Source organism: Chenopodium album, chromosome 12 (genome assembly GCF_948465745.1).
Source record: "Chenopodium album chromosome 12, dcCheAlbu1.1, whole genome shotgun sequence".
Classification (NCBI taxonomy): Eukaryota; Viridiplantae; Streptophyta; class Magnoliopsida; order Caryophyllales; family Amaranthaceae; genus Chenopodium; species Chenopodium album.
In genome coordinates, this window is record NC_137845.1 from 18,076,349 (window position 1) to 18,148,437 (window position 72,089).

At 36.7% G+C, this 72,089-nt stretch overlaps 5 protein-coding genes and 2 pseudogenes across 8 annotated transcripts; 3 read left to right on the plus strand and 4 right to left on the minus strand.

The window, feature by feature from the left end:
• The first annotated feature begins 11,103 nt into the window (after nt 1-11,103).
• Nucleotides 11,104-13,055, plus strand: LOC145571013 (eIF-2-alpha kinase GCN2-like). The gene is made up of 4 exons (XM_081630118.1): nt 11,104-11,339; nt 11,453-11,689; nt 12,297-12,467; nt 12,572-13,055. Exons 1-4 carry the CDS (start codon nt 11,104-11,106, stop codon nt 13,053-13,055), a joined length of 1,128 nt encoding a protein of 375 aa, XP_081486244.1.
• Nucleotides 13,056-15,999: 2,944 nt separating this feature from the next.
• Nucleotides 16,000-17,621, minus strand: LOC145570435 (protein NETWORKED 3A-like; annotated as a pseudogene).
• On the minus strand, nt 16,000-23,543 carry LOC145570433 (uncharacterized; annotated as a pseudogene). Its single transcript, XR_014096461.1, has 3 exons — nt 20,956-23,543; nt 19,117-19,741; nt 16,000-17,614 (listed from the first exon to the last, which is right to left on the minus strand). The product of XR_014096461.1 is annotated as an uncharacterized LOC145570433 (transcript).
• Nucleotides 23,544-26,157: 2,614 nt separating this feature from the next.
• LOC145570436 (zinc finger protein CONSTANS-LIKE 13-like) lies at nt 26,158-31,753 on the plus strand. The gene is made up of 4 exons (XM_081629508.1): nt 26,158-26,963; nt 27,799-28,008; nt 29,574-29,854; nt 31,350-31,753. Exons 1-4 carry the CDS (start codon nt 26,364-26,366, stop codon nt 31,453-31,455), a joined length of 1,197 nt encoding a protein of 398 aa, XP_081485634.1. The 5' UTR covers nt 26,158-26,363; the 3' UTR covers nt 31,456-31,753.
• Nucleotides 31,754-41,429: 9,676 nt separating this feature from the next.
• Nucleotides 41,430-42,374, plus strand: LOC145571014 (uncharacterized). The gene has a single exon (XM_081630119.1). It carries the CDS (start codon nt 41,430-41,432, stop codon nt 42,372-42,374), a length of 945 nt encoding a protein of 314 aa, XP_081486245.1.
• A 7,155-nt stretch (nt 42,375-49,529) lies between these two features.
• On the minus strand, nt 49,530-52,855 carry LOC145572178 (dolichol kinase EVAN-like). 3 transcript variants are annotated; one of them, XR_014096707.1, is made up of 4 exons: nt 52,402-52,855; nt 52,174-52,286; nt 50,740-50,943; nt 49,531-49,939 (listed from the first exon to the last, which is right to left on the minus strand). XR_014096707.1 is itself a non-coding variant. In XM_081631192.1 (3 exons), the coding sequence occupies exons 1-3, from the start codon at nt 52,593-52,595 to the stop codon at nt 50,816-50,818; spliced, it is 435 nt and encodes a 144-aa protein (XP_081487318.1). In that variant the 5' UTR covers nt 52,596-52,855; the 3' UTR covers nt 49,530-50,815. The 3 variants fall into 3 exon arrangements, 1 of the variants encoding a protein (XP_081487318.1); XR_014096706.1 differs by having other exon boundaries at nt 50,671-50,943; XM_081631192.1 differs by having other exon boundaries at nt 49,530-50,943.
• A 6,345-nt stretch (nt 52,856-59,200) lies between these two features.
• On the minus strand, nt 59,201-60,049 carry LOC145571015 (uncharacterized). Its single transcript, XM_081630120.1, has one exon. It carries the CDS (start codon nt 60,047-60,049, stop codon nt 59,201-59,203), a length of 849 nt encoding a protein of 282 aa, XP_081486246.1.
• Nucleotides 60,050-72,089: the final 12,040 nt, after the last annotated feature.

Genomic DNA, 72,089 nt, shown 5'->3' on the forward strand with positions numbered 1-72,089 from the left:
CTTTATAAGGGCACATGTCAAAAAATGCCTCTCTTATTTACTTATCCGAAAAAGGGCTAGTTAATTTATTATTATTAGAAGTAGAGATAACTGGATTAATCCATGAGGTATAAATATTTCTAGAATAGTTATAATCTGATTTAAAACGTTTGGAGAATTCATCAAAAAAGAGCTGAGCAATAACTTCTGGGGAATCAACCCAATTATCTGTATCATCTTGTAACTTGAAAAATTATGAACGTTGCTTGCGGTACTTCATAGTTTCATGAAAATATCGGGAGTTCCTGTCTCCTAGTATTAGCCATTTTTTACCAAGTAACAGCATTTTTTCTCGTTGCTTTAACAGACGTAGCAAATGTTGTTTGATATGCCTATTAATCGGAAAAGCTTGTAATTGTTCTTTTGCATTTTTTAGCTTGTCTTGATTAGTTGACAATTTTGATTGAATATTAGCATATTTTTTAAAATTTCGATGTTTGAGGTCCGTTGTTATACGAGTAAGCTTGTGAGAGATGCAAAAAAATCTAGAGCCCGGGAATTTATGTGCCCAATTCTTAGCAAATATAGCATTTTCTTCAGTATCTAAAAGTCTAAGCATTTTGAAATCGAAATTTAGAAATTTTCTTAGGACCCGAATAGTCTAAATATAAACAAATAGGACTACGATATGAGCATGAGAAATGTTCATAAGAAAGGGATGCATGCATTTGGATATTGGACTAGCCAATTAGGGTTTGAACGACACCTGTCTAATCATTCATACACTAGATGAGTATGAATTTGTTTATCCGTATGAATTTGTTTATCTAAGAGAAAACCATTCCAATAGGAGGTATATCGATAGCCTAAGTAAGTTGAGCGAAGCGTTGGAGTTTTACGCAACATCGAGGCAAAGGAATAAACCCCCTTTTTTTTATCAGCCAAACACAATAATTCTTTTCAATCACCTATAATTTACCAGGGAAGTTGACAAGATTAAATCAGTTGACAAAAAGGATTCCAATCCAATTTTCGATGTTCTTGAGCTGGAGCTTTTATTTAAAAACATTAAAAACAAAATTAGGTTTTTATCAGTGACTAACAAGTGAGCTAAACGGTGATCCAAACTTATAATTTGAACTTCAATATTAAGAGTATTTCAACATATCCACATTCCACCACAAAGACCATTCGGATTAAAAACATGAATTTCATCAAAACCCAAAGTTTTTAGATAAATGTTAACTTAAATTCATCGATACCATAGTTTCATTAACAAATAAAATTTCCGGATTAAACTTTTTTTCGAATGAAAACAAGTTCGCACTAATTGCTTGGGATTTCTTTGCCCCACAAATATTCCAACTCATAAATTTTGGACTAATCATAAAAAACTATCTGTAAATTAATGAACATGGAAATGATCTAATAAAATGTCAATAATGTATCTATGATACAGGTCAAGGGCCTAAGAAGGTTGATCAAGAGAAGAAATACAAATATCCATAGTAGAGTGTATGATATTGAAAAATATAAGGATCCACTATATACAAATGTGTATGTGACAAAATAAGATTACATGCCACAAGAAGTTTATACAAAGTAAAATTTACAGAAATATGTGCAAACCAAGCAAAAGAGTATTCAACAATGAACAAGACCAATAAATTAAAGACTAAATAAAATACTATAAGAAGAAATATCATCATCCACGCAGGAAGACCGAATTGAGAAGGTGAAAAAGAGCTATACAAAATGTTAGATTATGTAAATAATCTTGTGTATATTTAGTTTGTATTTTACTAATATAGCCTTAGTCCTAACCCTAGTATACTTTGTATATATAATCATGTTTAATTAATGAGAAAGGCACGACAAATATTCTCGCATTCTCTCATAATATCACGAGTCTAGGTTTTTCGATCCGAAACCCTAAAGTCCTTCCGCTCATCTTCTCTTCTTCTTCTCCATGGCCGATTCTAGCAAGATTCATCTGGCCACTATTGTCAACAACATCAAGGCATGTATTTCGGTCACTCTTGATACAAGGGGTCGCAATACAACAACTGGAAAACTCTATTTCAACTTCACTGCCGCACTAATATGGTGATTGACCATATTATACCTCCTCCGGTTGATCCCTCTACCAAGAAATCCGAACCTACTGTTGCTGATTTGGCCTTCTTGCAATGCCTTGATGACATCATCCGTCAAGGGATATATGGGACAATATCCAATGACTTACTCAACACCATTATCGACCCCGATGACAAGGCCGTCGATGCTTGAAAACGTTTGGAAAATTTCTTCCAAAACAATAAGTATGCTCGTAAATGACCCTTGATGTGCAATTCACAAACACCAAACTTGACCAATTTGACGGTGTTAAACCATATTGCACTCATCTTAATACCCTTGCGGATATTCTGAAGAACATCGGCGATATGATGTCCGATAATCGAATGGCCTTGCAATTACTGAAGGGGCTCACAGATGATTACAAGCCATTCTGTACCTCAATCCGCTGCCCACTTTTGATACCTTGCCTTCCATGCTTGAATTGGAGGATCAGGGTAACGCTTCTGACTTTCCTGATTCCGGTGAGGAGGCTCATCTTTCACAGTCATCACCGAGTTCTTTCAATCCACAATAGGGGAAGAGCAATCCTGCATCTAATTCTTCTCCTGGGAACGCGCCACCTGCTCGTTGTGGTCGGTAAAATAAGGGGAAGGGTGGGAAAAAAGGAGGCGCTAATTGCGGTGGTTGGAGCAACCAGCCACCGCAGCAACACACACAACAGCAACCGTCCTCAACACAACAGCAATTAGGGCAATAGAGTTATTTGTTTCCTCCTGCTTAGGCATATTGGACTCAACCTCCTTGGGCCACTCCACCATTCCCTTACCCATCACATGGCCCAAGTCAAATGCAGTGGGTTGTCCGTCCTTTCCATACCTCACAGCAGCCTGGTATTCTCGGGCCTCGACCACATCAAGCTTACTTTATGTCTATACCTCCCCCTTCATCTTCTGGTTACATGCCTACAAACATCGAGCAAGCTATGCACACCATGTCATTGGTTGACCCGAACTACTACATGGATACTAGTGCCACGTCTCATATGACAAATTCTCAAGGTAACTTATCGTCATACATTAATTTGAGCAAAACTAATAATAATGCAATTATTTTTGGTAATGGTAGAAAAATTCCAATTTGAGGTTATGGTCACACTTCCTTACACCAAAACACGCTTCAACTCAAAAATGTCCTTCATGTTCCAAAATTAGTCAAAAATCTAATTTCTGTTAGAAAATTCACAATTGATAACAATGTTTCAATTGAATTTGATCCTTTTAGGTTTTCTGTGAAGGATTTGCAGACAGAGAGAAAAATAGTGAGATGTAATAGCAGTGGGTATCTATATCCCTTCTTCGCAGATCGTCAAGTCATTTCCAATTCCATTTCATCAGCTTTTACAGTTGTTTCTCCTAGTGTGTGGCATTCCCGTCTAGGTCATCCGGGAAATGTGATTCTTAGTTCTTTGCGTAGTAGTAATCTTATAAATTGTAATAAGGCTTTGAAACACTCTTGTCATTTTTGCCCATTGGGTAAATTAATAAAAATGCCTTTTATGATTCTATGTCTCATAATATTATGCCCTTTGATATCATTCACAGTGATTTATGGACATCTCCAGTTGTAAGCTCCCTTGGGCACAAATATTATGTTCTATTTCTTGATAATTACACGAATTTTCTATGGACTTTTCCCATCTCTTCTAAATCTCAAGTCTATGATTTATTTATTCCTTGTTAGAACCTATATTCGTACTCAATTCGAGAGAGAAATAAAATCTTTCTAATGTGACAATGGTCGCAAATTTGAAAATGATCCTTTTAAAACATTTTGTCAAAAGCATGGGATGGTTTTCCGTTTCTCATGTCCATACACTTCTCCTCAAAATGGCAAATTGGAGCGAAAAATAAAAACCATCATTGTACGCTCCTTTGTCATGCCTCTATGCCGCCATCTTTTTGGCATCATGCCTTAGAAATGGCTACATATCTTCATAATGTCTTACCTACAAAAATTCTTTGCTAAAAATCTCCTACTCAAATTCTCTATCAAAAGCATCCGGATTATTCTCACCTACGGGTATTTGGTTGTTTGTGTTACCCTCATTTCCCTTATTCAAAAATACACAAACTTCAATCTCGGCCTACTCCATGTGTTTTTCTTGGATATCCTTCCAATCATAGGGGTTATAAATTCTTTGATATATCGAGTCGGAAAATAATTATAGCTAGGCATGTGTGGTTTGACGAGTCAATTTTTCCTTTCTCTAAGATTCACACTCCAAGTCCTCGTACTTACGATTTTCTAGATTCCTCGTCAAGTGTCCTTGACAATCCTACGTTGAGGCACCATTTTACAGCTTCACAACCTACACTGCAGCCCACACAGCCTACGCCGCAGCCTGCCTGCGATACAGCTATACAGGCCGCGATGTAACACCCCAAAAATTCTCTCTTTAAACCTGTGAGTACCCTGAACAATATTTAAGAGAATTATTGGCGTTCTACCGCCACGTGTTCAAACATTAAGGCTATATCAGAAAGTAGCAGCGGAAAAACTAAATCAATTAGAAATAAGTTTCAAAACCAACAAACAAATTCAAATTAAGTCTTACAACTTAACCATTAAGGCCCTTATTCAAAACTCAAACCAATAGAAGTAGTGTAAAAGTGAAATCGAGTTTAAGTAACTTCAAAAGTAAATAGCATTAAAAATGAGAAAAGCAACCAACACTCCACTCAAGATCCCACCACCTAGATACGAATGTTGCATGTGTAAGAACCTGTGGTTAATCTGCTCCCCAATATTACAAGTGTAAAAATTGGATCGTCACTAGGGTCATTAAAAGGCGAAGGCCATGACCAAAGAAAGACACACAAAGCACGCAATCAGCAAAGCTGAGTACATACAAGCTGTGAAGCATAATAAGAAATCCCTAGCATGCTACTAATAATCAATCATCACACATTATTAAATTGTAGACTCAACACACGACTCAACTATCAATTTGCTAAGACCTCACTATTTAAAAGTAGTTAACTCATCATTTTATTCATTGGATTAAGCAATAGACAAGGTTGTCCAACCCATGCTCCATTTGGAACATCAATAAAAGAAAAACCACATGCCTCCTTTCGGAAACATCAATAAAAGATCCAACGACCATGGACGCAACTCCGTGACCGTAGCTAGTATGAGATCTCATCTAACTCCTAATTTTTGAAAAGTATTTGAAATAAGAGACTCGTAGATCAGACGGCCTCAAGAAAAGTGCACGGCTAATACCCCATGTACCCCAACCCCTGATTGTCATTACTCTAGATGTGCACAAATCTAGAGTTTTATTGCTCATCCATCTTGCACGTTACGTGATTTACAAGTTTAGACTTGGTGATGACTCATTTGCAAAACAATACAATCAATCCAATATCAATTCAATCAAGTAAGCAAACTTCCAATTTCAATTCTTGATTTATTAATGACAAGCAACATTTATTATTTATTCCTTTAACTACCTCGGTGTAAAAACACCTTGAGTGCATAAGGCACCCCACAAACTTAACCTCGTCATATAAGACTTAAATTTCCTCCTTTACTCATTCTATCTCCATGATCATGAACGAGTAATAAATGAATCATTTCACCAATCACATACCTTTGCCTCTAACCGCATTTTACATAATTAAAGCATAAACAATACTTGCAATATAGAATAGTGCACAACATACGGAAATCACAATGTATAACCAAACAATTTAGCCCAGTCTTCTCTATACATGATACAAAGTTCTCGATCCGTCCCTAAACATGCATCTAAAAGCAAGGTTTCGTAACTCGTACGTACCTTGTGTAAACGATTCGGTTGGCCACTTTAGGAGCTAGAAGTCGCCTTCTACAAAGTCCTCTCCTAAACCAAACAACAAGAATTAAATCAACACCTAAGTAAATAAATTTATAGCAATACCAAACTACTTTAAAACCTCTTAAACCATCAAAATAAAGTCTTTTAATTGTTCCCATTAGTCAAAGTTAATAATATAATATCCCAACTATAAGTTTATATGTTAAAATCATGAAAATATAGTGTATAACATAAAATTCCAGCAACTTTAAAGTAAGTAAATAAATCTGAAATTTTGGTTTAAGTGTATAAAATAACCCCATAAACATAATTACTTAAAATAATCATTATTTAGTAAGTTAGTATGTTAAAAACCCAAAAATATACCAATTCAATGCAATTAGAAGCTTCAAATTAAAAAGTATACAATCTGAAAATTTATCCTTGAGGTTATAATTTAAATTTCAAAGCTTTTTAATCATAAAATACCCACAATAATTATTTTATAGGATTAGAAGCATAAAAATATGAAATTAACACAACTTGTTCATAAAAATTGAAACTTTAATAATCTGAAATTTTATACATAATCAACAATTATACTTTGATGTAATTTAGACATAATACGATTAGATAACTTGGTTAACACGTTTTCAAGCCCTAAATCATGAAGAAAAAAAAACAATGTTTAAACCCTAAATTTTATACCTACATAAATCTGAAATTTTGTATTATAATTTAAACATATCAAAACTCATAAATTCATGATCTTTTATAACTTATGTACATAATCAAACCATAATAATAATTTAGAACAAAATTTAATTAAAGATTGAAACTTTAAACAATTTATCAAAAGAAAAGAAAAGAGGAAGGAAAGGGAGAAGAGAAGCGAACTAGGCTGGAGGTCGGCGACAGCAAGGCTGGGCAGCGGCCGGTGAGGGGGTGGCGGTGCAGGCGGCTGGGCGTCGACTTCAGGGCAGCGGCTTCAAAGCTTGAAGTTTTGTTTTTTTTTTCTCTTTGTGAATATGTGAAGAGGAGGAAAGGAAGTAAGGGGGAGATAAGGGTTTTGGGGTTTTATGTATTTTGCGGGCTTCACTTTCCTAACCCAAGTGGGAGTAGGATTAGTTTGGGCTTGAGTAGGATTTGAATATTGGGCTAATATAGACTTAAAAAGGGGATTATAGTTTAGACTAGAACTTAATAATTTAGCATACTAGTAATAGAAATCTTATTACTTTTACATTAAATAATTCATACTATAAAATTAAAATTAAAATATTTATATAAATAATAAATAAATATACTTTAAATTGGTTGAATATATGGGGGATTACACGCGACGAGGCCGTGGTATAGCCTGCCTTCCCCCCCCCCCCCCTTCATCTCCTCCTTTGCTGCCCAGCTTTCCCGTGCCAGTGCAAGAGCACTCCCCACCCCATATATATGCAGAAGTCGTCACCTCCCAGCTCTCCCTCGCCAATTCGAGCACCCTCCCCCATTGTTCAGCAGCGTGGCAATGCGCCACCTCTTGCTACCCCCGCCGGGTTACAAGCGAACAATGGTGCGGGGGGTGCCTCCATTAGTGAGGCCGAGCACCCTCATTCTCCTGCTGCTCTATCCTCTCCTCCCTTTCATACCGTCGGTCTACCTCCTCGTCCCATGGCTACTCGTAGTAGTCATGGGATTTTCAAGCCAAATCCAAAGTACCATGACAAGTCCTTTCACACAACTACCTCCATATCACCCGTTTCAAAGAACCCGATCCATGCTCTTTGTGATCATAATTGGAAAATTGCTATGCAGGAAGAATATGATACTCTTATTGATAATAGTACTTAGGAATTAGTTCCCCGACCGAATAATGTGAATATTATTCAATCTTTGTGGATTTTTTGGCATAAAACAAAATCTAATAGCTCTTTTGAGAGACATAAAGCTCATTTGGTTGGAGGTGGTAAAACTCAAAGGGACGGCATTGATTGTGATGAAACCTTTAGTCCGGTGGTTAAACCGGCAACTATTCGGGTGATTCTCATCATTGCTTTGTCTAAGCCATGGCAAATTCATCAACTAGATGTGAAGAATGCTTTCTTACATGGCAATCTGAATGAAACTGTGTACATGTATTAATCTTTGGGATTTAAAGATCCTTCTCGACCCTATCATGTATGTCTTCTACGTAAGTCAATATATGGTTTGAAACAAGCTCCTCGGGATTGGTATCAGCGATTTGCAAACTTCAGGCTACTATTGGTTTTGCAAATAGCAAATCTGATAACTCACTGTTCATTTATCGCCATGGTAATGACACTGCTTACATTCTTCTTTATGTTGATGATATTGTCATTACTGCTTCTTCAGAGTCTCTTCGTTGTCGTGTGATATCTCAACTGAGCTCTGAATTTGCTATGAAAGATTTGGGTAAATAGAGTTATTTTTTGGGAATTGCTGTCTCCTAGGGAAAAAGTTACTTATTTTTGTTCCAAAAGAAATATGTTCAGGAAATCATTCAGAAAGCAGGCATGGCTAACTACAAACCTTCCACTACTCTGGTCAACTCCAAAGGAAAGCTCAGTACCGATTCCGGTACACCTTATGATGATCCGATGACTTATCGTCGTCTATGTGGTGCTTTGCAGTACTTGACCTTTACTCGTCCTGATATATCATATGCGATGCAACAGGTTTGTTTGTTTATGCACGCTCCTCGTGTAGAACACATGAATGCGTTAAAATGCATCCTTCGTTATATCCAAGGAACGACCGATTTTGGTTTGCATCTGTATAAGTCGTCGGTTTCTTCTCTTCTTTCATACACGGATGTCGATTAGGGCGGGTGTTCGGACACTTGTCGTTCTACATTAGGGTACTGTGTGTTTCTTGGTGATAATTTGATCTCTTGGTCTTCCAAACATTAGCCTACTTTGTCTAAGTCTAATGTTAAAGCAGAGTATAGGGGCGTTGCTAATGTTGTTTCTGAATCCTGTTGGGTTCGTAATATGTTGCTTGAGCTCCGACTGCCTATTTCTAAAGCAACATTGGTTTATTGCGACAATTTCTATGTCATTTACCTCTCTAGTAATCTGGTACAACATCAGCGCACTAAACATATTGAGATGGACATACACTTCGTTCGTGAGAAAGTTCAACGGGGCGAAGTTCGTGTTCTTCATATGCCTTCCTGTTACCAGATTGCAGACATTTTCACAAAAGGTCTGCCTAAGGTTTTATTTGATGATTTTCGAGACAGTTTCAGCGTCCACGGTCCTCCCGTTTCGACTGCGGTGGTGTGTTAGATTATGTAAATAATCTTGTGTATATTTAGTTTGTATTTTACTAATATAGCCTTAGTCCTAACCCTAGTATACTTTGTATATATAATGATGTTTAATCAATGAGAAAGGCACGGCAAATATACTCATATTTTTCTCACAAAATACTTGAGTCCAACAACATGTTGTTTAAAGTAAACAAGTCCTGTATCTAATAAGAAGCAAATGACAAAGCAGCATGAGGAAAGTTGCAAGTTATGAAGAAACAAATATAGAATGAAAATGAAGAAGTGGGGCAATATAGCAAACAAAAAAATCAAAAGCAACATAGGCTGCACACATTAAGGGCCTGTTCTCATTGACTGAACTCAGTTGAATTGAACTGAACTGAATTGAAATGAATATTTTATAAGAGAAGGAAATTAGGAGTTGAATTGAACTGAATTGAATTGAATTGAGCTGAACTGAACTGAACTTAAAATAAACGTATGAGAACAGGCTCTAAGTTGTTGTAAGAACTACTAAAATATAAAACAATGTGAAAGACAATAAAAATGTAATTCCATGAAAACTGAAAATACTAGTTTAGAGTCCTCGTTTTTTTTTTTAAACCAAGTTTAGAGTCGTCTTAATAGAATTAAAATGGTCATGTGGACTAAAGTCAATGATAATACATGAGATACATAAAATTGGATTACCCCAAAGTATAAAATGGTCGACGAGAGTTACAAAAGCATAGAGAAACTTAAGAAATGACAAAGAGTAAGATAAAACAAAAGAGGCGATACATCCAACAATCACCACTACACACGGTGATAAGAATGACGTGAGAATAGGCAAATAAATAAAAGAACATTTTACCAACATAGTATCAAAATTAAAAAAAGCTTTAGAAATGACACAAAATTGAAAAAAAATAAAAAAAAAAAAAAAAAGACATATACTCATAATTTTCAGAAAATTGATTGGTATAATAACGAGTCTTATAAAATAGGAGTACGAAGTATGAAGTAAAAATCTGGTAAAAATAATGGATAAATTTGAATAAAATATCTGCGGTAGATATTACTGTAGAAAAGTTTAACCCCAAAAAAAAAACGAACAAAGAAAAAAAAAAAGAAAAGGGAAGGTGTAAAAGTAGAATATATAAATAGATTAGAGCTAATTAGATTTTGGCGCCCTTGTTAACTCTTTCAAACATTACTCTTTCAAACATTACTGTATAAACGGGGAAACATTTTGGCGCCCTTGTTAATTCTTTCAAACATTACTCTTCTTTCTCTTTCTGCAACATCTAACAAATTAAAGCCAACTACTTAGCTAGCAATATAAATAGATTAGAGTTAATTAGATTCATTTAAAAACTTTTGTGCAAAATCATCTCTCTCTCTAGAATCTCTGGAACTAAGTTCCCTTTGTTTTTCTCTGAATTCTGTACAAAACCTCTAACATACTCCATTAATGGAAGCTTGATTTCTTCTCAGTTTGTAGTTTACTTTGCTGTTTTTCCGCGCTTTCTCATGGTATCAGAGCCGACGGCATTTGAATCGATATTGAGGTAATCGATTTTGTGTTTGAATGTTTTTCTGAGTAATTGCGATTATCGACTGGAAGGTGTTTGATGTTGTGTTAGGAGAAATTGTTTTGTTGATCGAAGATTTCTGTTCTTCAATAGGTGTTGTGATTGTGAAATTTTGATTTGATTTTTTTTTTTTACAATCTGGAAGTGTTGATTTCTGTGATTCTTGGAGATATTCAATTGCTTTCTGAGTAATACTTGAGATTAAGTTGTTTTTTGGAGGTTCAATAGCTTTGATTGATTAAATTCGAGCAACAATTTCTGGTTGATTGTTGTTGTTTCTATTTCTTGAGGTTTGATTTGAAGTATCTTGAATTGTTGAGATTCTTTGATTTGTTTTTTAAGTAAATATGGCGGCTGGTAATGAAAATCAAGATCCTACAGTAGTTCCTGGGAGTGTGTATAGCATACATCCATCTGATAATGCTAATACAAAAATGGTGAATGAGTTGTTTGATGGAACTGGATATAACAGTTGGAAAAGGACTATGATGTTAGGTTTTTCTTCAAGAAACAAATTAGGATTTATTAATGGTAGTGTAGTACAGCCACTCGAAACTGATCCTAACTATGGTGCCTGGCAAAGGTGTAATGATTTAGTCATTGGTAACTTGATATTTGTTAATGACTGATTAGCTGCTTGGATGAAATCTTACACGCTTCTTTGCAACAGCTGCATATAAACTAATTCGATTACAGACCGTTTGTGATGGAGATTCTAGATCCTATGACCAATAAAGTTATACAAGAATTAAAAATCGGACCTAGCGGAGTTGTCTCAAGGCTCAAGACAGATTTCGGAGAAGTGAAGCCACTCGGTTTTGGTGGCTATGGATGTGTGACTCTGGTACAAAACAAGATTGATGGACAATCTTATGCTCTGAAAAAAGTCAAGTTCAGTGTCGACTTGGAAATTCCATATGATGAGGCTGTCAGGTATTATGATTCTTTTTATTGATTGACTCCGAATAGCATTGGGAATTTGTATTTCTTAGAATATATTTGGTTAACTGATTCCCTTAACATAGGGTTAAATGTTTGACTATCCTAAAAGCTAACTAACGGCTAGATGTATAGTAAGTATACATTGAGTAAGATATATACAAATAATATGATAACTTAAGAATATATTTTTGCAAAATATATTCTAACAGTATTGGAGTGAAGGGTTTTGAAGAATCAGAAGGATTGGCAATAAGGCTGTTGAATGTTGATTGAGGAAAAAATAAGACTTAGAGAAAAAAGGATATATATTGTTGATATCTTGAATGAATATTATTGAATATTGATCGACATATTGATGTATATATAGTACAAGTAAGGAAACCTAATGAGAATAGAATAGCTACTTTACAGGAGAATTAGTCAAGGCTAGTACTAAACTTATGGAAACAATTCTATCTTGCTAAGTTATAGAAACAGAAAGATTGACAAGTACTAACAGATTTATTAATTGCTTCTTTGCACAGTCCTCAAATTTGTCTTCAGTTTACTTTGGAATATGATAGATAGTCTTTACATAATAATGATGGTATTTATACAGGGAAGCTAAAGCTATGTTGAGATTAAATCATCCAAACATCGTCAGGTACCATAAGGCTTGGTTGGAAAAGGGTATAATTGGATTTGTGTATGATGAGGAGGTCAACTTTGTTGAGGCTAGGGGTGAGGAAGCTGGATCCATGTTATGCATACTTCAAGAGCTATTTTATGGGTATGGAAAACATTTACATGCTATGATTCTACAAATTAATGTTGTTTGTTGATTATGCTTGTTCTGAAATACCGACCTTATTCTCTTTCTTGGATTTGGCCAAGGTCGCTGAAAGATATTATGAAGGACTTGACAGAAGAGAAGGCTAACTCACTTCTTAAGCAAATTGTGGAGGGTGTCAAATACATACACAATGAGGGCATAGCTCATGGTGATCTGACTCCATCAAATATTTTCTTGAATGCGACAAAAGAGATAGTAAAGATTGGTGACTTTGGGATTGCACAATTGTCTAAGGAGTCGCATCAATGTCCAACAACAATCTACCGTGCTCTGGAGTTGGGTGATCCTTGCACATTTACTGCCAGCAGTGACATCTATAGTTTAGGCATTATTGCTCTCGAGATGTATGCTAGGTTTGGAAGTGACATGGAAAAATACAATGATTTGCAAGAATTCAAAAAGGAGAGAACCTGGCCAAAGTCAATAAACAATTCTACTAAGATTCTCATCAACATCATGACAAAAGATAGCCCAGAGGAGAGGCCTACAGCAAACATACTTCTCGGATATCTTGATTCCATTTGACTTGCTGTTAAGTGAAAATAATGGGTTGTGCACGAATCATGATATACTTCTCAGTTTCTGAAGTGTTTCCAATTACAATGGCTTAGCAGATGTTGTGATCCTTCAAACGGCAGCCATGACAGCAGAGGTCAAACTTAGATCCAATACCAGATTTTGCTAATTGCTATATACACATATAATATGCAGTTTATGGTGAGTTTTCCTGTTTCAATTTCATTCCTTGGTTAACATAGTTAGGAAAGTGGAGCTGCTTAGTGGCACATTGAGACATGTATTGTCATGGATGTGATTCTGTAGGTATTATATCATTTCATGTTTGTCAGCTTGCAAGAGCAATACTTCAAAAGATACTAGTACATGGATAAGGGAAGCAAATTTTGCTTCAAGACAAGAGGCTGCAGCGCTGCATCATGGTATTATCAGTTAGTGTACACCGTAACTGAATGGTTGTCTACTTTGACTACTTATCTTTCTGTATATGTTGTGATGTTGAGATGTAACCTTCTGTCCTGGTCTTTGCTCCTTAGGATCATAGTAGCATTATTTCTCTTCTAAGTGAATACGACAGTAAATAATTTTTGACCTGTACAATCTGAATTAATGGATTGTCAGAAGTTCTACAGTACTGATTAATCTTCTTCTGAATGGCTCATCTTAGAATTTATATGGAAATTTTCTTAAACTTGATATGGGTTCCTCTTATATGATTTTGGCATCTATGCATGAGAATTAATAGATCTATGAGAAGTCATATTAGACTTGAGTACTTCATGGCTTAAGTAACAAGATGGTTAACCTTGCAAAGGCTTATTTCTTTCTTCTCTTTTTGTTGAAAAAAACTTTCAAATCAGAACCAATACAAATCATGAGAATTCTTATTGTGCAAAAGATTATCTGTCAACCAAAATTGAATTTTGCTGTTCGACTAGCTTTTTTGTCTGATGTAGTTACTAATCTCTAATCAATCAGATTACTAGAATCGATCTTACTGAAAATAATTGTATAACATGAGTACAGGATCTTGTTCAGCTCTACCCAAATATGATGGTACTGCACAGGTATACATATTTACAACATAAAATGAATTGGTTATGTACCAATCTAGAAACCGTATGATAAACTTGACAAGCAAAAACATAATTATTATGAAACATATATATTATTCAAGATAATATATGGAAATTCAACGATTATGAAATCGATTTTATAGATCACAAAATATTATATGTGGCTGGTCACACGATTTGGCCATCCATTATGAGGGTTACTTTGTTAGTGTTATAGGGGTTACTCATTTAGTTTTATAGGGTTACCTTGTCAGTGTTATAGGAGTTACTTAAGGGGTTACTTTTTTATTTAACAAGTGGTCACATGGTGTGGCCAGCCGTACCCAAGACGCACTATTTATAGATATATTATAAGTACTCGTATAGTCAATCTTATTGCCATATTGCTAGCTAGGTTTGCTCGTACTATAGCGACTTGCTTGCTTTCTTGTTTACCTTCATGTCACAACATTGTAATGTTTTGAGAACGTGAAAGGGGTTCTTTCAAGCTCCAACATTGCGGTTAGCCATGTGCAGACTTCTGCAGTTTCTTAGTGTAAGGACCTAAGCTTGTATAAGCACCACTCTGTGAGACTTGAGACCATATATACTATCTTTACCAAGTGTTTTGAAGCTTGAGTTCTTAGCACAGGGTAACGTACCCATTATAATCCCTGAAAGTAAGATTCTGGAATCCAAGTGAGGTAAGGTTTTTTACAGTTTGCTCTCCATGACCATTCGCAACAACTTCATCAGCCGATTGCTAAATGAAAATTAAAAGAAAATTAAGAGAGATTATGATTCCTCAGTAAACCAAGGGAAAAGAAAATAAACAGTTTAATTGAAGAAAGTCAGCAGTGTTATTTGCACTTGATGAGCCATTCGCAGTGTAGCTGATGCAAAACTTATAAACTGAGGGGAATAAAATGGAACAGAATGCTTTATTCAAAGTGTTAGAAATAAAAGCAGGAGAAAGAGACGTCATGAAGAAAAAGGAAACAATGAGAAAGGAATGGATATACCTGATCTATGACAGAATAAAATCAGCAACAATGCTGCACGCTGTTGAGCTTCTTGAGATTCCTCCATCCATGTTCTCAATAAGTTGAGAAATTGAGACTGCGAGTAGCGAGTTAGCATATGTTATTGATGAAAATTAATCCACTTTCACAGAAATTTAGATTTAGATGATAAGTGATAATCGGCCCCAAAAACTAGGCTCTGTCTCAGGGATAAAACTACGAATATGAAGCACAAGAGATCGGAATCATATCACGGTTCCTAATCTCACACCTCTGCACTGGTTCACATTAGCAATTTACAAACCTCAAACATGACAACCATCCACTGTGTCCCACAACTATGCTTAGGTTGTTGGGATAGGAATTCCTATTGCTTTATTGCCCTAAAACTTGGTATATCATAGAATAGAGAGCGACTGCAGCAACAATGTTCAAACCCCTAAGCCCGAGTTTAAGTGCAAGAAAAAACTCAAAAATCATTACCAACTAATAAAAAGAGGTGCTGAGCTTACAAATGCTTTTGGGGAAGATATAGATAGGTAGAAAATGAGATCTCATGAATAGCCTACAGATAAAAGTTGCACTCACCAAGCAGATTTGGACTAAATTTACTGAATGACTAGAGTTCATTGGAATACATATCAAGTTCATAGTGAAGTAAGCTAACATAGTGAATATGAGTGCCTAGAAAAATAAGCATACAGCAAAATTGCACTAATAGCAGCCAAGTAAAACAACCTTCTTTTCAACATTATTGTCACAATAACAATCAAGTACTTCCTCCGATCCAAATTTATTGCAACAAAATGATTATTGACACTAAAAGAGCATGGTTTCATGAAACAAAGTAATTATTGATTTTATTACCTCCGTACCTTACATTGAAAAGATATAATATTGATATAATAAATATAAATATCTTACATCCCCTAGAACCTTAATCATTGTTGCCAAAAACATACCATATTATTATATAAAGATATATGAATACAAGCTCAATTTTACAATCTGACAAAATATTCGAACATATGTACCCTACAGCAACATAATATGCAACCTAGTACCATAATCCTTATCCTTAATCTAGATTTCAGTTCGACCCTATGCCTGCTGGAACAAAACTGTGTTCTAGATCCGCTAATATGTTCAGACGAATGTCAGTTTACTTCAGAGGTACAACACTAGCTTGGCTGCTCGAAGATAAGTAAACAATTTGCCCAGATTAACACCCTTGAAAATTTGGCAGTCAGCATTCTTTTTCTTGGGATATCGACGATTGACTTCTTAAGCATCTTACTCTCCTCCCTGAGGATTCCATGGCTACACTTAGCTGCCTAATCACCTCACGTTTCTGCTCATCTTTTTCTGCAAGTGCATCCTTCAGCTGCCTAATTGCCTCTTTGTTCTCGGTAACTTTTTCTATAAGTGCATCAGTCAGCAGCCTTGTCGTGTCCCTTTTCTGCAAGTCTTTTTCTATCAGTGCATCCTTTAGCTTCCTATTTGCCTCACGTTTCTCATCTTTTTCTACGAGTGCATCCTTCAGGTGCCTGATTGCCTCTTGCTTCTCTTCATTCTTTGTCTGTCCATTCTCTTTTTTTATATCTTCTCTCAACTTCGCTAACTCAGACTTTGCCTCCTCAAATTGCCTCGCAACTTCTATTTTTTTTCTTCCTCTTTTAGAACAAGTGCATCCTTCAAGTACCTATTTTTAGTCTCTGCTTCTTCTTCAAACTTTACTAACTCAATTATTGCCTCCTCAAACTTCTTCATTACCTCAATTACCTCATCCGCTTTCTTCTTCACCAGTTCCTTTTGATTCATGTTCTCTACCTTTAGACTCCATTTTGTCCTTTTACTTTGTCACCTTGTCAAATGGTGCTAATACTTCACTAGTTTGCTTCATCACAACAAGCAAATTGTATTCCTTAACTGCAGCCATTTCTTCCCTCATCTCCCGGAGCTTACTGATGTTGTCTGACAATTGCTTTACTAACTCCTCTTTTTCCCCATCTTTCTGCTTGATAATGTTCTTCTGATTCTCATTCTCTTCTCGCAATCAATCCAATTCATCCCTCAGTTTCATCAGTTCATCATAATTAGGCCCACCAGAAAATGGCTTTTCTGCCTCCTGATCAATTTGCACAACTTCATCTTCATGATCAGGAGATCATCTATTTCAGACTCAGCAGAGTCCTCAGAACTGTACGCCGCCTCAGCAAAGCTATCAAAAGATTTAACTGAGTTAGTAGCAGAGTCAAGCACATATTCGTATTCCCTCTTTGGAGAGAGTGAACTTTTCAAGGGGGACCTAGCACGAGCACCACAATCACTCTTAAGTAGATCTATCGTTCAGCTAGTGATCTGTGAGCTCGATAAAAGTCCTCCACCATGATGATAAGCTCCGGCCTTTTCTTGTAATCTCTGCACTGTGCAAAGGAATCTGCATCTTGCTCTATTAGCTTCAGCATTGAATCTGTCTTCTCATTGAGCTCTGTCATATTACAGCAATACAAATAAGAACAGCAAATTAAACGTAGTATATATTCTACAATATGCGATATCACTAAATACAAAAGTAACAAGACTATAACAACATCAAATGTAGCACAAGGATCTGATAACGTCGATAAACTGCTTTAACTTGCAACTGTTGATTAAAAGAGTAATTAACACGCTAATAATCAAACACGTTAAAAAAAAAAACCTTTACAGCAAACATTTTCATGTGAGACTCCATGTACAAACTCACTCCATTTACATTTCTAGTCATGACACACACAAGACGTCGTTCTATCTTGTATGATATAAACTTGTATGAGTAATTAACATGCTAATAATCAAACGCTTTTAAAAAAACAAAACAACCTTTACATCAAACATTTCATGTGCGACTCCATGTACTAACTCACTCCAATTACATTTCTAGTTATGACACACATATTACAAATTCATTATCCTTTTCAAATAGTACCAAGTGATCACCTTGGAACCCCATTAAATCTCACTAACATTTGTGAGTAAAGATGACAAATAACTCATTCGGACCAAATTCACTTCAGGTCATATTCATGTACTCGTAACAATTACTACTTTGACTTATTTGTGAGACAATACTCATCCAACCAAGAATTTATTTTAGAGTCGTCGAAGTATATATTTTAAAATATGTAAGGAAAAACTCCTATTCCTAAACAATGAACGAGTTTGCACAATTGCTAGTGAATAGTGAAAACAGAAAACAATAAAAGTGGAAAAAAGATGACAAGAAAAAGAAAAGGTGGAAATACATAATGCACAATCCTTGGTTTAAATTTATAAGTTTGAAGCAGACGTGACAATTACATCATTTTTTTTTTTTTGTACAAAAATAACAATTTTAAACAACCATACTCCTATTCAAATTCACAATAGATCAGTCGGTCATAAAGTCAACACTCCATCACAATTTTTAAATTCACAACTTTTGTACATCTTTTTAATAAAGCCTCCAACGGTGGAATTCAACATTCAATTATACTAAAGTAATATTATGTACATAACTTGTTTGTAACACAACATTTGTGTGCTATGATTCATGTGGATTGTGGAATGTTACTGTAGATGCTACAGTTACACCACTGATTTTTTATTAAAAGGTTTATATAACCTTATATTGAAATAAAATGTGAAGAAAGATTAGTAAGAGTAGGTGTAATCTCATGTTGACACCCAACCACCACCAACCCCCCACCCTCCCTCCCTTATATAATACGGAGTAGTGAATAAAGAGCAATCTAATATGAAAAACTACAGCAATGGCTTACAAATTTACAATGCATACAACTAACTCATTGAAAAAGAACAAATAAACACAGGGAATTTTTTTTAAAATAATTAATAAATAAAATCTTGTAGCAGCAAGTATGGCTAGATTCTTTCTTTCTTATTCAAGACACAATCTCCTTAAACACCTCAAGATCAAGTAACATTCAGGTACTTAAATAAGAATCTAACCTTTGCCACCATTCCACTAAAACCAAGCTAGGCCTCTGAGGCTCTGACACTATCATAGCTAAATTTGAGCATAGATAGTGTCTGCAAGAAACTTAAGCTCGTTGAAATTGAGCATAGATAGTGCCTCCAAATTGGTGATTGAAACCAAGATGGTACTTTTGCCTGCACCCTCACTATGAACAGCAGAAGTCGCTCCTTATTGCAATCTGAACTGTGTCACTCTCTCAAGTTTGAAGGTAGTCATGAACTTGCTATTCCCACTGTAGGTACTGGATGTTTTCAAAACAAATTAAAGGTTTTCACCGCAGCTACCCCACTATTATTCTTCTCTTGAATACCAACCATGAAGAGGTCAAGGTCAATCAAAATACTATCAAGTAATAAAGAGCTCATGAGCTTCCAAATAATATTCATCTAAACTGAGATAGAAGAGTTCTACAAGAAGAAACACATTCCATGTCAAACATTATTGTTGAATCAAAAGCAACGTCAAAACACTAGTAAATAGCCTGTGGCAGACAAACTAAAACAAACCATAAGCTTCATCTCATTTTTATTATTTTTTTGCTTCAATAAATGATAACGGATCTGTGTAACACCAACGATCATGTATGTCTTCATAGTTCTGTCCATCATAATCAAGAAGAGAACATTAGCAAAACAGACATAAGCACACAACAAAACAAATGTTCACTTGGTTTAGTAACAGTAAAAGAAGATACATGCAGTAGAAGGTTTTATATATACTACGTATTACATGAGAGGGGAATAAACATATTAGTTTGACTCTAAGACTAACGAATAGAGTATCAAAAGAGTATGTGCAGTCCAAGCAAGAGACATGGCGGCTCAATTTCCAGGTCAGAGAGTTCAGAGGTGGACCAAAATTGTGGGTGAGAAGGCAAATGTCAAGTCAAGTTGTAAACTGATTTTTAGTTTAGGAAAGACACACACCCAGTTTCAGGTCTTTCAGTTCTACAAATAGTAAAAATAATGGCAAGAGTTTGATTTACATCTGATAACAGCTCCTCAGAAATAATATCAAACGCTCAAGAACATAACAAGCAATTACATTTAATGATTTTCTGTATGTCTTAAAAATCATGGGATGCTCAAATTCATTCACAATGCACGTAAACAAGGATGCTCAATGTTTGTTACAGATGAGTCAACTGTATGACCACTAAAAAGACTCAAGAAGAGTAATGTGCAGACGAAGCAACTTTACACAAGACGGTGAAAGACTCTCTTCAGCTGTGCGACAATGTTCTTCACATTTGACACAACAGCATGAGTTCGTTTCACTCCTAAAAACGACAATATCGGTTCTATTAAATCCTCTAAGATAATTATTGAGGAAAAGAAACCAGAATGACGGCATATGCAAGCATACAAAAGATAATATTGCACCACCGACATGCCTGATGTCCCACAATTTGTGATGCACTCCCATACCAGACAAAATAAAGAAGAAACACAAGACCAACACCAACTGTATGCTTTCAAAAAAACTAATAGTCCTACATGTAAAATATATGAGCATAAACACTCTGATACAACTTTGTTTAATGGACATTATTGACAAAAATTAGACAAATATGCATCCTACTAGCGACAAAATTCAACCCATAACGTGTCACAGCTACATGAAATATATTATGTATCAGAGGAAATAAGACCTTTAATTAAGAAAAGAATCAATCATGAATCAGAATATAACAAAAAAAAAAAGCATGTACGATAAGCCTAGAATTAACTAATTAAACTCACTGCAGATTTGTAGAAAAGTGGGAGATAAGCCATATCTTAAACAAATCAAATGAAGTAGTGAATACTTACATCGATAATGTTGGTAATACCTCTGGACCAGTCCTTCAACGTGACAAATATATTTTTGTGCAAAAAGAGAGGGAAAAAGTCCCCACAATGCGCTTCAGTAATGTTTAAATACCGCACTGCATCAAAGCGATCACTTCCGATATGATACATAAAGATTGAACATGCAGAACCCATAAATAAGATGTCAGAAGTAGGATGAATAGAACAACATCGCAACCAGACATAACGCGAATACCAGTCATTTTTTCGCGCATACTTCCAAAGGTATTGCAAGCAAATCTTATGCTTCAAACTCCATTCACTGGAGTCATTGGGATTGTCAAGCAACCACACACACACACATACCCATCTTCATCCCTGACATAAGAGAGAGATCCATTTGACACCCCAATACATCCTGGCGGAGGTTGATCTTTTTCATTTGTTGGATGTGCAGGAGGACTTTTCTGACTTGGGCAGTTAATTACACAGGCCTTCATACATTTGAGGTCAGAGGATATAATCACACCATACATGGATAATCTATGCACTACACCTCTCAAGTAAATAGAGTGCCTGACCAACTTAAAACACTCAGCAAAAGGAGGCAGCTCTATTTTCACCTCGTACGACTTCCACTCTCCAGTTTGGGAATCAAATAAATGGATACACTGTGGCTGGTTGCTAAGAGATGAAATGACCACTCTGTAGTGAATGGACTCGGAAGGGTCAAAAGCTAATGATGCGTAGAGGGACGACAACTAGATTGAAGGAGGAGGTGGAGGGACAGGCACGCATTGTCCGATTACAGGATTACACACGTAAAACAGGGGTTTAGGACGTTGAACAAACAAAACTAAGCCATTACAACAGTCCAAGAAACTGGCACCACGATGATCAAATGGCAATAAACTTGAAAGTGACATTCCATATGAATCAGCTTTTTCATCAGAACAGCTTCTGGCGCTGGTAAATGGCATGAGGTGTGGTTCCAGAGGAGCGCTGTCAACATAATGAATAGAATCACTATAGGCCACCAGGTGCTGCAAATATTCTTTTGTGTCTTGAGGACAGGTTGTTGTTACAAGAGGCAAGCCATGATCTCGAATAGCACGATAATAAACTCCAGAAACAGGAGGATCCTCAGCTGACAACATGGGAATATAAACGTGGGAGACTACTGTCAGCCATTCTTTTGACACACACTTGCACTTCAGAAAATCTTTCACATGGAGTCTGCAGAAAATGTTAACCAACAAATCCTCGCATAAAAGCCCAAAGTTCTTTTCTTGATTAACCATCCTCTAAGACACAACAACTTACTTTATACTCTTCAATCCCTTGTGATTTTAAACTTACTTTTTTTCAAAAAGCACCTGTAGGTTAAGGAGTACACGTTACTAGGACACATTACAAACTGAAAAATGTATGCATATTGTATAGAATTTACCGAAACAGTGAAGCTTAAGCACGGTGTCGTTTATAAACATATCGAAAAGATTGACATATATGACTGTTTGCAACGGATAATGAGATAGGAAAGTTATACAATAAGCATGTCTTTACTAAATACGAGTAAGTAATTAGGATACATAATACTTCCTCCGTTCCAAATTTTGTGAGCAAACTCCAGTTAGGGTGGCAAAAATTGTTTCTTTACTTATTAGACTGCCATCTCTCTCCCCTCACCTCATCACATGCCTCACTTCTTCTCTATCCTATTCACACTCATTCACTAACAGCTACAATTAGCCTAGAGTTCAGTGACAACTTGAAACGAAATAATCAATTAATAGACTAATCTAAAGGAATAACAAAATGATCCTCAATACTCGGAAAGAGTTGGCATGCATTACAGTCATGACATGAAAGTTTACATGCATAAGCAATCATTGGTCATAAACATGAAAGTTGACAGAGATATATTGATACAAACCATACAATTTGTATAGTACTCTAAATAGCATGTCAAAAATATCAAAGAAAGATCTATAAAGATCAAATCTTTTGGCCTGGAAAACAATCATACAGTAGTTTTTCGATAAAAGCTACAAAATTTTTTACCCAAACTCCCAAAGCTAAATTCTTTACCAATAAATTCAACTCATCATTTCTTTCCAAAATGGTGTGTTTGAGCCAATGATGTGAGCTTTGAGAGAAATCATATTCATTCAGCAATTGAAATCAATAAGAAACAACACTAACACTAATAAAATTTAAATAAACAACACTAACCAGAATATAGAGATCAATGCTTCTGCAGGCCCGTCCCTGAGGCAGGGCAGGAGGGGAAAAGAGATCTAATTTCATATTCAATTATCTCGAAATATACATAATTTTAGGGGTATTTGATTCAATAATCAAATTAGGCTCATAATTTTCTTGGTTATGATCGTTTCGTAATCTAAGAATTTAGAACCAATAGTTGAGATTTACGAACCCCAAACTTAAAGCACTGATAATTAAATTGGATTAGATCAAATATAAACCCTAGATTGTGAAATTGATATGATGATAACAACAACAAACAACTTACCTTAGAAGCTGCTTCAATGGGGCGTACAAGAATTAGATTCAACGGAGAACTTCAATGGAGAATGTTGAGTGCGCGTTCAATGAAATAACTGAGACTGTCTGAGAGAGGTAGGATTGGATGCCTTTTAAAAGACATGAACCGCCACAATAATGTGGGTTAGATCCGTCAAATAAACAAATGGGCGGGTGGGCGGGTCTTTGTATGATCGTTTAATTATGGGGCAGGGTGGTTTTTAAGTAAACCTGTTTTAAAAGTATTGGGTCATTTGGTTTGCGTAATATAGGTATTAATTATTTTATTTTTTTTATTTTTTTTTTTGACGGGAGGTATGAATTATAGGTTTAGAATGATATATTTTTTTTTTTTGAGGAAAGGTTTAGAATGATTAAAACTCATATCATATGTTTGGTTGTCAAAAGTATAAATTTTAAACTCATACCTCAAACCTATGAGATATGGGATTTGGAATCCTTGGAGGGAGGTGGGTTTGGCTCATTTCATTCCCTTGGGTATCAAATACGGTTTTAGGATATCTTGAAATCAATTCTCACTCTCGCTCTTGTGGGCCCTCTAAACAACAAAAAAACGGTATCAAATACGGTTATACGGGGGTGTTTGGTTCATTATATTGGAATGAAATCTCATACTAGAGAGGTATGGATTTTAAAACCTATATTACCCTAAAGTTGTTTGGTTTAATGTTGGAATAGATTGTATTCTTCATTAATAAAATGGATTTTGAATCTAAGGGGGAGGTGGGTATGGGATTCCATAGGCATGGAGTAGAGTTAATATCCCTTGGGTATGGGATTTCATTACTAAAAAGCTCAGCCAAACAAAAAAATAAATAGAATGGATTCTAACTCTATTTCAATCCATTCTAAAATGATTCAACCACACGACCCTGTATTAAAAAGATGAGATTCCATTCCAGAATTGGAGTTCACAAAGTCTTATATGTGGCTGGCCACATCGTTTGGCCAGCCACTATAGGGGTTACTTTGCTAGTGTAATGGAGGTTAATTGGTCAGTGTTAAAAAGGTTACTTCGTCATTGTTATAGGGTTACTCAATCAGTGTTATAGGGGTTACTCGATCACTATTACAGGGGTTACTTAATCAATGTTATATGGCCGATGTTGCTTTAAGTGGCCACATGGTATGGTCGGTCGCACAAAAGATGGGCCGTTGAACCAAATACATAATGTTTCGGCAAAAATGGACTAACCGGGCCTTGGAGGGGTGCTTGAGGACCTCGGATTTTGGGCCTTAAATGGGCTTGCAAAATGAACCCCGAGCCCTGGGGGTGAACCCCGAGGCGGAGCCTCCAACACCCAAGTTAGATGCCAAACAATGCATATTTTGAGAGGAGTCTAAGAGAGAGAGAGAGAGTGGAGGAGATTGGTCCTAGTAGTACACATGTGGGTCATTTATGGGCCATATTAATGCATTTGGCTTATTTGGAGCCTTTTAGGCCTTTTTATGTCCTTTGGGCTTTTATTGGTAGAATTACCCTCGACTAAAATGGGTATGCCTATTTTAGTACCCAAACACATCGTACTCCCTCTATTTTTAAATACTTGCTCCACTTTTCATTTGCGGCTGTTTTTAAATATTTGCTCCATTTCCTTATTTGAAAAGATTTTACAATATTTAATTCAATTCTTTAAACTAATGGACCTAACATAAATAATATTTTATTAATTTCATATGTTCTTTCTACCAATTCTCTATACTACTTTTACATTTTACAATTTTATATTCTTCAACCTATCTCACCATATTTTATTACTTTCTTTATTTTCTCTTAAAACTCCGCAGATAGAGAAATTGAACAAGTATTAAAAAAACAAAGGGAATATTAAATATCAAGTTCTAATCCGAATATCCGATATCACCTTAATTATGATTCCAAACTCATACCACTCTGTCGCACCCTTAGTAAGTCGGTTAAGACCATCATCATTCATGGTATAAAAATTTATACCATCCCTCTCTCTCTACCACTTTCTCACTCCTTCACATCATTTATACCACAATACAATATACTTTCTCCAAAAATCACCCCACCCATGGTATAAAAAAAAGTTTACCACCACACTTTCTCTCTCCTATATGTATTAATTATACAATTAATTTAATTATAATTATATTTTATTTTATTATTGGAAATAACTAATTAATGTTTGTAATGTTAATTAAATAAAATAAGCAATTTAGGTAGTAAAAAGTGAATTCGAATAATTATATAAATTTATATCAATATGGGTGTTTATGTGTAGGTCTTGAAAAATTATGAACAATGATAATTTTTCCATAATTATTTATTTTATAATTTTTTCTTAAAATGCAATTGAAAAAAAAAAATATAAAAGATACATGATAACCAGACCACATAGCGTGACCTGATTGATTTATATTACACGGGGACTAAAGCAAATGTTTACCATGGGATGGTATATACCATTCCATAGTATACTTTTACACCACCATTATAATAAAAATTATCATATATTAGATGAATATTTACATCGTGGTATAAAATTATACCACGAGTGTTGATGCTCTAATGGAACAATGGATAATATCACGACAAGAACAATCGATAATATCACGACAAAAAGTCATACACATAAACATCCAATTATCTAAAGCAAGTCTTTATACGTGACTGCTTCCATAACCTTCTACCTGCTTTTCCCCCTTTTTCTCATTTTCTCTATCTTATCCCATTTATTTCTCAGATTTCATTGGATTTCTTTGACAATTATACAGATACACTACCCAATTAGGGTTGCTTTTCTAACACCCAAATCATACATTTTCTAGCCTCTTTCATGCTCTAATCATAATCAAAATCCCACCTAAAAACCCACCAAAAACCCACAAAAATCATGCCAAATTCTCCCTCAAATCATCACACAAACCCAGAAAATCCCCAAATTCCAAACACCCAGAAACGTCTCTGTGATTTTTGCTCAGAATCAGTAGCACTAATCTACTGCAGAGCAGATTCTGCAAAGCTATGTTTATCTTGTGACAGAGAAGTTCATTCAACCAACCAATTATTCACAAAACACACTCGATTTCAGCTTTGTGATGCTTGTGATTCATCCCCTGCATCAATTTTCTGTCATACTGAACATTCTGTGTTGTGTCAGAACTGTGATTTTGAGCGCCATAGCCGCCATGGAAGCTCCCTTGACCATGACAGAAGGCCTCTTGAAGGGTTTAGTGGATGCCCTTGTGTTTCTGAGCTTTCTGTTGCAATTGGGTTTGAAGGGTTTGATTCCAAGTCTTTGATTTTGGGTGGTGAAAGTGGTGTTGATAAGGGTTTTAATGGGGGTTTATTTGATGGGTTAGATGAGGGAAATGATGGGTTTTCTGATTTGTTTGTTTGGGATGTTCCTACTATGGTTAGTCTTGATGATTTGATTGTTTCTACTGATAAAAGTCATAGTTTTCAAGCAACGGTGGTGCCTCCTTTGCCTAAGGTTCGTGTTTTCTCTTTGATTGATTGATTTCGGATATTGTTTAGACCTTTTTTGTTGGGTTTATGGAGTGATATTTTGTTCAATTGCTGTTTCTCTTGGTTTGTGCATGTTGATTTCATGAACTTTATTGGTTGAATATGTGATTAATGCATGAACTTTTTGGATTTGTTTGATGTTTGCTATATGTTGTTGATTCATACTTATAATAGTTGTTCCATTTTTGTGAATGTAATTATATGAGGTTATTAGGAGCACAGCCTTCAAAACCCTTGGTAGGTCTAGCCTTTAACCAATAAATCTGCATGCGCCTTGACCGAACACTGACTCTTTGATAGGTTTTGTTTGGAATTTGGTTAGCCTTCAACCAGTAAGGAAGTGTACATAGACCAAACCCGTACGCCTTGATAGGTTTTGTTAACAAGACTTTAATCAATTATGGCGCTTACACCTAAATCATGTGCCCCTTGATAGGTTTATTTGGTTTGCAGGTTAATGAAGTATGCCAATGGTTTAATTGTCTTGTTTCAAGTTATAATTGGTGTGCTAATTATATCAGGTTTGGATTAGTGTGCATTAGTTAGTGGTGTGTTTTATAGATTAGGAATCTGTTGGTTGAAAGACATTATAAAACTACTCATCATATTAACTAGGGAGTGATTATTTGATATATATATTACAATTAATTCATTGGGAGAGATAATTATATCATGTTGAGCACTTGAGCATCGAAGAAAAAATGGTTGGATGGGCTATATGAAACATATGGGTTGTCCTTATGATTTAGGTGGTGTTGTGAAGCTCTTAATTTGATTAGAAAATCTCTTTTATCTGGCAGGATAGGAACTTATCTTGTGGGCAGCACAAGCATGAGATTCTTCATCAGCTTCGTGCATTAGCTAAGTTGGAGCCTAGTATAAAGCAAGATGTGAACCCCCTTTATATGCACCAGTTTGTTGCTGATGAAGATGAGAGAGACTCCATGTTACAGCATAAGATTCAAGCTCACCAACGCGATGAAGAACACTCCACATTTCAAGGGAATGAGGTATAACCAACTTCTGAAATTGTCATCTGCTAACAATTTCTGCTGCCACTCTATTGTATGTTATATGACATTTCAATTATGGCATTCTGTATCCTAGCTTCTTGGAGTAAGAGAGGCAGATAATATTGGCCACTCAGTCAGTGTCTAAATTTAGATGCTAAAAGCATTCTGTAGAGCTTCTATGCTCTCATCAACATCTATATCACCCAGCGCAGCTACATTTTCTGTCTCCGTGTTACTTCATGATAGATAAGAAACACATACAGATAGTTTATTTAGATTACAAATCTCTTAATGCTGATTACCAAAAACTGGTAATGTTTGTGGACCTTTTTAGTCTCTTTATATGAGCAATCATGTCCTGGGCTCCTGTCTGTATGACTAATATGAGGGACCCAACTAATAGGATTTGGGACCGCAACATTTTTTCATCTCTAAGGAAAAACCTTGCTCCATGCCTCCATTGCTTTGTAATCTTCAAAATTACTCTTATATTTCTATTTTAAATTTGTAGATGCTTCACTTTTCAAGTAGTAAAAAAATCATTTATTATCGTCGAGGAGACTGAAATTTGTAGATGCATTTTACATAAGTTTTCCATTTTTTCGTGCCAGAGACTTTCTTAAAGACAGATTGAGTTTCCTTTCATTATGCTACAGCCCATTGAATGTCGGATCATGAGTAACATGCCATGTAGTTTAGAATCAAGTCACTGCAGCTGTGAATAATTTTGTGTATTTTTTTTTTATAATGTAAAAATTTAATAATTGTTATACAATACTAGTATAAATGTGGGTTGAAATAAGTCAACCTTTTTGGGCTTGCTTTTCATGGACATGCAATTTAAAGAAAGTTGATGTAAGTAAACTTAATTTTAAGTTGGGGATATCTGCATCGTTCTACGGTCTGTCAGCTATCTCAGTTAGTTTGGACCTTCCAATTCCGTGCCAGCGGCAGGAGCAATACTTTGTCATTGTTTTTGCTGCTTTGGCATGATACGAGTCGCTAACTTAATATGTACAGGTATCTTAAATCTTGAAACTTCTCCAGTCATGCTAAAGTTAAGTACTGCATTCTGTGATCTGTCAAATATTGGAGAACATAGTCAAGGAGAGGTGAAGAATGTGAGGCGCCGCACTACAACCTGAATTGATGAAGGCATTATAGATGCTTCAGTGTGTTAACCTCATCTCTCATTGTTTGTAATGAATCTTCACTTTTTTATTTCGAGCACTTGATTCAACCTAATAATATAGAATTTCATTGTCTGTGATGTGATTTCAAATAGTTTTTCTTAGAAATTCTCCAAAGAAAATCAAATATCAACAAAGCATCGGTATCAGTATGTGTCAACATTCTTAATTCGCTGCCATAGTTAGTAAAAAGCTCCATATTATTATGTACAGAAACTAAAAAAATAGTCAAAGCAATTAAGCAAGCTGGCAAACATTTTTTTTTTCTCTGTTCTGAGTGATTATCTGAAATTAGCACCTGTTGATGAAATATTGATTGATGCATGATTTGACAAATGTGATGGGTGATCCTCTAGCTCTCTTCTTATACAGGCAAACCCATATAATTGGTGCTATGACACAGGTGAAGATGTCAATGACATATATTTTTCCTCTGCCTTGTCGGGAAGCCATAATGAAGATAGTGTTCCAAATCCGGGTACACCTTCGGGCATGTGTAGCAGTGCAAATCTCATCACTACTGGATGTAATTCACAGAATCCCATCAAAAATGAATCAGTCGGAATCCCTCAGAATGTTTCCTCACGTGAAATTACTAGTGTAGATCGGGATACTGCATTATCACGATACAAAGAAAAGAAGAGGACTAGGAGGTAATATCTTAAGTATTGCCCTTTGATTTTCTTGAGTCAAAATTTGTGTATGTTCAGAGAAATTTTTTTATGGTGGGTTGATGATTAATTTAATCTCAATAATCTACTCTCAAGCCTTACTAATTAAAACTGAGAAAATGTGAATGTGTGAGATATTTTGTCGTTGCCTCCTTGGCTAAAAAGGTTTTGTTTTCTTCCCATTCATTCTATTAGTTTAAACAATTTTCATGGTCATCTGGAAATAAAGTGGCTACAGCTTTTCATTGGTTCTCTTCACCATTTTTCAATCAAAAGTTGTATATACACTAAAGGAATAATTAACAAGAATATCCCGAACTATTGATGGTCTTCTCATTTTAATCCCAACTAAACTGTAACCTAGAATAATACTAACTAATGAGGTAGCCTTCTCAAAATAGTCTCATTTACCTGTAACCTTTTTAACCAGTAATTTTTACTCGTATTTTTTTGGTCATTTACTCACTCTTCCTCCCTTTTCTCTCCTCTCTCCACCTCAATTGACCACCACCAGCCCATTACTTACTCACTAACTCATCCAGCCTAACCCAACTACCCCACTTAATCACCCCCACCAGGCACCCAACCTAACCCCACTGCACCACCGCACCCCTCGTATCTAACCACCTGCAAACCACCCCACACCTCCGGCCACCCACTTCCGCCATCCTACCCACAACTTAAAAAATATGAAAGGGGCGTCCATGGTGGAGTAAAGGGCATAGGATTACCCACAATAATTTTTTTTTTTTTTTTTTTTCATTTATAAAAAGAAGGGGTCCGTTCATGGTGGAGGAAAAGGCCAGGTGATGAAGTTGGGAATCTAACAAGGATAAAGGAGAGAAGATGATGTGGAATTATGCCATTATGGACAAGGATACGGTGGTGGTGCAGAGAGTTGGCTGGACAGTGAGGTGTTGGAGATGAGCAGCCAACGGCAGTGGAGGGAGTGGTCAGGTGGGGTGATGCGTGCTGGTGGGATTGACCAATCGGTTGATGCTCCATTTTTTTTTTCTTTTTTTTGGTATTTAAGAAAATTTAGCCTATAAGGAGTTGACACATCATAAATGACTGGTTAAATAAGTTAATAAACAAGTGAGATTATTTTGAGAAGGCTACCTCAATAGTTAGGATTATTTTAGGTTAAAGTTTAGATGGGATTAAAATGATTATTTTTGTTAATTATTCCTAAACTAAATATGGGGGACATATTTATGGATAAACGATGATGGTTATGGATGTAAATAGAAACATATTTTACTTCGACTACAATTATTTTATAGAAGCCTTACTAATTGAGATTGAAATATTTAGTTATGTTTGGAGAACATAGAATGAGTCAAAACTGGCAAAACTGTATGTGCTAGTTATATAATTTTACGTATTAATTACTCTGTATTTTCTTGATGATCAAGTGACATGGGATAGATGTATGTTTTATTGGGAAATGACATTTTATACGGAATGTAACCAACAGGTTTGAAAAGCATATCAGATATGAATCGAGAAAGCTTCAAGCAGAAAGTAGAGTAAGAATCAAAGGTCGCTTTGCTAAGGTAGATAACCGTACGAATCAGTCTTGAGACACGGTTGTGTAAGAGTCAAAGAAAGCTCCAGCCCAAGTACCTCGGGTTGTTGCCATTGAAATAAGTCATTTTTGCACCAGGCTGCGTTACAATCGGTCGTGCGTCCGTATAAGCTTCTGTAAACTACTGTAAAAGGTGCACAGTCTTGTAAATTTTTTTTGTTTGTATTATTCTATAAATGGTGTAGTGTTATTAGTGAGCTGCTGAAACTTGGTTAATTATTATGAACGTGATAATTCAGCTTTCCTGCTTTGATTTAAGAGGAAGAAAAATAAATAAAATGAAAATTGGGAAAGGATGGAAGTTTCAAGATTAGAATGCTTTATTTTTACTTTACTGGCACAATCTATTTCTACATTACCCTTGTGAATTGGCGCAATCTATTATACGATTTTGCACAAATTGTAGTCCTGTATAGTGTATACCTGTGTTATATGCTTGACTTTTATCCTCGGCTCCTGCTAGTACGCCGTACAGATGATTTACAGCTCCTGGGCTCCTAGTAGTATGGTGAAATGTAAAATTCAGCTATTTTGCATACTGAACTCTACCTTGATATTTGCATATTGAAGTCTTCCAAGGAAGCATCCGGAAGCCAAATTAGCATGACTGGGATTTGAATCCACCCGCAGCTCAAAACCTCGATATATACTGAACGCTACTCCAAGGAAGCCTTTATAAGTAAAAATTAGCTGAAACTATACTGTGAGATTTGAATCGAACTGCAGATGGTAATATTTTGCACACTGAACTCTACACCATGGATGCATTTGGATGCCAAATTAGCGAGTCTGCAACTGTATTTGTAAATCCACCCGCAGATCAAAACCTCAATAATTTGTTTCATGAATTAGTTTTCGAAAAACCAAGCATTGGTCAGGTTTTTGACTCATCTACGATTTTATACTCAAGTCAGTTAAATACAGCTTACGTGAATGCACTAAGTTGGACTTGGATTTGGATGAATAACTGGTAAAAGTTTAATAGCCCAAGAACAAGAAATTGAGAGCTGGTTCATCAGATCAAGTATGGGCATCTGTCTAGTGTCTATTACGAGTATTTCTATTACGGAATACCTCTGTTTAATTTAAATGCAACAATTTGATCAATGTATGAGAGTGGCGGATCCAGAATTCTCATATACTATAAGCACAATGAAATTTTTATACATTTTAATCATGAATTGGGCGAAAAGTAGGGATCAAAAAGAAACTTCAAAGTAAACATATGATTATACATTTATACACTTACAATAATTCCCAAGGAATCAAGGATATTGACTTTATGCTAACATCACCGATTGCCACTAAGTTAGAGTGTCTTTAATATTATCTAGTTGCATCAAATTATAAATATAATGAGGGATGTACACTTGCATATCCTTAATTATAGTTGTATCCACCATGATCTTATAATTTTGACCATTAATAACACTTTGATAGATTTGTAAGACGAATATAATCTTAATTGTTTAAAGTGTTACTCTTATCAAATACGGACATTTTTTAAGTGTTATACTTCTATTTTTACAAACTTTTCATTTTAATATTATCTCTCTTTTTCAATATTCCCCATTGAAACCCGGTACTCTTTTTTTTATTCTCGTATTTCTTTCCGTTTCACATCCCTTACTTTTCAATAAAATATAAACTCCCTTATCTTTTCTTATACATTTTTAATACGTCAATTACCTCACTTGCAATTTTTTATATTAAAGTCAATTGATTCGCCTATGTATTGGTCAAAGCATAACACTACTTTCATTATAATTACATGTCGTTTAATTTATCATCAATAACTACTAATAGCATCTTTAATGTTAATTAAATGAATAAATGGTTTTTGCACATGTTTTATACTTTGTCTATTTATTATGATATTTGATTTCACCAATACCTTTTCTTTAATAATTTTGTACTCATAGTATTTTTTTTTTTAATTTATTATTTATTGGATTTTAGCTGATTTAGAAAAATAAAAACATGAAAATAGACAATTTAGATGGAAGATATTGAATTGAAAAGGTGCATGAAAACATATAAATATGAATGTCCAAAAAATCTACAATTAAAAAAAAAGAAAAAAAAGGACTTCGTACGTAGTACGAGTATATAAAATTGAAGCAATAAATAACACACGTGGTGTTGTGTACTTTATCAAGTGCAACACATTAGCATTTTTTGTCATTTTTCCTCCTTCTTCCTCCTTCCTTCAATCCCAACATCACCATCCATCTTCATCATACAAACACCATTTTCGACATCACTATTCCTGATAACACCATTTCATCTTCTTCATCTCTACCGACACTAACACCACCATTTAATCATTTATGTCGCCGCAAAATTTAACGAAAACCCTAAGAAAAATGATAAATTAAAGGGCATAGTTAACCCAAAAGGATTGGTAAGCTTTCCCTCTTCTATTGAAACTTAGCTTTCAACCATTGAAGAGAAGCTGAAATTTCTCCATTACAATATTTCCTCAAAGCACAAAACACAAGAATAATCTATAGGCATTTTATTTACAAAATTGTCATTTACCATTTTTTTCTTAAGTCTAAAATGACGAGTTTTGGAGGCTAGGGCCGCGATTCTTTAACAACAATCCTTCGAAACTTGTCATTTTAGTAGGCGAGTTAGAAAGAAAACATTCTTCAACACGAACCGATGCAAGCTTTGCTCCACCAAATGGCAATGCAAATACCATCAAGATGTGGTATATGATATGAAAATTTGTCAAAAATAAGCCAATCTTTACATGATTAACTCAAAATAAGTTAAAATTTTAATAACTAAAAATAAGTCAACCTTTATATGATATCCTTCGATAATGATATGAGTTATGACATGTTGGCTTTAGAGTTAACCGGTTGTTTAGGTTAGTATGCAACGTGTTATAATATAATTAGTTCATTTTTAATTTAAATTATTTTTTTAAATTTTTTGTTCTTTAAAATCCCTATCCCCCAATTACTTATTTAAATTATTTTCTTAATTCTTTACTGATTCCTCACACGTCACACTGTTGAACAACCGACAAATGCTGGCGTTTAGGGATAGGAAGTGAAAAGGGTTCAGCCGGTGTTCTAGGGGAAGGGATGGTGGGCTGGCGGGAGTGCAAAGAAAGAAAAGGATCGAGCTGTTTGGGTACTGGTTTGAAGAAGGGGGTTCAGTGGGATTTTTCTTTTTGTATAATTGTTTTTACTAATAACTGAAATAAATAATTTTTAATTAAAAAATGTGAAAGAAAGTGACCTATTTGATAGGTTGTAGGTCATTTGACTTGTTTAAAGTTAATACCTTTTTAAAATTAAACTTATTCTGAATTAATTGAAAAATTGACCTATTTCGAGCTAACCGCATAAAGGTTGGCTTATTTTTGACAAGTTTTTCATATGATTACATCATGGATGTTGTGCCATGGTATAAAATGTCGCTTCTAGCTTTTCCATATCATGTTACAATAATTTTACACCATTGATATAATAGGCTAATTTAAAATATTAATTATACGAGTAGCACTTTAATTTCATCCATGCATAATTAGAACACAATATTGTTTTATTTAAGTATATATAACCAACATTACATTACAACTTGAGAAAAAAGAAAAACCGTTTAGACAACAGAATTCCAACACTCAGAAGATCAACATAAGAAGACATATCAATATAACATGACACATACATAAAATGATAAACTACGTACGTACAACACCATGCAATGATAATACGTACAACACCATGCAACGATAATATCGTACGTTGTAAGATCGTACTTACTGATACATATTTATATTATATGCTCCAAGCTAAGATAGATATAGCTTAGGAGTAACTTGAATTGTTTAGCTAGTTGCATGTACCGGAAAACTTTCCGTTGCAGCTTAAGCCGGGGCAACAATGGTCAAACATACTGCAAGAGCCCCCCTTTCCAGGACACGGTAGACCATAGACATGATCCAGTCCATCGTCGATCGAATTTGCATACGGTTCCCTTACAACACTGGTTATCATAAGGGTCGCAAGAAGCGTGGCGCGGCAAACAACTGAGGTTATTTTCATATTTAACCCCTTCAAGCAGTATGTTTGAAATCAAGATGGATTTCTGTTTCTCCGACTGCTCAGAAATAAGTTCATTCCAAGCACGAGAAGCCACACAAGTGTCAACCATTATGGTTATAATGGCAAGTATAAGCAAGAGAAGAACCTTGCTTCCTACCCATTTCTTCATCTTTTATTTAGTTTTTGTTTTGTTGAGTGGTTTAATTTTAGTGTAAACTGTAAAGGAATTATTGAATTGTGTGTTTTGAAGAGGAGAAGAGTGTCCTCTTTTATAGGCCATCCATGCATACATTATGGATAAGATATGCTGGAATTCTTGAAATTACATTCAAGATAATTAAGAAAATACGGACTAGCTAGGTACTCCATCCACTAATTCTATGCACTATATTGAGACTTTGGCACTATTCATATACTCGTAATTGACTTTGACAAACATCAATAATATATAGTACTTGTTGGAATCCTCTTATTGAATAATTTTTGTATATTAAATGTTTTTAAGCTTCATTAATTGATAATGAAAGATATTATTAGTCAAATTTTTGCGTTGGCACATAACCCCAGTTAAATAGGAGAAGTACAATTATATTGTATTTTTGATTGAACTGATTTTGTTTTATAGAACTTATTTTATTTTGTCTTAACTATTTTATTTTATTTGAACTTAATTAATTTATCTAATTTGATTTTTTCTAAACTTATTAGAGTATACTTATTTTGTTTTGTCTTTGTTATTTTTTTTTTCATAGGAATTAAAGGTAGTAAAGGGAGTGTGAAATATTCTTAAAAGTAAGATTATTATATATTGAAAAAAATGACATTATCGATGTATGTAGCGAAACATTGAATACACTTCGTTCGTATACAGGAAAGGTGAAAAAAAAAATCTAATTGCACAAAAATTTGAAGAAATATAGCAATACGACATGTAGGATATATTGAGGGTCTAGAGCATGAAGGGAATGACCTTCCGCCTCAAGCTGAGCTTAGGGCTCGGATGCTAGTCGATCTTTCCTTACCATTGATCCCGGGCTGCTTTATTCCATTGGAGGGAGATCGAGTTATTTGGGTGTACTTGAGATATGAGGGGGTTTTCAGGTTTTGCAAGTCATGTGGTCGAGTAGGGCATTCAACTTCTCGCTGCCCCCTTCACGCAATGGTAGCAAGGAGGAGGGTGCGGAGGCGGCTTGACGAAGTTCAAGCTGATGGTGTGAGAGTGTTGTATGGGCCGGCGGAATATCCATACTACACTAATCACATTCGGGGTTTACCGGATTGGTACCGGTTTAGAAACACAAGTGTAGATTTGCTGCATGTAGAGGCACCAAATGTTTCTCCATTGAATAGGAGAGTACCAAGAGAAAGCTTTGATTTTGAAGAGGGTTACCCGTGTGATGGGAATTTTTCATCTTCGGATAGTGATGACAGCAACCATTATCATACAGTTGAGGAAGAACTCTCAAGTGACGAGTTGGAAGTGGCTGATATAGATGTCGACCCGGTGAGGTCGGACTTGATGTTTTCACCAGGGAGAAGATTGGGGTTGAGAGGGGATCCATATGCTGAATTTGTGTCAAGGAGACAGCCAAATCCAAGTGTGGGTGCTACGCCTTATGTGCGGAGGGAGCGACCTCTAGTGATTGGAGATGCTGCTCCAAATGCTAGACGCATTTTGGATCTTGACAGGAGCACACGATCTGGTAAGGAGGTAGACCCTCCACTGGCGGCTGATGTTCCTCCGCCACCTCGTCACTTCTTTGCTGGGTCAAGATTCAAGTTGGGCGAGTCCTCTACGGCCCAACATAATCAGCAACAGAGGGTGGAGGTCCGGGAACTTTGTTTCATGCATTGCGGATCTCCGAATGGGCCACTACTCCATCTAATTTCGACAGAAATGGGCCGGGTTTTCTAGGAAGGGGTAATGGGAACAATCTGGCTGCTGCAATCCCGCAAGTTGAGGTGGAAAATTCGTCTATTATGGCTACTAAGCGGGAATATGAAGAGCAACTTGGTGATGATGAGTACGGTTGTATCATGGAGGCAAGCACTATTTTATCTCTTGGAATTCGCAATGCTAGGCGGAGGGAAATTCAACTTATCCATCAAAATGTTAGGAGTACTACTCCTTTTTTGAGGCTATCTCCGGCCGACTTGAGAGGGTTACCGAATCTACCACTCACGGAGTTTGATCCACCCAACACTCCGGTATCACCTAACACTCCTTTCTCACATATTAGTTCTTTCAACTTCACGGATTTGTTTAACTTTGATGATAGCGCTGACACAAAGAAGAGGATTAGGGAGGCGGTGGGGCATAAGCCGCTTTCATGTGATGGAGATTCGGTCCGCTATAGTGAGACGGACTATGAATGGGTGGAACGCAAGAGGCTTAAAAGGCTTCACAGATGGTCCGAGAAGGGTGGGTTTAGCATTTGGCTCAAGGATAGTAATGGGGTGAACAGGTTTTCTTCTAAGGCAATTTCGGATCCGGATATGGCTCGTGAGTTTGGGGTAGAAATTGATGAGGATATCAAGAAGCGGGTAGGCAACAAGAGGCACCAAGGGTTTTCTTCCTCATCTTCCGAATCATGTAAGAGGCAAAAGAGTGAAGAGGTGACTTCGACTTTTAGGGAGATAAGGGATGACATGGACATCGATTTGCAATTGTCCATTCTTGAGTCTATGAGGGTTTCGTCAAAGGGTAAGGAGGCTGTACCAGATCAGCCCCCAAAAGAGTTATGAAGGTTGTGGCGTGGAATTGTAGGGGTCTAAATGATCCACACTCCCTTACAATTCCCTACCTAGTGTGGCTCTACCGTTCTAAATTACCTTTATTTATGTTTGTCTCAGAAACTAAAATGGCTTTTGTTGAAGCAGCTTCAGTTTTAGGTGTTTTGGCTCCTACATCCACTTTTGGTTGGGATTCGGAAGGGAGTAGTGGGGGGTTGCTAGTTTTAAGTTGGTCAAATGATGTAGTGGATTGCTTGTACTCTTCCAAAAATTTTATCCTTTGTAAGATCATTGAATCTAATGGAAGTTCTAAGTATGTACTTTTTCTTTATGGCGAGCCTCAAGTAGAAAATAGGAATTTAATTTGGGAACAACTCCAATGGTTATTGAATGAGTTCAAAAATGTGTTAGTCATAGGAGATTTCAATCAAATAGAAAGTGGCAGTGATAAGTTAGGGGGTTCAGTTTTAATTAGAGGGCTTGATGCCTTTCTTGATTGGAGGTTTAGCAGTAATGTCTCGGAAGTGCCATTCTCCGGGCCTCGGTTTACTTGGAGCAACAAACGGGATGGTAATGGCCTAATTCTAGAAAGGCTAGATAGAGCTTATATCACGGAGGATTGGTTCCATCATTCCCCGGAGGGAAAGTTAGTTCATGAACCAATCATTTGCTCGGATCATGCAGCTATTACCTATCACTCTACAGCTAGAGAGGCCATCTCATATAGGCCTTATCAACTGGAAAATTGGTGCCTTAATTTCCCGGAAGTCAAGACAATAGTGGAAACAGAATGGAAGGAAATTGTCCAGGGATCCTCGATGTATCAGCTTTCAAGGAAACTTGAGAAAGTAAGGACCAAGCTTCAGTACTGGTGCTTGGAGAATAAAAAGACTTTGGGGATTAACTGGAGGAAGCTGACTAAGGATCTACATGGCACAGCTTCGGATATTAGGTCAATCCAGGATGGGGACAACTATATTCAACAGGTAAACCTTATTGTGCCAGAAAGCCAACTATGCTTCAGTTTCTGGAAGCAACGCATGAAGGCAAATTGGGTTAAGTTTGGGGATCTTCCTACCCCTACAATGTACAGGAAGGTCAAGCAACGTCAAGCAATCAATGAAACCTGACTTTGAAAAATGAGAATGATGTCTGGGTGGAGGGGCATAAAGGGGTAGAAGAGGTGATTCTTGCAGCAATTAAAGGAGTTTTCAACCCGGTTTATTCAGAAAGTCATAGGGAGGAGATTGATCTCCTTCTTTGACAGCTTGACATTCCACAAATTTCAAATGAGGAAAAGTTGGGCCTAGATAGGCCTTTTACTGCTGCAGAAATTAAAAAGGCATTGTTTAGTATGCACTGCTCAAAGTCGCCAGGGCCGGATGGGTTCACGGCTAATTTCTTTCAGACCTATTGGGAAGGAGTAGGGGATCTAGTAGTGGATAGTGTGCAGCAATTCTTGAGAACAGGAAACATGTTAAAAGAATGGAATCAGTCTCTTTTAGTCCTGATTCCGAAGGTAAGGAGTCCAGAATGTGCAGGCCAGTTCCGGCCTATCAGCTTATGCAACACAGTTTACAAATGCATCTCCAAGAGTCTGGTGAACAGGCTGAAAAGCGTTCTCCCAGGTCTCATTTCGGAAAACCAGCATGCCTTTATCCCTGATAGGTACATGGAGGATAACATTCTCTTAAGCCATGAGCTTATGCATTTGATTAATTCGAGAAGAGGCTCGAATTTCACGGCAGTCAAGATTGATATGTCGAAGGCCTATGATAGAGTGGACTGGTTGTTCCTCCTAAAGGTCTTACAAGCTTATGGGTTTTCTAGTCACTGGATAAGGATGATCTCGCAATGTATTTCGACCGTGAGCTTCAAGGCAGTCATCAACAGGAGAACCTCAGACCATTTTGTTACCAAGTGTGGTCTAAGACAAGGTGACCCCCTTTCTCCATATCTCTTCATCTTCTGCATGGATATTCTTTCAAGAATGCTATCACTGGCAGAAGATATCAAACAATTTAAAGGTTTGAAAGTGTCAAGAAGGTCTTCTTCGATTTCCTATCTTTTCTTTGCAGATGATGCTATGTTGTTCTTTAAGGCTGATGAGGAGTCATGCTTATGTATTAAGGACATTATCCTAAGGTTTGGAAAAGCGTCGGGTCAACAGTTGAACCTCCAGAAGTCATTTGTTAAGTTCTCTCCGGGTTTTGACAACAACAAGCGTTTAGTCTTGAAGAGTATCCTTTCTATGCCAGAGACGGATAATATGGGAACACATTTGGGGGCCCCGGTTGATATTCAGGGGAAGAAGAGTTCTGCTTTCCAATTCTTGGTTGATAGAGTGTCAGACAAGGTAGTGTCATGGGCTTCTCTCAATTTGTCACAATCGGCTAAACTAGTTCTTATTAACACAGTTCTAGTAAGTATCTCAGCACATGTTATGAAATGCCTCAAGCTCCCTCAAGGTATTGCCAACAAGATCGATTCTCTTATTACAAGGTTTTGGTGGTCCAACAAAGGTTGCAAAGGTATGCATTGGGTTAGTAGGGAGGTCATTCAGACACCTAAGAGCATGGAAGGTTTGGGGATTAGAGGAACTTCTGTCCTCAATGATGCACTTCTCTTCAAACAATCCTCAAGGATGCACCTTAACCCCCAACTTTTACTTTCAAGGGTTCATGGAGGGTTACAGGCTTGTGGGGTGTGCAACATGGCTAGGCCATATGTAAGGGTGGGAAACCCATCTTTGGGGAGGTCAAGCTTGCAAAGAGTTGCAAGAATTTTCAAGGAGGGGTTCGCTTGGAAGATCGGCAATGGGAAAGATGTTAAGGCCATCTGTATGCCCTGGGTGGAAGGTGAAGTTCCAATGGTTAATTCTAACCAAACTCTGGGAGCAGCTCTTGGATGGAAGGTGGAGGACTTCATTGACAGGAATACGGGAGCCTGGGATGCAGGAATGGTAAGAAGGTGCTTTGAGTGGAATAGTGCTAAGGCTATCTTGGCTACTGAACTCCCGCAAAAAGGGGATGATGACTTCATCTACTGGAAATTTCACCCATCAGGGACATATACGGTGAAAACAGGATACTACTATCTCCTGAAGGAAGGGGGGTAGAATCCAGCTTCATTTTCCACCAAAGACCAGGAGTTCGTGAAGCTTATTTGGAAAATGAACATTCAACCTAAATGGAAACTCTTCCTTTGGAGACTCTTTCATGATAGCATTGCTGTCAAAGTCAACATAGCAAGGAGGGGCGCACATGTTGATGAAATGTGTGATCTCTGTGGGTCTGAACCGGAAGATAGTCAACTCCTCTTCCGTTATTGCTCTCTGGCTAGGGAAATTTGGGGAGACTCCCCACTTTCTATTAGCCATGATTCTACTGGCTCCAGTTCATTGAGGAAGTGGATCCAGAGCTATATCCTGCTCTTTCATAGCGAGGATGGTAAGTTTGGTACTCGTAATGCTTTTTTCATAGCAACACTTTGGGGTCTATGGAAAACAAGAAATGCGAGATGTTTCAAAAGTGCTAATGGGAATGCGAGTCTGGTCACCGAATTCATACATCAGGCTATGCAAGACCATGAGGTCTTCACTTATAAGCACACTGAAGGCACCCCTACCTTGGGCTTTGGGGGCAATGACCCAGTCATTCCCCCAGGTTATAATCATGAGCAGCTGGGGAAAGACAAGAGCGGGTATGCTAGATTCATTGTGGAAGCGAATGGCTCGTGGGATAAGAAGACGTCAAGGGCAGGGATTGGTTGGGAAGTTGTAGGGAATAGTTCGGGGAACTCGGGGGTGGAGATGGGAAAATGTGGAGCAGCTTCATCTGCAGTACAGTGTAAAGCATGGGCATGTCTTGAAGCCTTGAAATGGGCTAAGTCACAAGGAGAACAGGGTATCCTTCTGCTTTCTGATTCTATCTCCCTTCTGGACAACTTGCAAGATCATCTAGGTAAGAATGTCTCGATTACCTGGTTAATTAAGGAAATTAAGGAAGTGGGAGCCACATTCGTGAAATGCGCAATCCTAAAGGTTCCGAGAGAACAGGTAAAAAGGGCGGATGAGATGGCAAGGAAATGTCGGCTTACTTTGTTGAACTTTGATTAATTTCATGTTCTTTTGCTATGGTAAAAAAAAAAAAAGAAAAGGTTTTTTAAAAAAAATGAAAACAAATACTCAGTACACAATAATTATTAGAAATATTAGAAACATAAAAATTCTTAAATGAACCTGGTCCACAATAAATTATTGTGGACCAAGGACCTGTCACGTGCGTAAGGAATAGAATGGGTTAATTGTTTTGGAAATTCAAACAAGCTACAGAATTATTTCATTATCTTTTGCTTTCTCTCTCTTCACATGAACTTCCAAATTCCAAGCTCCATCTTCTCTCTTCAAAGGTCCATTTTCTCTCTCTTCAAAGCTCGCCCATATGAGTTTTTCTCTCTCTACATTTCAAGACCTCTTAGCCTCTTCTTCAATGGTGATAACTAGAGGCGGTGGAACATTTTAGAGGAAGAGGGCCTTCGCTTCTTCGGCAAATTCCGATGATGGACATAACTGCGGTAAATTTCTTATTTTTGAGTTGATTATTGAACTTTTTAAGCTTATTATGTTGCTGTTCTTCTTGAATTGAAGCTCTAAGACCAGGCTCCCTAATAGAATGTTTAACCGATCCATTCCGGATTGACCGAATTGGTACAGAAGTTGTAGATTGCTACCAACTAGACTAAAAGATAGAATGAAGATAGTGCTTGACTTACATACGTTATTTCCTACAAGACGGACTAGAGGATAGTACCTCTTTCCTCAACTGCTATCCTAGTGGCCTTATTTGCCTCCTTGAAACTTTTGGGATTTTCGCTTGAATTTTATGTAGTATTAATGATCTAGGGTTTCAATTTGATCAATTCATGTTGATTTATACTTAAATTGAATCTCATTGTTTTATGTTTATACATTTTTGATTTCGCGTAATTATTGTTGAAAGTGAGAATTTGGATGATAATAGGAAGGGTCACTGTATGTTTTTTTTTCAATTTTTTGAAATATGGTCAATTATTAGTTGAAGGAGATAATAGGGTAACTATGATTTAGAAGGGGAGGTTAAGAATTTTGCTCAATTATTAGTTGAAGTAGATAATAATATGGTCAATTATTATGCTCAATTTTTGTTGTTGACGAGGTGGAGGTTAAGAATTTTGCTGATGTTGTTTGGTTGAATGGAGGGATGTGAGTGTGGTGTTGTTAAAGGGGGTTATGGTGCATGTATGATAAGATTGGGCAAGCTGACTTGTTTGTTGGTGCTGCTCTGTTGTTTACCAAGGAAGTGCTCTGTTGCTTATTATGACTTTGATGAAGAGATTTAAAAGTTGTAAATGAACATGTACTTCTTTGTATAATGTGGTACTGCGTATTGTGTTGATGAAGCATAAAAAATAGGGAAAAAGAAATTAATGATGTATTTTGGAATATTTATGAAATCAAAATAGCTACAAATTGGTTTTAACCTATTTAGATATGATAAGTGGCAATTGTGACATGGTGTTAGGCCTATTAGCTATTTATGTAATCATGTGATATCTCGTTGGAAAATAGTGAAAATTGTTTTTAAATGGTAAAGCCTATTAGCTCAATTGGTAGAGCAGTGTGCAAATGCACAATGATGTAGGTTCGAATCCTACATAGGCTATGTAAAGATAATTTCAATAATATGTTGTAAAAATACAATAATTATATATGACTATATTTAAATAAAGGTCACTATATATTAAAATAAGGTCCTATATTTAAATAAAGGTCATTATGTATAACTATGACTATATTTAAATAAGGGTCACTGACTCACTATATACATGTATAAATAAGGGTTGATAATATTTTAAATAAGAGTCTCTGACTCACTATATACATGTATAAATATGGGTTGATAATATTTTAAATAAGGGTCACTATATATTTAAATAAGAGTCACTATGTTTAAATAAATGTCACTATATATAACCATAACTATATTTAAATAAAAGGATCACTATATATATATAAGAGGTCACTATATACATATAAGAGGTCACTATATATTTAAATAAGGGTCACAACTCACAAGTCACAACAAAATTGAGAACCATGACAACACTTAAGCTCATCACTCACGTTTGTTATATTATTGATTCTTTCACAATAACAGTCTTTTCAATTTTCAAACTTATCATATACGAAACACAATTAATTAGCTATGCATAGTGACCCTTAGAATAGCAACATTAATGTCAAAATAGCCATAGTGACTTTTATTAGATTTATAATTCTCCGTTGCACCCAGTTACGAGCAAAACAATCAAACAAGAGAGGTGTGACACACACAACACACGCACCACACCACAAGAAAATACCACAACACCAACACAATATGCTGCTAAGAATGCGCACAACAGCACACAGCACCTAGCAACACACCAACACACGTGCACAAAACCACAACGCACCAACACAACACAACACTCCTCAGCACCACACCGCACCAAAACTACACCACGCAGTACTGCAAACACACAACACCACGCAACAGAACACGTAGCCACACACACACCAAAAATACACCACACAGTGCTGCAAACACACAACACCATGCAACAAAACACACACCCACACACGCACCAAAGCACGCAGCAACACTAAGCAACAGACCCACCAAAGCACGCAGCAACACATGCAAACTAAACCAAAACAGAACGCTAAAAAGCAGAACGCACCAAACCAAACAGCAGCACCCACTCGAGGCACTACACACACAAACACACACACACACACCCAAGGATGCGTATACCAAACCAAAATAAATTAGGGTTTGTGAGCCCTAATTTCGAGCAAATAAAACAGAATTTGAAGAAAAATTTTAAAAAAAAAAAATGAAGCCAAATTAGATCAATTACACAATATGTCTATCATCTTTCTCAGGAAAAATAAAAAATTAAATCAAATCAAAACCACAAAACAATATGTTGAATATCGTCATCCTAAATCTAATCAAATCACCCAAACGCAATCAAATAACATTCGATCACCATCACTTACAGTAGAAATAACACTCAATTGAAGATTATCGTTATCCGATCCTCTGGTTCATCTTCTTCAAAATCATCAACCTCATGTTGTTCGGGTCCATTGTTTTGAGATCTTCAATTGTAATTTGCGAATAATCTGAAATATATTGAATTGATTTGTTGAGATTGATAACAACATAATATTGTTGTTCCATTGAAGTATTCAGCAATTCGTTGAGATCGATTCTTCCATTGATGAATTTTGCAGCTTTAGCGTTGCTATGGTTTTCGTATAGGGGTTTATTGTTGGGTAGGAACAAGGTGGGCTGTTTGTATATGGACTGAGAAGAATAAAACAGGCTGCCTGTGTTGTTGCTTGTACGTGAGACCATAAGGTCCACAATAATTTTATTGTGGACCAGGTCCACACAAGATCTTTTGTTAGAAACATATCTCTATTTTGGGTAAACTTTGTACTCGTATTTTTGTAATGGATGTAAGGACAAAATAAAGACAGGCCAAAATTGGTCCAGCATTGATGTGGTCCTCATGGTCTTAGCCAATGTGAGTAAGTGACATGGTTGCGTGTATAGTTATGTCTAAATAACACACTGTACGTGATACACGTGAATACGTGATACATGTTTCAAAAAAATAAATAAATAAATAAAAATAAATAAAAAAATAAAAAAGGTTTTTGTCCCTTGTGTTATTAGTTATTACTCCTCCGTTTTACTTTATTATTAGTCCCTTATAGAATCAATCATTTAAAATAAAAAGAGGAATTCTAAAACTATAATAATTTGGAATTTGATTGCAGCTTTGTAATTAATATTTTGTCCTTTTCTGTTTCATTTGTTTTATTTATAGAAATTGGTTGTAATTAAATTGCTTATAAAAAATCTTGATTGGAAGAATTTGTCGTGTCAGCAATCCACTAGCACATAAATTAACCAATTAGAATTATTTAACTCTTTAAACACCCAATTATTAATTATTCACATATTATGAAAATTATTCACCTTATAATAATGTTAGGAATATACAGAGTATTCCATATGGATGGGTATATAATTTTGAAACGTCATAAATAGTAGTAGAAACTTTTGTGTATAGTCAGCTAGCACACAAGTAACCTCTGATCAGGTAACTCTTGACCGATCGAATAACCTTTGGCCGATTAACTCCTGATCCACCGAGTATTTCATGACCAACCGAGTAACCATGACTGAGTAATCCCTGACCAACCGAGTAACCTTGACCAAGTATTCCCTAACTGACCGAGTAAACCCTGATCGAGTAACCCCTCCAACCGAGTGAGTAACCCCCAACTGACCGAGTAACCCCAACCATTCTTCACAAAAAAAAAAAAAAAAAAAAAAAATTGTGAAATAGTGTATGGGACTAGCAAAGTGAAATGGAGGGAGTAACTTTTTATGTTTACTATGTTTCTATATTATATGTTTTCCATTATTACCCTTTAGGTACAATTTATATATTAATGCACCATGTCCTTGCCGTTAACCTAACATCAAATAGTACCGCTTAGTACTATCAAATTGGTTTGACAGTTTGGTTTCGGTTCGGTTTGAAATCGAGTCGGTTTGAAATTAGGTCGGTTTGAAATCAGTTCAAGTGTCTTATGGGTCGGTTTCAGTTCGATTTAATTAATTATCGGATCAATTCGGTTCTGGTTTATTCTTAAGCGGTTTTAATTCGGTTCGAGTTGTAAACGGTTCGGGTAGTAAACGGTTCGGTGCAGACGGGTTGCGGTTTGTTAACGGTTCGGTGTAAACGGTTTTTATACCGGTTCAAACAGTTTCGGGTTGGAAACGGTTTTGAGTTAGAAACGGTTCGGTTCTTTTTCGGTTCAGTTTTATTTTAGTTTTGCTTATAACTGGTTCGGTTTGTTAACGGGTTCGGCTCTGATACGTTTTAACGTTATTCAGATTAGTTCCATTTCGCTTTTACTAAATTATGGTTCGGAACGGTTTTTTATTTCAAAAAGTCAGTTTTTTATTGGGTCGTTTGGATTTGGGCAGTTAAACGATTTCGGTTTGAAATTTGATAGTACTTGCTAACCTTTTGCTGGTTAACAAGTTTTATATTAAGCCGAGATTTCATCACTTCATATTTAGGCATCATATTATATACAAATTCTCATCGATTTTATAAATACATATCATGTTATTTTCAAGTTTAGTGATACTGATCTTACTAGTTTATTACGAAGTAGATTATAAAAGTTTAGTGTATTAATGTATTATTATTGTTTTACTATCAGGTTATTAGCTACTTCTTATTTAATCATCTAATTGATACGTGATAATCATGATTTGATGAGTTGTTGTGACATTGAAATTACAGTTTGATTTATAAACGGTTCGGTTTGTAAGTGGTTCGGTTTATCAACAGTTTAGTGTAAACGGTTGCAGTTTGTTAACGGTTCGGTGTAAACGGTTTTTACCTCGGTTCAAACGGTTCGGGTTGGAAACGATTTCGGGTTAGAAATGGTTCGGTTCTTTTTCGTTTCGGTTTGAATTCAGTTCGGTTTAGAACTGGTTCAGTTTGTTAACGGGGTTCGGTTCTTATACAGTTTGACATTATTCGGATCGGTTCGGTTTTGGGTTTACTTAAATACGGTTCGGGTCGGTTTTCGATTTTAAAAAATCAATTTTTAATTGCTTCGATTCTCATTTGGGTCGGTTGGTTTTGTGCAGTTAAACGGTTTCGGTTTGAAATTTTTGACAACACTACTACCGCTAGATACTTATATTTATGTTTTATGTTATTGTTGACATATTTGTTGCGCCTCTCCCTCTTTTTGTTGGAAAAATTACCCTCCAAAGTTTTCATGGTTTCCTCTCTTCTTACCTTTACCCATGTTAAAAATGGTTGGGGCTCATAATTTAACTATCCTCCATTGACTTAATTGCCACTAACTAGTTAAGGCCTGGCCTATGTCATATCAAATCAGTTAGCTTAATCTTGATAAGAAACAAAATTTTGATATACAATTAGACCAACTACTTATGCTTAATTCTGAACCAAACCACAGTTATAAAAGCGTGGCCTTCTCTACCTTCAAAAAAACAAATTTCCATTACCCTCAAAACAAAGGAGAAGCAATAAAGCAAGCAAGCGAGCTAGGCGGTCAAGCCAAACTAAGAAGGGTGTGAACAAGAGAAGCGAAAAAGCAATCCATTTTTGACACAAAATAATTTGAACGGGTCATTATCGAACTCATGACCATGATCACTAAAAAAGACTTTATGGGACGTTTAAATTGAGTTAGAACATATTGTCGAAAATTAAGAAAGGTTTGAAAAACTTGAGACTTGTAAACAAGAGGAATAGTCCACACATAATGAGTGTAATCATCTAATAAGACTAAATAGTATTTATGACCTTTTTCACTACGAATTAGAGAAATCCATAAATCGGCATGAATAATGTCAAAAACAGAAAAAGTAGTACTATTTGATTTATGAAAAGGCAAGCGAATATACTTTCTCAACCGACAACCTACCCAAAAACTGGAGTCATGCTCCTTATTACAATTAATCAAATGTTTACTTCTAAGGAAATTAAAAGTGGGTGCCTCGGGATGGCCTAAGCGGTTGTGCCATGCAGAAGGAGACAAGGTTGTGAGAGAAGTGGCTAGACAAGTTGACGGAGCTGCATTCACAGGATAAAGGTCCCCCGTACTATTGCTTGTGGTTATTATTTTTCTCGTTCGAAGATCCTTCACATAAAAACCACTAGGATCAAACTCTATAGACACAAAATTATCAGAGTTAAATTTTCTAACAAAAATTAAAATTTTTATAATTTGTGGGCTAAATAGACATCACGTAAAGTAAGGGATGTAATAGTAGAATGACCGTAATCCGTATTTGGAATGCATTGACCGTTACCCACTTGAATATAACTACAAGTGCTTAAATTAAAAAGGGGTAAGATATCACTGACTTGATTGTTCATATGAGAAGTGGCGCCGAAATTTATTACTAGTAGAAAAATGTAGAATGGCACCGGTTCAAAACCCCCCTAGGCACCGGTTTTGAACCGTTGAGTATTTGAGGGATGCCAAAAAGTAGGATTTTTGGCACCGGTGGCAAGAAGGGGTTTTGGCACCGGTTTCAGTTCAAAACCGGTGCCAAAAATGGCCCAAAAAAATTTAAAAAAAAAAAAAAAATTTGCATTTTTTTCACTTAAATTGATATATAAACACTAACATATGTATAAACTTACATATTTTCATTAAAAAAGGCTGTAATATTACAATTTTGGTCCAAAAAAATAAAATAAAATACAAGTGTCACACAAAGATTAAACATTCTGTATATGGCTAACTTTCATCTAATTTACCCTTTTAGACATCACCAAATCCACCTATACACAAAGAACAACACAGTAGCAGAAGTGCAGAACAGCAGCACAGGAGCAGCAAAGAAGCAAAACACTGATTCATGGGCAGTTCTCAGTCCTTCCTGCGCGGATATAATGCTCTCCATTGTTGTCTGATCTGAAGCAGTACACACCACCACCTTATTATACTTGTCTCCAATCCTCTGCTGCCTTGCTCGTAGCATTTCATAGGCTGCCTTGCTCGTAGCATTTCATAGGCTGCCCAAAAACACAGCTCGGAAAATCAACACAAAACCCAAATTTTAATTCCTGAGCTATACTTGTCAAGAAACTCAACAATTATGGTACAATAAGGCAATATAAGAAGACAAACCCCATATAATGAAAATAAACAACAATAACTATTTTGCAAATTTTGTCTATTATATAACCATAGATAGCACTCAAAACAGGCACTTTAAAACAAGCACATGTCAGAAGCAATTGCATATTTATCACATAATATTTATCTCAAATCCCTACTTGGAAGGACAAAAATGAGGTGACAATGTAAAAGCTGATTCTTAGAAATTTATAGAGTATCTGATTCTGAAGAACGTTCCCTTGCAATGCAAACCTAAGTACTTGAAATTGGACAGGTTTTAACAAATAGACCCAAACAAATATATACCCAGAAAATCAAATTAAATGACAACCAATATAATATTCACAATACATCCACAAATCAAACTACTGAAATTTTAAGATTCAAGTATCAAATACTCGTATACTCACAATTAAATACTCCATGTACCCATAATTCAAATATCCCGTATATTCACAATTCCAAAAGCTCAAATTAACAAAATCCTAGATCATTTGCAATCAATGAAACAAATCAACAAAACCCTAGATCAATCGCAATAAAACTCAACACATCGATATATATCTGGAGAAATGAAAATAAACCGACGAAGGCAGAAATTAGGAGTAATAGAGAGAGATATTACCATCGGCACAGGTCGTATCCTAAGTTACCTTAAATCCATCCCCAACCAAAAAATAGGTACGTGGCTTACTTGATTAGATGCAGGCTTTGTTCTGCTCCATGGAAGCCAGCGTGGGGAAAAATGAGGACAATGTGATTAAACTTTCTCATTTTGAGATCAGATCAGTGTGAAACTTCATTTTGGTTGCATCAACCCCATTTATAAGAGATGCTCCTAAGTTTTCCAGTGAATCCAAGTTTGACTTTGCTCTTTTGTACTTCTTCATCAAAGAATCTGTTTCAGGAGTACATACTAACATTAAGTTTGCAGCCTATATAAGTTGTTAAATGCAATTCCTTAGTGTGATGAATTGTATCCAAATTGAATATACTTGACTTAAGATGACTAAAATGATAGACTACTAGAAGAATCCACATCACTCCAAACATTCAGCAACTCAGTGTTAGTGAGATCAACAACAAATCACCGAAAAACTTTCAAATGAAATTATGAAAGCAAAAACAACTAACTAAAAACAATGAGTACATAGGTTAGAACATAATTAAAGGTTACAAGTATTTGGACTATTTGAATGTCGCAATGAAGTTAACTCTCCTAAATTATAGTATATGTTAGTCAAACTCTTCATTCCAAGCTAGTTTGGACTCATTGAGGTTAAAGAAAAAGTAAAGAAATAGGACTATATGAACATATGTCGCATACTAGGACCATTCAAATTCTTAATAAATGCTCATAACCATTTGAGAAACAATCCATCTAAAATCCAATAATCTAGACACTATATTAGATGATCTTGACATAATACTCAAATTCAATGAATGAACTACCTACCTCTCAACATTTTCAGATTAAGTAGATAATCCATAATCAAATCAGCTAATAACCAAAAATTAGAGTCAAGATTGACACGATATTAAAAAGAACATGACTTTATACTTTGAAGGAGATAAACAAGGAGCATAATTAATCCTAGTAGATCACTAGATTACAAAAACAATAAGCTCACAATTCATCATGGAAACTTCATCATATGCTAATTATTCCCCTTAAACATCCAAAGGAGAAATGAACTACACATTTGTAAAGAGAAGCTGAACTCCATATTGTCCATCAAAATTTATGTTCTAAATGCATGCCAGGAAATGACAAATTCAGTGTCTTCTCCTTTCAAATTAAAGCAAGGAAGGATCGACATATAAAATTTGGTCTTTGTGTCATGCTTTGTTCAGAAAATTGGCAAGAGTTACTAATCATTATCCATCTACTTATTTTTCATACTCTTCAATCCAAGTTATAGGTATAATAAGAACTTTACCCTGCCTGCGAAAAAATGAACATAAACGCAGCTCATAATTCTATGTTTTCTATCATTCTACTTGTAAGCATACACTCATCATACATACTCTATAATCATACTAGTCACAAACATTTACTATTGTATAAAAGCAACTAAATTTACATATGCAAATTTTAGCATAACTCGAACATGAAATACAAAATTACCTGCAAGTGCAACTTCCTGCAATGGCAATCCTCTAGATAACTGAATCAATTTCGAGAACAAGACAGCCGACGGCATAACGGCTCCCAGCAGAATCCCCGACGAGGCACCTGGCCTACATAATTCAATCAATTACTGTACCAAATTAGATTTCAATAATCATGAATTTTCAATTAGAATAAAAACCCTAGAAAATTTCCCAAAAATCCAAAATGAATTGAGAAAATGACCTTGAGCTAAATTTAGGTTTGGATGTAGAATTTTCGACAGAGATCTCGACAAAGAAGGAGGCAAAAACGAGGAAAAGGAGAGAAATAGCTTCAAGGAGGAGGAGAGATAAAGGGGCGGAGTAAAGAATACGAGTGAGGACAAGTAAAACGACGGCTCGCTCGCCGTTTAGCAGCGAAGAAGCCATTAACGCCATTGTTGTTGCAGCAGAGCTTCGTTAATGAATGTAATCCCCCATTGTTAACAAATTCAGAGAGAGAAAAGAAAGGGAGATTTCGGCGAGAAATCAACGCTAAAATTGTGAGACTGAAAACCGCGTGATTGTTTGTTTGTTGGAATGACGGCGACGTGTGGTATTACAGGTGGGAAGGTGGTCGGCGTTGCAGCAGTGGTGGAGGGTTTTCGAAAGAGGACGGGTTTCGGGAGAGGAGGCGACAAACACTGAGGTTTCAAAGAAGCTCGAAAATGAAAAGGAAAGGGAAAAGAGAAGGAAAAGGTTTTTTTTTTTTTTTTTTTTTTTTTTTTTTGAATTGCCACGGTTTAAACCGGTGGCCTTTAATTTATGTGGCACCGGTTTGGTTCGAACCGGTGCCAATTCTCTTGAACCCAATTCTGCCCATTAGTCGGTGCTCAATTATAATTTTCTACTAGTGTATGTACCAAGATGGGTCATAATATTGAAAACCCATGGTTGCAAACGCATTGCCTAGCTCAGTCGGAGTCATAGTTGGACCATACTTCATGCCTTGTTGCTGCTGTTACAGAGGCCCCGAGTAAAATGCTTGATGTGGTTGGGCATGTTGCGAGGAAGGGCCAGGCCTAGGAGGGGCAACGCACTGCTGTAGTGGGTGTGAGTAGGGAGCATACCCCCATTGCGGGGCTTACTCTGGTGCCTGGCCATATACGGCTGGTGCCCATTGCTGCGGTGGTGTGCCCCAGGCAGGTGCGCCTTGTTGCTGCTGTTGAGGTTGCTGCTACTGTTGTGGACCACGACCACGACCACGACCACGTCCACTAGCTCCACCATCCCTGCCCGTAGGAGGGGCTTGCCGTTGTGGTAGGGGTACAGTGTTGGTGGATGTCGAGTTGTTGTTTTGGGCTACAAACGAAGATGCGGCAGTAGTAGGATCATTGACACGCCTCGATTCCTCAAGTACTAGATGAGAGTGCAGTTTCAAACGAAGGCAAAGGCTCCGATTGTTGTATCATGGCAGCGATAGTGTCAAAATCCGTATTCACAAGGCCCGAAACCAAGCGAATTACAAGCTTTTGTTCCGACACGGGTAGATCAACATTAGCAAGTTAGTCCTTCAATTTTTTTTTATTACAGACAATATGATGCAATGTCAGAAAATTTAGAGAGATGCAATTGATTAAATTGATTTTCAAGATAAACCGCCCTAGTAGTTTTATTATCTTGAAAAACTCCTTGAGTTTGTCCCAAAGTTGTTGCGCCGTATCCCTTTTGCACAATATTGTTCCAAGTTAATCATAGGAAATTGTGCCATAGATCCAATTTTTAACAACCAAATCAAGTCTCTTCCACATAGCATCGGATAAATCTGCTGGCTTTTTGGTTTTAGGGTCAATATGATCAAGGACGTTGAACGCATGAGCATGAAATTCAAATAATTCAACCCAATTTGAGTATTGAACTTTCTCACAATAAAGAGTCAAAGGGATTGAATTTATGATATTATTAACGCCAAAGGAAGGATAAAAATTAGACGAAGAAGAAGAATCTCCATCTTTAGTCATGGTGGTCGACTAGGTGATGATAGGGAAGGAAGAAGGGTGGCGGCTAGAGCTTGGGTAAAGAAAGAAAAAAATTAATTTGTGGAAGCTGAGGTTAGATCTAAAACCAAAGATGTGATACCATGTGTTGTAAATAAGGAAGAAGTCTAGAGCAAATAGAATAAAAATAACAAGTGAGATTGAAAAGATGATCCAGCCAAATAGGAAGAATACGGTGTGTCGTGAAGCAAATTCACTGACTTGAAAACGAAATTCCAATGCAACCGAGGTGTTCAATTGTATTCGTCGGCACGTTCCCTAAGGTTAACACACCACTTCCACTCAAAGGCACTTTTGGATGGAAGGTTGGAGCCAAGTAACTTATTGCCAATATAAAGAATGTGTTTAGCTTGTGTTTGATATGTATTTCGTGTGTAACCAAATCAGAAAAATCACCTCCAATTTATAGAGATGAATGATTAAAGAAGATGAAAGATCATAAAGGAATCTTTTTATGAAATTGGGAGTTATAAGAAATCAAACAAGAAGAGGAATCCTAAGGAGCCGTTTGAAGTTCAACAGACTGACTCGCGCCCGATCGGGCGAGCATCCAGCAAAATCTAGATTTCTCTTGGGCCCGGTCGAGCACCCATATCTGACCCTTTGAATTTCCTTTCTTTATTTCCAACAATCCCCCACTAAAGGAAGGGAAGAAAAGCCAACAAAAGATAAGGATAAGCAACATAATGGGCATAAAAGGAGATCAATACGTAACACTTAGATATTACATAAGTAATTTGAAATCTAGTGTTTAGTGAGATGAGGCAATGAATTACAAGTATAAGGGTGGAAAAACCTTGAAACCTTACACCCTTGATCAAAGAGTAGACGGACCTTGAAACACTAAGATTTAATCCAAGACCCTCACATCACATACATCACTCCAAAATATACTTGAGCTCCGCGAAGAGATGTACTTATTAATAGCCAAGCACATTCACCTTAGGTCTAGTGGAGGCTCTAGAAAACCGGCCAAAGTTTTCATAGAAGATGGCTAGTCTTCACAACCACATAGGTGAGTCCTTTAGTGTGCGTCTCAATAGCACAAGGACCCATTAAGAGTTAAACAACTCAACCTCACAAACAAAATCAAACATTACAAACACTATCACCATAGGAATTAGGACAAATGTGTAGGGGTTTATAGGTACTACGCAGTGGAAATAAACATGAATCATATTCATACAGTACCTATTCCAAGGATCTTTGCATAACACATAAAGAACACATAATTGTACCATTGAAGCGTGATTCCACGTGCGATCGAGCAAGAACAAGGGGAGATAAAGAACCTCAAGCGTGATTCCTCTACTTGGTCCACGGGCACAGATTAAGACCTCCACTAATGCTAGTTAGTTGCAATTGAACCCTTCAATTGACCTTCTATGGAGAGGAGAGACATACTAACCAAGAACCACCACGATAACCACCACACGCGCCACCAAGGGGTGGCCGGCCGTACGGACGTGAGAGGAGGATGAGGGCCGTGAGTTGGAGAGAGGATTAGGGTTTTGGGATTGGTTGCCTTGATGTCAAAATACACTGTATGTGGATTATGACTTCTTACATCCAACCCTAGGCATGGATCTTATTTATACATCTCATCTCTAAATAAGAGTCCATGTCAAAAGCCCAAAACCTAATTCCAATCTAACTATGCTAGCCCAATCCATTTCATGATTAGTTAATTGCTCATGAGGCCCATTAATGGGCCTCTTACTTGCTTAACCCAATACCCTTGTGTGTGACCTCATAGGATCCATTCTAGAGGGCTTTGGACTATTTGACTAGTCCAAAGATCATCTCTCATAGTCTAGCAACAGAAAATGACGCCCCAGTAGAATGAACTTATTATCTCCATAATAGTGATCCTTGATATATCTAGTAATTGCACTTATCAAAGACACAATTCCTTCAAAATGTAATGTATCAAATGGCTTAAGTCCTATTCCCCTCGATGATTCACCAACTTGTTTTCTTGCCAATCCTTTCGTCAAAGGATCCGCCAAGTTCTTTTCGGACCTCACATAGTCCAAAGCAATCACTCCATTTTTGAGAAATTGCCTCAACACCTTATGTCTCATACAAATATGTCTCTTCTTGCCATTGTAATTGCTATTGATTGCTACTACAATTGCTGCTTGAGAGTCACAATGTATAGACACCGGTGATGAACTCTTCCCCCATAATGGAATGCCGGCTAGGAGAAACCTAAGCCATTCCGCTTCATGACCTGCCAACTCATGAGCAATAAGTTCATATTCCATGGTGGAGTGAGCTAAACATGGTTGTTTTGAGGACTTCCATGATATAGCACCTCCACCTAAAATAAAAACATAAGGAAATTTCATGATTATCGGTTACCCAATTTGCATCAAAATATCCTTCTAAAACATTAGGAAAGCGATAAAAATGCAAATACTCATTCATAGTACCTTTAAGTTACCTTGGTAACCGGCAAAGAGCAACCCAATGGCTTTGACTTGGATTGTGAGTATATCTACTAAGTCTACTTACCGCATAGGCAATTTTGGGTCGTGCGCAATTCATTAGAAACATTACATTTCCAATGACCTTTGCATAGAGTTCTTGAGATACACTAGGACCCTTGTTTTTCTCTAGCTTCATGTTGGAGTCATATGGAGTATTGCAAGGCACCACATCAAAAGAATCAAACTTTTTAAGTATTTTTTCCACATAGTGAGATTGGCTCATGGTAAACCCACTCTTGGCTTTCTTAAACGAATTCCAAGAATCACATCGGCTTCACCCATATCCTTCATTTCAAACTTAGAGGAAAGCAAAGCCTTAGCATCATTCACAACACCAAGATTAATAGCAACAATAAGCATATCATCAACATATAAACAGATTATAACACATGATGATTCAAAAACCTTAGAATACAAACATGAATCCGAAGAATTAGCCACATAGCCACAACAACTAAGGGTGCTATCAAACTTTTCAAACCATTGCTTAAGAGCTTGCTTAAAACCATAAAGGGACTTTCTAAGATTATACACCATTTGTTCTTGTCCCTTCACCACAAAACCCTCTGGTTGAGTCATATAAATTTCTTCATCAAGGTTTCCATTAAGAAAGGTTGTTTCAACATCCATTTGGTGAACCACTAAGTCATGAATTGCCGCAAGGGCTACCAAGGTTCTAATGGTGGCAATCTTACTCACGGGAGAATAAGTGTCAAAGAAATTTATACCTTCTTTTTGGGTGAAACCTCTAATGACAAGTCTAGCCTTGAACTTTTCTATGGTCTCATCCGGTCTAAGTTTCTTCTTGAAAGTCCACTTACAACTTATAGGTTTAGAACCCTTAGCCAAGTCACAAAGGTCTCAAGTGTGATTGGACATGATAGAATCTAGTTCACTCTTAATGGCCTCTTTCCAAAAACTAGCATCTATGGACCTCATTGCCTCATCGTAAGTCTTAGGGTCTTCTTCTAAGAGAAACAAAGACACAACATGCTCACTTAAAGAATCCACATCAAAGTCTTCTACAGCATAAGATGTCAAGAAATCCGATCCAAAGGAAGACTCTACTCTAGGTCTCTTACTTCTCCTAGGTTCAACATCTACCACTTTGGTAGAGGAAAAGGGGAGACTAGAACTAGGCATAGAACCAACAAGGGGCACATTCATATTTGACTCACTAGCATGCATATCAACATTAGAACACAAGGACTTGTTCATAGGAAAAATATGCTCAAAAAATACCGCATCCCTAGCTTCACAAATTGTTCTATCACTTAATAACATGAACCTATAGGCTGCACTATTACGAGCATATCCAATGAACACACTATCAAAAGTTTAGACCCGATAGTGGATTTTTTAAAATCTGGAAAAGCCACCTTAGCCAAGCACCCCACACTTTTAAAAAAACTAAAATTTGGACTATAACCCTTCCAAAGTTCAGAGGGGGTTTTATCCAACTTCTTATGGGGCACTCTGTTGAGTACATAACAAGCGGAAAGGACTGCTTCTCCCACAAGTTATCAGATAAACCGGAACTAAGAAGCATGGCATTCATAATCTCTTTCAAAGATTTGTTTTTCCTTTCAGCAATACCATTTGATTGGGGTGTGTAAGGTGGACTAGTTTCATGTATGCTGCCATTAACCTCACAAAAATCTTTTAAAGAATCTTTTCCATATTCACCACCTCTATCGGTTCTAACTCTTTTGATTTTAAGGTCCAATTGATTTTCAACTTCGGCTTTATACTTTAAAAATGCACTTTTAGCTTCATCCTTTGTTTTAAGCAAATAAAATTTAGTATAACGAGAAAAATCATCAACAAAAGTAATATAATAATTTTTTCCACCCCTACTAGTGCATTTTTTAAAGTTCGCTAAATCCGAATGAATCAATTCAAGTAATTTGGTACTTCTTGAGACCACTTTATTAAAAGGTTTCTTAATATGTCTGGCCTCAACACAAATGACATTTGTCAAGTTTGTCATCCATTAAAAAATTAATCAAATTCATGTCCTTTAACTTTTAAAATAAGAAGAATTCAAGTGTCCCAAACGGTTGTGCCAAACATCCAAAGACTCAACAATATAAGCAAAAGAAGTACTTTTATTCTCATTCATAACATTCAAAACAAACAAGCCATTATTGAGGTAACCTTTCCCAACAAAGTCTCCAGTCTTAGTCATTACAATCTTGTCGGCCTCAAAGACAAGTTTTAGGTTGTCTTTGTTGAGAAGGGCTCCCGAAACAAGATTTTTCCTAAGAGAAGGGACATACAACACATTATTTAAAAATAAAATTTTTCCAGATGTAAGTTTGAGATGGACCTTTCCTTTGTCAAGGACTCCGGCGGTGCTACTATTGCCCATGTAGACATAATCATCGTCGGTAACATTTTCAAACTCGGTCATCAAGGCCTTGTTAGCACAAAAGTGCCTAGATGCTCCGGTGTCCAAAACCCACTCCACTTTATTCTCGACCAAGTTGGCTTCCACCACCACCACCGCAATGATTTATTCATTTTCAACAACATTGGCTTGAGAAATGTTGCCATCTTTCTTTGATCCATGCCTTTGGTTGCATTGGTATGCCTTGTGTCCAACAATCCCACACACATAGCAAGCACCTTTTGGCTTTTGGATTTTATTGTTTGGAGTGAAATTGTTTTTGGACTTGTTGTTTCCCTTCTTCTTAGAATTTCTCCTGTTTTTAGACACATTCAAAGAGGAATATTCAACAAGATTAGCTTTAAAAGAATGAAGAGATAAATTTTCAAACTTATCCTTAAGGCGATTAGCCTCTTCGGTTCTCATGTGACTAATGAGTTCTTGGAGAGTCATGTCCTTCTTCTTGTGCTTCAATGAATTTTGGTAGTCATTCCAAGAGGGAGGGAATTTCTCCGAGATGACATTGGCTTGAAGGGTCTTACACATCTTCATGCCTTCACCAAGAATTTCAGTCACCATGTTCTCATATTCATGGACTTGAGACATGATGGGCTTCTCATCATCCATCTTGAAGTTGAGCCACTTGCCCACTACATACTTCTTTTTCCCGGCATCATCTTTTCCATACTTTTTCTCCAAGGAATCCCAAATAACCTTGCTTGACCTGAAATTAACAAAAAAATCAAACAAAGTATTGTTCATATGGTTGATGAGATGACCACGAACAAGCTTGTTGTCCTTTTTCTTTTTCTTCAAGGCTTCCGAGATGGCCGCCGGAATAGGATCTGTTGCAACTTTGGCCGCTTCTTCCGCCTTCTCCAAAATTTCAATGACATCTTCAATCAAGACATAATCTATCCTCACTTGTTCAGAAAAGATTAGTAGCTTGTGACCACCTCTTATAGTTGTTACCATCAAGAGGTTCCAACTTAGAGAGGTCGGAAAGAGACTTCACAATACTATTAGCAATAGACATAATTTCGTTTTCAAATTGTTGTAAATAAGGAAGAAGTCTAGAGCAAATAGAATAAAAATAACAAGTAAGATCGAAAAGATGATCCTACAAAATAGGAAGAATATGGTGTGTTGTGAAGCAAATTCACTGACTTGAAAATGAAATTTCGACGCAACCGGGGTGCTCAATTGTATTCGTCGGCACGTTCCTTAAGGTTAACACACCACTTCCACTCAAAAGCACTTTTGGGTGGAAAGTTGGAGCCAAGTAACTTATGCCCAATATAGAGAATATGTTTAGCTTGTGTTTGATATGTATTTCTTGTGTATCCAAATCAGAAAAATCACCTCCAATTTATAGAGATGATTAAAGAAGATGAAAGATCATAGAGGAATCTTTAGATGAACATGGATATCAAATCAGAAAGATTATGGTGATCAAAATACCATAATCAACTTCTTAAATAAGGGGTTACAAGAAATCAAACAAGAAGAGGAATCCAAGGGAGTCGTTTGAAGTCCAACGGACTGACTAGCGCCCGATCGGGCGGAGCTCGCTTGATCGGGCGAGCATCCAGAAAAATCTGGATTGCTCTCAAGCCCGGTCGGGCGAACTGTCAACTACTTTTTAACGCCTTCTCGCGCTCAGTCGGGCGGAGCTTGCCCGATTGGGAGAAAGACAAGCCAAAATCTGGATTGCTCTCGGGCCCGGTCGGGCGGTGAAACTCTAAATTCTACGACTCTCCTCGCGCTCGGTCGGGCGATGCCCGCCCGATCGGGCGCCCATATCTGACCCTTTGAATTTCCTTTCTTTATTTCCAACACCATGTTAGATTGTATGAAACTCCTCAGCTCAGATTAGAGTGAATCCATTGATTCTAATATATAGGGTTACAAGTATGAGACCTAATCTCGTTAGGAAATCTCAAAAGATAAATACAGAATATATACAAATTATATCCTACTATAACAGGATATCTAGAATATTAATCCTATCTATATTCTATTAGAGATCATGAAGAATGTGGTTAGTTTGCTAGTTTTACAAGTTATTTTATTGGTTGCTATGAAACCTCAACCCACCTTGGCTTGTATCAGTAAGGGTCAGTCCTATACTCCTGTGGTCCATTTTATCCGTCTTGTGACCAGTATTATTGCCATTTATCCGGACCTTTTTAGGGTGTTTGCGCTACCTTTGGATGAATGTATTGAATGAATTTCATTGTAAACAATAATTTACCATAAACCGTAGATATATGAAGCTGTAATCCTTAAGTCTTAGAGATGAGGGAGACTAGCTAGTAGCAAATAAAAGCGTCCATCTTATGTTTCTGATCTATGAGTGACAAAGTGCTAGATTTCATTTGTCTTTGAATATTTATATACTTAGTTATTCGTTCGACATTAATTGTCATATTATATCAATCTCTCGTGATAAGGGCTAAAAAACTAATATCATGATATTCCATATCAGTGATGTTTATTATTAGCTAACTTAATCTAATCTATTGTCCTGCAGCGCCACAGGACAGAAGAAAACTGCATTTGTGTTTGTAGATTAGAAATTCATGAAACTATATTAGCCAATAGTATCAAAAGTGCAGGGGTTTTTTTCTTCCCCAATGTCTCCAGCATCTATTGGTAAGGCCATAATCAATCAACAGATTGAATAAAATAAAGCAGCACAAAAATCAGACTAATAACTACAAAATTAAACTAATTGTAAGTCCAACATGAACTGCCGGGGAAGGAAGGGCTTGGATCGCGCGGGTCAGAAAAGGAGGGTGATTCTGTCGCTGGGAGATATCGCCAATGGGTTTCTGCAGTCAGGGGGAGGGGGAGGTGGTTGTGTAGTAGGGGTGAAGGTGATTTTTGGTTTTTTACTTTTCAATTTTTGTTTTTGTCCAATCACATGCTGACATGTGTATTTTAAACTCCCTCGAAAGATAGTAAGGGACGTGAAAGAGAAAGAAATATGAGAATAAAACAAGAGTAGTAGGCTTGAATGGGCACTATTGAAAGAGAAAGATAATATTAAAATGAAAATTTTGTCAAAAATAGAAATATAACACTTAAAATATGTCCGTATTTGATAAGAGTAACACTTTAAACAATTAGGAGTAGATTCGTCTTACATATCTATCAAAGTGTTATTAATGGTCAAAATTATACCTCGCAAGATCATGGTGGATACAGCTATAATTAAGTGCACATCCCTCATTTATAATTTGATGCAACTAGATAATATTAAAGACACTCTAGCTTCCCTCATTTATAATGTATGGAGCGATTTCCAAAGGGCGAATAGTACAATACTATTGTTCTCTCCAAAAGAATTTCATTACCATCCGAGTAGTCAATCTTGTAATGAAGATGGATAGTGGTGTAACTCACGAAGGTTCTACACCAATGGAGTTTTAATCACCCCCCTGTGGAAGGGCACGATAGGTGTGAAACAACTCCAGGTTTGATTCTAGAAGATTCAGCCATAGGTATGGCAAGTCAAGAGTCATCATGTGAAGCTACGTCGACACTCCTACCAATTTCTCCCGTTTCTTCCCCTCTGCAGACATCTGTTCACCCAACAACGTCCTCTTCTGAATTTTTGTTGGGTTTCGTCTTGTCTTCTCGTCCCAAGTTTCGAAGGAAAAATGCCACTCTGCAAAGTAGGTCTTCCGTGTTTTTTACTAACGCTTTGTTTTGCAGGTTAAGCGGCTCTAAAAGAATAGCATCTTGTCCTATCGGGTATACTTGGTTTCCTAATCATAAGAAGTTGTATGGTCCGACCCTGTAGACACCTAATTGTGTCTCCCTAAAAACCAAACCCAGTGATGAATACCTTTCACGTCATTGATTATTGAACGAAGTGAAAGTGTGAAAAGTCTGGTGATGCGGTTGTTTTAATATAAAAATATCTTCTTTCTGTTTTAAAAATGTACTCAATTTATGAAAATGTCCAGTATAATTTATTTTGGTTCATAATATGGGTCCAATAATGGTGTAGTTGGATGGGGGTTGAAAAGACCTTTCCAACGATATATTATAAGCCCAATCCTGAGTTATAACGAGGAAGTTATGGTCAAAATACTAAACTGGGCTTAAAGCGGATTTTACCTACGACCCAATGATCATGTGGAGGGTCCAAAGGTTTAATCCCATTCCGAAACTAATTAGGATTTATTAGAAGCTTCTATAAGTTTCTAAAAGATCTTAATTATCCTTTTTGAAAAGATAAGATCAAAGAGTTTTAAATTGGATAAAACTTTCCCTTTTTAAGTCTTAATTCTATTCAAAATGAAAGACGTTCAAAGATGATCAGATATTATTTTTGTGCCTCATAATTTTTATCCAAATATTATATGGTTGGATAGATCTTGAAATTATCATTCCAATGATATATTATAACATTAATTCCGAGTTATAATGAAAAAGATATGAAATAAATACGAAACTCTATCCAAAACTGACACCCTTCCACTATTTTGGCCATATTTTTTATTCTACAAAATATTTTAATCTTATTTTAATAGGATTGGAAATTAGACTTTGAGAGCTTTCCAACAACATATTATACGACTTATTTCGACTTCTGGATCAAAAGTTATGATAAAAACAAAATCCGCAAAAAACTGTCTCGTCGCGCCGTGATAGCTCTGTCGCGCCGCGCTGGACCCTGTCGCTCTGCGACAGAACCAATTTTATTTCGATTCGAATTCTAACTCTTTTCTATCGTTTCTGGACTATTTTCTCTATAAATAGGGCCGATATTACTCGTTTTTTAATCACCAACAATCATCTCTCTTCTCTCTTTAAGCAAAGCTTATTCTCTCTTTATTCTTTTTCTAAGCCTAGCCCTTTTCAAAATACATCATACCGCATTCACGAGTTTTACACACACTTAGCCATGTTCGAAATTGCCTTCGCCCTAGACGTGAAAGGTTGATAATTTCTGAGGGTTTGGTCCCAAATCCCTATTTCAATTATTTAAATTAATTGTTTGCTTTAATATTTTCCTTGATGTTACTAACGTGTGTATTTTGTTATTAGAAAGAGGTACGAGGCAACAAAGTAAGTAGTATTATTGATTTATATCTTTAGAAAGCATGTTTATATTATTTTAATTCCTAGTATCATGTTAGGTTATTATTGCTTTCTAGTATCATGTTTAGGTTGCTTCCTATTTCTTCTATCATGCTAGTATCATATTAGGGCTAAAGCTTTGATCTTTATTGTTTAGTGACATGCTAGGGTTGTTATTAATCTTGTTAGTATCATGCCTAGGATCTTGCTAATATTATTATGCTTTGATGAGATTGAGAATATTATGATGATGATTTGTTGTATCTATATTATGTTGCTTGATATATTATTATTGTTATTGCTTTATCACGCCCTCTCTTGCAGGATTAAAGGGAATTTGTACTTGTAATCACGCTTAATAAGATAATTAATAATCTTGCTTAGGTTAATATGATTATAATTCAAGTGATCGCCAATAATAGTTTTGTTTGTGCATTAAATTCAACCAACATAGATTAAACAGGTTTAGGGTTAACCTATTGATTGTATGTTAGTCAGAAAGCGCACATGAATATGAGAAGAATAAAGTAGAGGCCTATTATTAAGGCAGGTTCAATCTCTTTTAGGTTGGATTTGTACCTTCATCCCCAAATATCTAGTCATGGTTCCAGACCACTATGGAGTTAGCGATCTCATGGATCGTGAAGGGGTGTAACCTTCACCCTGTGAATAGTTTACAAGTTCCTAAAACTTGTTGGCGACTCTTTTGCTCTAGCTTCCTTCCCTTTGGACGCCACCATGCTTAAGAGTATGATCACAGTGGGGCTCAAGTATGGGATGCGTGAATCATTCCCTACAGTTTTTAGCGACTCCACTGGGGAGGATTTCTATTTTAATTCCTAAAATTTATCTTGGCAATAATTTAGAATAAGTGGATGAGTCTCGAAAAGTTCTAAGTATTCATGTGCGTAATTTTGATTGACATTATTGGCATAAGTATAAAAAGGTCCGCATTGGATGGACCATCCGTAATGCGTCAAAAACATAGGATTTTTACACGTAGGAAATTTGGGAAATATCTTTCACAACTAGAATTGAAATAACGCTACAAAAAACTGGAAAATTCTAAGAACAGAAAGCTGCTGAGGCATGTTCTAGTTCTAGTACTATTTGCTCTATTTTACTTCCTGATTGAGTTTTTCTCACTATTCTGAACCCATATGTGTTCTTTGACTAACCCTTATCCTTGAACTTTAGAGAACTAGAGCCATGGTTAGGTTGCAAACTCATTGCATTATATTGTGCTTACTTGACTACTTGTGCATCTCTTGCTTGTGCATATTTACACTAACCGTTTGGTTTGACTTGTGATTATGATTATGCTTAAACAAATTAACCAATGACTAAAGGACTTTTCTTAATTAATTGATTAATTAATTTGAGCTAATAAATATGCTTATAATCGAGTCATAGCTCCTTTGAGTCAACCCGGATTTTTATTCCCGTATACTACACAAGCATCAACTTGTTTTGGTCATAGCTGGAGTTCTAGGAAGAGTTACGAGTCTTAAAACCTATGGATCTATAGCCCCGAGTTTTATCTTTCATTTGGCGTTGGTTTAGTTCAATTCAGAGCCACTAATTAAAAGTTATGACTAAAATACTACAACCTGTCCAGTTTAGTGCACATACATGAGTTTTTAACTTAGTCTTTGTTTGAGTCTAGTCACATAGTCTAGTCCCATGATCATGACACGAGTCTTGAACATATAAATTACACTCACAAGTATTCACACACTTATACTCTTTTCACACCATGACCATGTCTTAGGTTCATGCATGAGTCGTTCTTTCCATCAATTGAATTGGGGGTCCACTTTATTCCTAAATTCTTCTACATCTCTCCATCTACATCATCTTTCCACTCTCCAAATGCTTTCTCTATACATATCATTCCCCTCATTCTTCCATGATCTTTCTCCATCTATGCATGTTGAATCGAGTCTGAGTCAAACAATTAACAATAAATATCCATGACTTCCTTTTCCATAGTACTTGGTCAAGAAGACAAGGGCGCTTAATTAAGGACAACACCTTCGTTCAAGTTCTACTCTTCGATAAGCCCATCAGACATAGGAAAAAGTTTGTACTAATGGCTTCCCAACAAGAAGTTGATGAGTTAAGGCAAAACATGAACAATCTGACTGAGATGGTGAAGACTCTCGTTCTTTAAGTTAACGATTCTAGCAAGCAACGACAGCTTGAGCGCATGGAAGAAAGCCTTAAGCAAGTTTCCAACGATTATCTTAGCTCACAAGGGGTCTCGATGGACTAGGAAATTCTTCCGCAGAAGTTCAATGCCAATGACATCCCTAAGTTCAAGCCAACAGATAACCCTTACTTCCATTTGAGAGCTTTCGAAACTATAATGAACATTAAAGGGATTGATAGGAAGGTTTTCCATTCACTGTTTTCATTATCTTTAGAAACCGTTTGTCAACAATGGTTCTTTCCCTTGAAAAAGAGAAAACCTCTTCTTGGGATGCCACAATAAACGCTTTCATAGATAGATACAAGTGTAACGTTTAGGTTAAAATAGACCATAGACAACTTGAGATGCTAAAGCAAAAAGAAATGAAGGGTTCACCTCTTTCTTCAACAAGTGGAGGGAAACTTCCGCTAATATGGTTGAGGTTCCTACTAAAAAGGAGTCTGTAAGGATGTTCATCAAGAACCTCCAAGAAAAATATTCAAAGCACTTAAAATACCAACACAACTTGGATACTTTCAAGACTGTCTATGACATAGGCATTGATATCGAAGACGACCTTTTGAAAGATGATAATGCAAAAGGAAAGAAGAACGACCATCCTTTTTCTTCCTCTCCCATTAATGAAGTGCACGCTACAAACACCTCTAAACAACGAATCCAAAGGTCGAAAAGAGTGTTCACTCCACTTGGTATGAGTTACGAGACAGCTTTCGAAAAGCTACACCACAAAGGACTAGTCATGCCCATAGGACCCATCAAAGACCCAGTTCCAGGAGCTAGGCCACCTAAGTGGGATCCTAATAAACACTGAAAATATCATCAAGGAAAGGTTCACGACACTAAGGAGTGTTGGAAACTCAAATAAGCTATTCAAGACCTGATCAATAACAATAAAACTTCCGAGATTCTAGACATCGTAGAAGATCAAGCATCCTTCGATCCTTCACTCCTTATCACACCTGTAAGAGAGCCCTTTATCGAGGCAGGCTATATAACTTCTATCGTTGAAGTGACCATGATTGAGGAGGATGAGGGAAATTTCTTAGATGATATCAAAGAAAACTTGACAAGTCTAAAAGAAGACGTTCCAAAACTGCAAGATATCGTTGCCATGCTCTTGAATATGGTGGAAGGCCTAGCAAATCGAATATCAGTCATCGAACAACGCTACCATCACCAAGACCATAAGAATGAAAAAGACAGGTATCTTCCTTCTTCTTCTTCCTATCAAGACCTTAAAGGAAAATTCAATGCTCCTAAACCACGGGTAAAATGGACCATTGAAGAATACACACCAATAGGAATGACTTATAGTGAAGCCTTCGAATATTTTCACGGTCAGGGTCTCATTCATCCCATTGGTCCAAGCCAAGACCCACCACCTGAGAAACGGCTTTCCAACTGGGATCCAAACTCTTATTGCAAATATCATAGAGGCCATGGTCATACCACTGAAGAGTGCTTCACCCTCAAAGACCAAATTCAAGACCTTCTTGATTCGAATTGCCTTTGTACTTCTCCGAGCGACAAGAAGGTCAAAATCAATAATAATGGTGGCAAGAGTAGGAAGAACGACAATCCTTCTTTAGTTTCTTCCTATCAGAATGGAAGTTGCATGGATAATCAAAGACCTAAAGAGCAACTAAAGAAAGATTTCACCCCTATTGAGATGAGCTATGATACTGCTTTCGATCGACTCCATGCCAAGGGACTCATTACTCCCATTGGACCTATTCAAGATCCCACACCTGAAAAGAGGTTGCCTAGTTGGAACCCAAATGAACACTGCAAGTACCATCAAGGTAGGGGTCATACTACTGAGAGCTGTTGGAAGCTAAAAGAGGTCATCCAATACTTGATTGATAATAACAAGCTTCCCATACCTCCAGCTGGCAAGAAGACCGAGTGATGATAACGTACGAGACTGTAGACACCCAAATGTGTCTCCTTAAAACCAAACCCAGTGATGAATACCTTTCACATTACTTGATTATCGAACGAAGTGAAAGTGTGAAAAGCCTTGTGATGTGTTAGTTTTTAATAAATACTTCTTTCTGTTTTTGAAAACATTTCTTTTCTTACTCTATTTATGAAAATAGCCGGTCCAATTTATTTTGGTCCATGATAAGGGTCCAATAATAGTGTAATTGGATCGGTCCCGAAAAGAGCTTTCCAACGATATATTATAAGCCCAATTCCGATGAATAATGAGGAAGTTATGGCCTAAATACTAAATTGGGCTCGAAATGAATTTTATATGCGGCCCGATGATCTAGAGGAGGGCCTATTAATTATTATTCCTGAAGTTGTTAGGATTGATTTTAATCTTCTGGAATATTTAGAAGGTTCTTTTAGTTCAAATGGAATTAGGATTGATAATTATTATTTTTTTAAAGAGTTTTATTTGGAATAAAATAAGTGTTTTATGATAAACCTGGTCATAATTTGATAAACGCAGAATTTGCTGCTTAATCATATTAAGAAGAGGATTCCGCGTGCAAAGCGCGCCTTGTTTCTGACTTAGCGCAAGACGACAAGCCTGTCACCTGGCGCTAACAGTTGTCACCTAGCGCTAATGCCTGTCGTCTGGTGCTAACTCCTGTCGTTCGACGAAAGGAGGTATTTTATTCCGTATAGAACTTGAAGTGTTTTCTATCGTTTTTCGGACTATTTTTCTATAAATAGGGGTCGTATCTCTCCGTTTTTACAATAACCAACAATTCACAATCATCTATTCTCTTCTCTCGCTAAAATCTAGAAGTTTTCTCTATCTTTTCTTTTTCTAAACCTTCCCTTCCACAAAATTCCACATTCACGAGTTCTGGACACACCTAGCCAAGTTCGAAGTTACCTTATCCCTAGACGTGAAAGGTTGATAATTTCTGAGGGTTTGGTCCCAAATCTCTATTTCAATTATTTGATTTAATTGTTTGATTTAATATTTTCCTTGAAGTTACTAACACGTGTATTTTGTTATTAGAAAGAGATACGAGGCATCCAAGTAAGTAAATTAATTGTTATTATTTTGATATAGAAATCATGCTTTGATTATTTTGATTTCTAGTATCATGTTAGGATGTCTTTATGATTCCTAGTATCATGTTTAGGGTAATAACTAATATTTCTAATATCATGCATGCTTTTATGATGCTTCCTATTCTTTCTTTCTATCATGTTAGTATCATGTTAGGGACAAAGCTTTGATCTTTAATGTTTAGTGACATGCTAGGATTTGTTATTAATCTTGTTAGTATCATGCCTAGGATCTTGCTAATATTATTATGCTTTATTGAGATTATTATGATGATGATTGTTATTATGTTGCTTGATATTTTATTATTGTTATTGCTTGATCACGCCCTCTCTTGCAGGATTAAAGGGAATTTGTACTTGTAATCACGCTTAATAAGATAATTAATAATCTTGTTTAGGTTAATATGATTATAATTCAAGTGATCGCCAATAATAGTTTTGTTTGTGCATTAAATTCAACCAACATAGATTAAACAGGTTTAGGGTTAACCTATTGATTGGTTATTAGTCAGAAAGCGCACATGAATATGAGAAGAATAAAGTAGAGGCCTATTATTAAGGCAGGTTCAATCTCTTTTAGGTTGGATTTGTACCTTCATCCCCGAATATCCTGTCATGGTTCCAGACCACTATGGAGTTAGCGATCTCATGGATCGTGAAGGGTGTAACCTTCACCATGTGAACAGTTTACAAGTTCCTAAAACTTGTTGGCGACTCTTTTACCCTAGCTTCCTTCCCTTTAGACGCCACCATGCTTAAGTGTATGATCACAGTGGGGCTCAAGTGTGGGATGCTTGAAATATTCCCTACAGGTTTTTTGTGACTCCACTAGGGATGGATTTCTATTTTAATTCCTAAAATTTATTTTGGCAATAATTTAGAATGAGTGGATGAGACTCGGAAAGTTCTAAGTATTTCATGTGCGAAATTTTATTAACATTATTGGCATAAGCATAAAAAAGGTCCGCATTGGAAAGACCATCCGTAATGCGTCAAAAACATAGGATTTTTCCACATAGGAAACTAGGGAAATATCTTTCACAAATAAAATCAAAATAACGCTGCGAAAACTGGAAAATACAAGAACAGAAAGCTGCTGAGGCATGTAGGAATTAGGGCTGAGAAAACAGCGCCATCGCCAAGCGATGGCTCTGTTGCCTGGAGATAGTAATTGTCATCTGGCGACAGAGCCATAGTCTGGCGAAGGGCACTGTAGTCTCGCGCCAAATTCTTCCAATACCGAGCCAGAAATCTACCTTCTTGTTTCGACCAGTTCTAGTACTGTTTGCTCGGTTTTACTTCCTGATTAAGTTTTTCCCTTTTTTCTGAACCCATATGTGTTCTACATATGGCCATAACCCTCTGGGAATTCACACTCTATCTACCCAATCGAACGCTCCTGGCAACGAAGGTTACATCCGAGTTTGTTGAATTCACCAAACTGTGGAAGCTAGTTCAACTCGCGGGGTCCCATCCACTCGCGCCAACCCTTCCAAAGGTAAGGATTCCGCGCGGTGCATCCGGACTCATGACCATGGACCCTCTTTGACTAACCCTTATCCTGAACTTTAGAGAACTAGAGCCATGGTTAGGTTGCAAACTCATTGCATCATATCGTGCTTACTTAACTACTTGTGCATTCTTTGCTTGTTCATAACCTATATATGTTTCTGAAAGGAATAGTGTCCTTCGAACAAGTGTATTATTTCGATGGGGGGTTCGGAATTATTAGAAAGCTAATTTTTAGTAAGGTCAAGTGATCGGAATGTCTGGGTGGAGGCCGCTTCCGATCAGTAATATTAATGCATAATTAATATTACAGCTTAATCTTGACTGAACCCTTTGGGTCACACCCAAGAAACTAACGAGCCGAAGCGACGAATTAATTAGGAATTAATTAATAAGTCGACCGGGTAATTAATATTTAGACGTCGGAAATTCGAGCTTGGAGCGTTGAAATCGAGCGTCGGAAGTCAAGTCGAAAATAGTAAAAGACGAGACGTGAAAATAATAATAAATCAACAATGACCAAAATACCCCTAGCATCGGAAAACCGAGTGCTAGGGGCGCGACAAATGCTAGCAACCCGCACCAAGGGCAGGGCTAGGCTAGCATACCGCAGCTAGCAGCTCGCACTAGTGTTCGTGGCTGTGCTAGCATACGGCAGCTAGCAGCCCGCATACTTGGTGCGTGGCTTGCTAGGCCGTGGCAGCTAGCAGCCCACAGTTTTGGGCGCAAGTGAGGTGGGCCGAAGCCTCACAACCGCACCATGGCAGCCCACAAGGCAACCATGGGTGCCCAAGTGAGCTGCCATGTGGCCGAACCCAATTGGAGGAAAAGAAAGGGAGGTGGCCGGTTATGGGAGCTAGAGTGGGGGGGCAAGTTTGGTCCCCTCCTCCTCCAAATGGTCCTCACCTACTCCTCCTTGTATGCTTGTCACTTGTTGATTTATTACTAGTTTGATTATTAATTTTATTTTAGCTTTAAAATAAAATGAGAAAATCAAATTCTCCCACATTGATGGGAGAGCTTTTCACACTCATGCATTTCCCTATAAATACCTAAGTTGGGGTATTAGGAAAAGCACTTGAGTAAGAGTTGGAAAAGGCATCACTAGTAGTGAAAACCTTTGAACTCAAGAGTTGAAAAAGGCATCACCATTGTGAAAACCTTTGA

Excerpts from the sequence above, each read along its gene's own strand:
- LOC145571013 (XM_081630118.1), top strand. The coding sequence starts at position 11,104 with ATGGCGGCTGGTAATGAAAATCAAGATCCTACAGTAGTTCCTGGGAGT. Across the intron at positions 11,690-12,296 it reads CCATATGATGAGGCTGTCAG|GGAAGCTAAAGCTATGTTGA; the intron begins GTATTATGATTC and ends GTATTTATACAG. Across the intron at positions 12,468-12,571 it reads CTTCAAGAGCTATTTTATGG|GTCGCTGAAAGATATTATGA; the intron begins GTATGGAAAACA and ends GATTTGGCCAAG.
- LOC145570436 (XM_081629508.1), top strand. The coding sequence starts at position 26,364 with ATGCCAAATTCTCCCTCAAATCATCACACAAACCCAGAAAATCCCCAA. Across the intron at positions 28,009-29,573 it reads CCACATTTCAAGGGAATGAG|GCAAACCCATATAATTGGTG; the intron begins GTATAACCAACT and ends CTTCTTATACAG. Across the intron at positions 29,855-31,349 it reads GAAAAGAAGAGGACTAGGAG|GTTTGAAAAGCATATCAGAT; the intron begins GTAATATCTTAA and ends TGTAACCAACAG.
- LOC145571014 (XM_081630119.1), top strand. The coding sequence starts at position 41,430 with ATGAACATTCAACCTAAATGGAAACTCTTCCTTTGGAGACTCTTTCAT.
- LOC145572178 (XM_081631192.1), bottom strand. The coding sequence starts at position 52,595 with ATGGCGTTAATGGCTTCTTCGCTGCTAAACGGCGAGCGAGCCGTCGTT. Across the intron at positions 52,287-52,401 it reads AAACCTAAATTTAGCTCAAG|GCCAGGTGCCTCGTCGGGGA; the intron begins GTCATTTTCTCA and ends TGAATTATGTAG. Across the intron at positions 50,944-52,173 it reads GCAGGAAGTTGCACTTGCAG|ATTCTTTGATGAAGAAGTAC; the intron begins GTAATTTTGTAT and ends CTCCTGAAACAG.
- LOC145571015 (XM_081630120.1), bottom strand. The coding sequence starts at position 60,049 with ATGGTAACAACTATAAGAGGTGGTCACAAGCTACTAATCTTTTCTGAA.